Source organism: Nuphar pumila, chromosome 7, assembly GCF_984573655.1.
Source record: "Nuphar pumila chromosome 7, dmNupPumi1.hap1.1, whole genome shotgun sequence".
Lineage (NCBI taxonomy): Eukaryota > Viridiplantae > Streptophyta > Magnoliopsida > Nymphaeales > Nymphaeaceae > Nuphar > Nuphar pumila.
The window spans coordinates 51539385-51611473 of NC_143255.1; the positions used below are offsets into that span (position 1 = coordinate 51539385).

General features: G+C 38.0%; 1 protein-coding gene across 1 annotated transcript; it reads right to left on the reverse strand.

Moving 5' to 3' along the window:
* Positions 1 to 26726: 26726 nt before the first annotated feature.
* On the reverse strand, positions 26727 to 52538 carry LOC149832242 (uncharacterized). The gene is made up of 6 exons (XM_090012391.1): positions 52173 to 52538; positions 49666 to 49761; positions 49107 to 49548; positions 48714 to 48848; positions 27351 to 27401; positions 26727 to 27074 (listed from the first exon to the last, which is right to left on the reverse strand). The coding sequence occupies exons 2-6, from the start codon at positions 49696 to 49698 to the stop codon at positions 27001 to 27003; spliced, it is 735 nt and encodes a 244-aa protein (XP_089868517.1). The 5' UTR covers positions 49699 to 49761; positions 52173 to 52538; the 3' UTR covers positions 26727 to 27000.
* Positions 52539 to 72089: the final 19551 nt, after the last annotated feature.

Here is a 72089-nt window from a genome sequence, read left to right on the forward strand (position 1 = left end):
ATAAGAATAATTAAACAAGTAAGGGAATAATTAAATAACAAATATTTGCAAGAAATGCTGGAGTAAGAGAAACGGATCTCAGTTCTTATATTGAAAGTTTAATAAAAAATTAAGGATAAATAAGCGAAGTGACGGATGGAAAGAGAGAAAAATGAAATATTACCTTTAAAAGAATGCAAATGCAAGCAAATATAAATATACTTAAAGCTAAAAATAAATAAACATTATTAAAAAACAAATTGTAGACAATTTCCTCGATCGGCCAACATTATTTTATAAAACACCAGAATAAAAAGAGAAACGAAAGTCGGAACTGCGCGATTGGTTTGTTATAGTTATTTTAAGAACAAAACCCGATTAAAACAGAGAAGCCGCTATTTTATCGAAGGAACAACAGCATTGACATGACAGATACTTAAAATCGGATCTTGAATCCGAAAATCAAAACTCCAGTAAAAGTGATCTATTTTTACGTAGTTATCTCAAGAAAAAACGAATATTTCGTTATTTTCTCAACAAAACAGAGGCATTATCATCATGAGTGCTTGGAAATCGAAGCTTGAGACCCCAAATCTCAACGATCGCTCGAGAGAAGGCGAAAAACAACAAAATCGATCACTTTTAGACACAAAAATCACCGAAAATGAAAGAAAAGAATGTGCATTTCCGAATGAACGAAAATTTTGAAACTTTTCGGAGAAAATAGCTTACCGTCGTCTGCCGACACTAGAATCCACCGGACGGCGAGCACAATCGCCAGGAGAAACTGGGCCATTTCCCGAGAAGGCACGCCGTGAGAGCTCCTCCGTCGGGTCTTCCGGCTACTTGAATGTGTCTCCAGCCTGTTACTCGCCGGAAAGCGTGCTCTCTCTCTCCTCGCTTTGGTCTCCTGAGTGAGTGAGTGAGTGAGTAAAAGAGAAGAAGCTTCGCTTTTTATCCACTCTCTCTCTCCCTCTCTCCCTCTTGCTTTTAAGATAAATTATTATTTTCCTGCAGGAATTCATCCGTGTATCGCACCGAATGGGTCACCGCCGTTGTCTGATGTGGACAGTTGATCTTCTTTTCTCCTAAATTTATTCTGACGGTTTTTACCCCTTTCTTTACTCTAATTATCTGACGAGAGAATAGAGTTTGCGTGACAATGAGTTGAAACTAAACATCAAGCCCAACACAGGCCAACGATTTGATGCTGCCTTTGCTAGCCACGTGGTCGGTTTGGATTCGAACATAATTAGGTATGCATAATCTTCTATATTTTGATGAAAAGATTGTAGTGTAAATAAGGATGCAAACGGGTCGGATCCGAAAACAGTTAAATACATGGGGAGTCGGATTTAGATGGAACTGGAACAACCAAAAATTACAAAACCTTCATCCTTGATCAGACCCATTTGCATCCCTAGGTGTAAAGAGCTCGTTCCAACTTGTACAATAAGCCTAAGGAGCCGAGCATGAACAACTAGTATCCAGCTTGACTCGGCTCGTATAAACTCATTAGGTAGTAATAAATATATTTTACATTATATATTGTTGTGTAATCCGAGTGGTTGCAAGTTTCTTAAAATGGGTTCACTAAGTGAATCCTTTTCTTAAAATATATATATATATATATATATATATATATATATATATATATATATATATATATATATATATATATATATATATATATATATATATATATATCAGTCTGAATCGCATTTTTTTTTATGGGGTCATTTCAAAGGTTATTTTTATTTAATTTTATTTTTTATAAATGCAAGTTTTTAAATCATGTAAATGGATCGATTCACGGCTTATTTTGTGCCAAATCAGCCCCTGTTTTGTTTCGATAAGGGGCGATCGATGTCTGTATTGTTTGAGTACGTTTGGAATAGCATGAAACGTGACAAAGTTCATGAACTAAATTTTGATTAATAGTGGAAGCAATGAGCTCATGAGCTTGACCGTGTGGAGTGGGGCCCATATCATCTTTACCACTGGATCATTTTGTGGTCATGATTATACTTGAAACAGTGTGTCACTAAGGGCATGGACATCGAGATGATACTTGCCGGTCTCACTGTAGGGTACAAACATTGACCATGTTATATCCACCCTACATCTTACTTGGGAACCACACATCTCATCTGGGAACTGTGACAGTGGGTCCACACACCTACATCAAGTGAGATGTGCGGTGGAGATTGAATATAATATATGAATCTAACATACAATATGAACGCGTGTTGGGGAAATTAAAGCAAGCCTTGGGTTGGAGTCGATTAGTGTTTTTTAAAGTGTTGAACGATGGTAGAGTAACGTTTGTTTTGTGCCTTAGTGGATCATTATTAAAGTATGGAATATCCTTTGTCTTGAGGTTGAAGGCTTCCTATTCATTTTGTACAAAATTTTTACTAGGTAAAATATTTTCTTCAGCACATGTAGAACATGGATGTAGAGCGAGAGAGCTCCACATGAAAACACAATTACATGTAATCCAAGAGAAACGGGCATATTAACCATTTCAACTCTCTCTCTCTACCCACTGGGTCTTCGCTTGTCTGGCAGGAGCAGTTAGTGCACGTCACCTTGTGTTTGAGACATTGCAAGTTCGAACCCCAAAAGGTAGGTTTTTGTATAACTGGTAAGGGGTCTGCCTAGGGGTGTCAACCAATTTTTTGATAACGGTTGGGTTACATCAAGGATCTGCTTTAAGCCCTTTCCTATTTGCGATAGTGATGGATGAGCTTACAAGATCAATTCAAGAAAATGTACCGTGGTGTATGTTGTTTGCTGATGATATTGTTTTGATTGATGAGTCTAGAGCTGGGGTTAATGCTAAGCTAGAATTATGGAGACAGACATTGGAAGCTAGAGGTTTTAAGTTGAGTAAGAGTAAGACTGAATATATGGAATGTCGGTTTAGTAAGCAACGAAGTAGTGATGGGAGTGTAGTGAAGCTTGGTGAGCAAGATATACCGGTGAATGATTATTTCAAATATTTGGGATCCATCATTCAAAAGTATGGAGAAATTGATGGAGATGTAAATCATAGGATAAAGGTTGGGTGGATGAAATGGAAAAGTGCTACTGGAGTGCTGTGCGATCGTAGAATGCCATTGCGGTTGAAGGGAAAGTTTTATAGGACGACTATTAGACCCGCTTTACTATATGGTACGGAATGTTGGGCTGCCAAGAGACATCATATTCAAAAAATGAGTGTAGCTGAGATGCGGATGCTTAGATGGATGTGTGGAAATACAATAAAAGATAAGATTCGGAACGAAGAGATACGTAAGAAGGTAGGTGTTGCACCCATTGAAAATAAGATGTGAGAGAATCGTTTACGGTGGTTTGGACATATTCGGCGAAGGCCTAATGATGCTCCAGTTAGAAGGTTGGAGAAATGGGAAAATATATTAGTTAAAAGAGGTCGGGGTAGGCCTAGGAAGACTTGGATGGAGATGATAGGAAAGGATATGAATGCTTTGAACCTCACCGAGGACATGGCGTTGGATAGAAATGATTGGAGGAAAAGGATTCATGTGGAAGACCCAAAATGAATTTCTTTTTTGGTTCATATCGCTGACCCCAATTGTTTTGGGATGAAGGCGTAGTTGTTGTTGTTGTTGTTGTTGGTAAGGGGTCTGCCTAACCCCCAGCTTTCTCTGTCAAAAAAAAAAAAAAACTCACTCTCTCCCCAAATTAGGCCAAACCTAGATACGGACCATAGGCAACGGGCTTCTACAATTATCAGCGCATGCTAGTCCTGTCACTATCCAGACCCGTTTGGACATCTGATTACTAGCCGAGAGATGTCACATCGACTGTAGATCAAAGTTGGTGTCCACAGTATAAAACTTCACGAGTATAACATTTTCGCCATATGGTGTAATTTCTCATTGACTTCCAAGTATCAAAGTCTTCAACTTGAATTCCTTAAGCTAAACCATCTAGCCAGGTCTGAGAAGCCCATATAGGCTATCTAATCCCTTGTCGTTACCCCCTGATTCGGCGCAACTGAGAGTGAGCATGATGTCTCGAGGGATAAAAAAATCACCACTTCCTGGAAAACATGGTGGATCTTAGAAATTGTTCCCAAACCAGAACTAAGATCCAGCATGTAATATTTGTAAAAGTTTGAACTTCATACAAATCCAACTTTACAGCTCATGTGGAGCATATGGTGGTTAGCTAGCTTAGTTTGTTGCCATTTTATTGTCAATATTTAACATAGTTTGTTGGCCTATATAATTGCCTATGGTGAAGATTGTTTATTGCATTATATATTCTCTTGGATAAAGTAATATCTTGGCATAATGCTCAATTAAGATAGCTTGTTGGCTTATATAATTGTCTTTAAATGACGAGTGGTTATTACATTGCTACCTTAGTTAAAGTATGCTCATTGTCATTACTGTTATTAATGAATGATTAAAGATCGAACAAACATATTTTTCTAGCCAAGGCCCCACACGGCTTCTTGAATTGAAGAATTATCTCTTCTTCTTTTTTGAAAGGCAAGCTGGGGAGAGGGTGGTGTATGTTCGCCCCCGATGATTCACTGAATCTCACGTCTGTGTTCGGGGGATCGAATGAGCACCACGTATTCATGCACATGGGGCTCGTATTCCCGTGTATGTTGACATAACTTTGCATCGGACTCTGGTGTTGTTGCAAAGACTGAATCACCCTTACTTGCTTTTCCTGCCCTGAAATGACGGTTCGAGGAAATGACAAAAATATCCTCCATTCAAAAGTTGTGAAATGATGGGTCGATAAAAAGACAAAAAAGTCCTCCATCCAGAAAGTTTGATGTTAACCATTTAAAGTGGAGACGTTCCCTATTCATTAAACCCCTGCGCCATCTACTGTAACAGTTGCTCCCATTATCAACCAAAACTTTGCCTTCATCTCCAGTCTAGCTTTCCGCCTTGTTTTTTATCCTGTTGTACAACACAATGTCTCCTTCTCGTGCCTGCCTTGCGTTACAAAACATTCCAGTGTCTTCTCTTCATTTTTGCTGTCGTTAGGCATCATGGTAGAAAGCAAAGATTCACAAACATTCCTTCCAGTGCCATTAAGGCAGCGTGAGTAGCTTTTCATCTTATCATGCGATCGATGAAGAAGGCATGTCGTCTTATGTGCCATTAAGGCATTGTCTGGTTATTGCAGGTAGATCTTGTTCTTACGAAGGTTGGAAACTTATCGATATTTGTAAGACGCTGGGACCTATTGACAAGAATGCTTGTTTGCAGATGCTAGGAAGGGCCTCTACCCCATCAGGTATCCTACATTCATTCATCGTATGTATTGTATCTCAAACCGCTGTATTAGTAACAGACTCCCATTTTTGTGAGATACATTTTTGTTAGTTAATATCGATTTGTTTGCTATTATGCTCAAGTTCTTCCTTATCGATTTGTAATTTATTGTGTGATATATTTATCAACCTTTTAGATAGTATGGTTTTGTATCGTCGAGTTGTAAGTTATTATGCTGAACTGCCGCATCGATTTTCAATATCTTACAAATCGCTATACATACATATCGTTTGTGTAAGATATTATATTTCATGTAATATGTATTTGTAAGATATTTGTACACAGACTTTGAAAACATGTGGATGCAGAAACACATCGTTACACGAATGGCGGGGCGATTTTCGCATGCATATCGCTGCTCTCTCAGCGACTTCTATTGAACTCGCTTTAGAGCCTCGTGGATATTATGAGATCGTTATCGTCAACACACATGTACGACATGTGTATTTTATTGGCATGGTAAGTGATAAGTCGATGCTCAGTATAAGCAAACATCAAACTGCACTTGATTTGATACTGTCATGCATTAAATCGTTGCTTTGACTTGCTTAACCCTAGTGGTATCCGTTGTTATATGCATCCTGATTAAATCGTAGTAAAGTTATGTCGCTTGCTAACCCAAATTGATATATTGCTTACAAAACATTTCACTGTCTTATTTTATTTGACGTTGTTGTTAGGCATTATCGAAGAAAGCAATGATGCACAAACATTCCAACCAGTGCCATTAATGCAGCGTGAGTAGCTTTTTATCTCATCATGCGATCGATGAAGAAGGCATGTCGTCTTGTGTGCCATTAAGGCATTGTTTGGTTATTGCAGGTAGATCTTGTTCTTACGAAGGTTGGAAACGTATCGATATTTGTAAGACGCTGGGACCTATTGACAAGAATGCTTGTTTGCAGATGCTAGGAAGGGCCTCTACCCCCATCAGGCATCCTACATTCATTCATCGTATGCATTGTATCTCAAACCGTTGTATTAGTAACAGACTCCCGTTTTGTTAGTTAATATCGATTTGTTTGCTATTTTGCTGCAAAACACAAATTGATATATTGCTTAAAACATTATTGAGCTTATCATCAGGTTGTAATAAAGACGATGTAGCTGAATCCATCGAAAGATCTAGAGAATTGAATATCTATACTTATGACGCAATTGAAGTATTGAACATCTGCACTAACAATGCACATGAAAAGAAGGGTGCAGGCATTAGACCCACTCTTGACTTGAATGTTTCAACGGAAGAAATGCAATTCAATGATGAGTTAGACTACCATGACAGTGCACATAATAAAAGTGTAGGCCCCGGGAATGTACACGGAAGTACACTTGACTTGAATGTTCCAGGAGAAGAAATGCAATTCAATAATGAGGTAGATTTTGATGACAGTGCACATAATAAAAGTGTAGGCCCCGGGAATGTACACGGAAGTACACTTGACTTGAATGTTTCAGGAGAAGAAATGCAATTCAATAATGAGGTAGATTTTGATGACAGTGCACATAATAAAAGTGTAGGCCCTGGGAATGTACACGGAAGTACACTTGACTTGAATGTTTCAGGAGAAGAAATGCAATTCAATAATGAGGTAGATTTTCATACCGTAGGAACTGGGAATGTACATGGAATTACACGTGACTATGTTCCTGTAGAAGGAATGCAGTTTAATAACGAGGAAGATGCATATAAATTTTACAATGATTATGCCTTAAAAGTTGGCTTCAGTGTGAGAAGGTTTTCTTGGTAAAAAATGCACAGGGTGTCTTGGTTAGAAAGACATATGTCTGTTCCAAGCAAGTTTGGAAGAAATCAATGGGAAATCCAACAAGGAGCATGCCAGAATCAAGATGTGGATGTCAGGCGAGATTGGTTTTGAGAAGACATCTGAATGGGAAATTTGTCGTGCGTACTTTAATCAGTGATCATAATCATGATTTATCTGCATCATTTATGACTGCTATGCTAAGGTCGCATCGTAAAGTAACTGTAGCGCGTGCTGCAATGGCTGAAATAGCCGATAGCGCCGGCATTGCACTAAGGAAGACATACAATTTGTTTACCCGCATAGATGGTGGTCGCAAAAATGTGCCATTCACTCCTTTGGATCTAAGAAACCACTTGAGAAGGAAGAGGACAGATAACATGAAGAACGGAGAAATATGTTGTTTGGTTCGCTACTTACAGAATAAATCAAGCAATGAACATGGTTTCTTTAGTGCAATGCAAGTGGACGAAGATGGATATGATGTGAATATGTTTTGGGCAGATTCAAAGTCTATAGTAGATTATGAATGCTTCAATGATGTGCTTGTGTTTGATACTACAGTAAAGATTAATACTGAACAGTGGCCATTTGCGCAGTTTGTGGGAGTGAACCATCACGCACAGAGTTGTATATTAGGCGGTGCTTTTGTGTATGACCAGACCAAGGAAAGCTTTGAGTGGTTGTTTAGAGTATTTACACAGGCAATGAACGGGAAGCATCCTGAAACTGTACTTATAGATGGTGATCACGCAATTGCGGCTGCAGTGCTTCATGTGTGGCCAGATGCACATCATCGCCTATGTTTGTGGCATATCTTTCAAAATGCAGCAAAGAACATAGGACACATATTTAATCAGAATACAGGGTTTGACAAAACGTTTACAAGGTGTGTACTTCATAGCGTAGACGAGGTCACTTTTAAGTCGGATTTGGACAAAATGATTAAGACATACGACCTTACTGACTGTCTGTGGTTACAAAATTTATATGCAGAAAAAGAGAAGTGGGCATTGGCATATGGAAGACAATACTTTTGTGCAGGTATGATAAGCACGCAAAGAGCCGAATCTATGCATGCCACCCTGAAGAAAACTCTGTATTCATGTTTAACAATGTTTCATTTCATGGAACAATATGAATTATTTGTAGAGGGTCTAAGACAAAATGAGCTTGAACAAGACGTGAAATGCTTCAATACACGACCTCAAACTTTTGGCATGAAAATATTGATGCGACCTGCAGCTCTGTATACACTAACTGTATTTGAATGGATCAAGAAAGAGGTGTTGCATGTCATGAATTGCAAAATAGAAGGACTCGTGCAAACCGAGAATATGCACAAATACCACATTTTTTGTTAGGGCGAAAAGCATCAGGAAAGGCAAGAAGCACATGTCACGTACAATGTTGACAACGGAAGGGTAGAATGTTCGTGCAAAATGTATGAATTCAAAGGCATTCTATGTTGTCATGCATTAAAGGCACTCAATCAAGAGAAGATACAAGAAATACCTGAGTCTTACGTAATGCGAAGATGGACCAGACGCGCGAAGATTGAAATGCTCGTTATGGACAATGCAAGTAAATCTGGTGTTGACGAGAAGTGCCACATAGTCTCTCGTTACCAACAACTGTGTAGGTCATTCATGCAAGTTGCTGATTTGGCATCGAGAAGTGAAGAAGGCTATGCATGTGTGAGAAAAGCTGCAACGGAGTTACTTGAAAACGTGGAGTTAATTCACATTAAGTCCGTTGCAGCGAATGAATACCAGACGAAGATAATGGGATCGAAAAGCGTAGGTCAAAATCATGTTTCGCTTGACACTCCTGAGAAGTTGCACCGAAGCGTAAACATTATCTTCAACAAGTCAGTAGTGAACGTTGTTGATTATGATGGACATATTCATGAAGAGAAGGGTATCAAAAGAAAACCTGCCTCTGATCGCAGTCGTCGGAGGGCAAAGGGTGCATTAGAATTGGTTGGCAAGAAGAGGATTAAGAAACAACCTACCTGTAATAAAAAACAACAAGGCCCTTGCAATGAACAGGTATGTAAAACATTATATTGCTTCCCATTGCGATAAGTTTGTCAAATAGCTAACTCGTGTAATGTCCATCATGCAGCAATACCATACCGAAGTACCACCAAACGTTCAAACCTACATTCCTCCCGACCTGAGTTCCGGCAACGATCGCTACAGTTTTACAAGTCTTTTGGTATGTAATCAATGTTGCGAGGAGGTATGCATTTCTTGTGAAACTTAATTCAGTGTCTAATATTTTCTCTTTCATGACAGGCTCTGATGCAATCGACAGATAGGTATGGGACATAGGAGTCTCGTGTGGGCCATTAATTTAGTTGTTATGCCTCTTTGCATGCCCCGATCTCCACAATGCCGGATTTGTTTTTGCGTTTATAGTCATTTGTCACTGACGACTTGCGGTCTGTGGTTGGATTTTCTTAAATCGATAGATAGCGATTTTTGGCTTCTGCATGAAGTCGATCGATGACATCACTGTATGACGATTTGTGATTATCGTTGATTAGCGATATGTGGCATCGCAGCGAAGGGATTTGAGTGTATTGTTCGAATGTCGATCAAAGCGGGATGACAAAGGTTGTTCAAGTAAGCTTTTTTCGACCAATGAGCAAGGTTGCGTTCCATTTTATGATCTAAGTATGCTATCACCTGCACGGTTGAAAGCCTACTTGGATCATAAAATGAAGCGCAACCTTGGTCAATGCCCCAAAAAAGCTTACTTGAACAACCATTGTCATCGCGCTTAGATCAACAGTCGAACAATACTCTCAAATCGCTATGCTACGATCCCACATATCGCTAATCTTTGATAACCACAAATTGCCATACAGTGATGTCATCGATCGACTTCATGCAGAAGCAAAATATCGCTATTTATCGATTTAAGCAAATCCAACCACAGACCGCAAGTCGTCAGTGACAAATGACTATAAACGCAAAAACAAATCCGGCATTGTGGAGATCGGGGCATGCAAAGAGGCATAACAACTAAATTAATGGCCCACACGAGACTCCTGTGACACCTCCAATTGCCTTTTGAAATCATTATTGTTATCCTGTGAAATGTTGTATCCATATATTATAAATAAAAGGCTAGTCAATGTGTCTTTTCTCTTCCTCACTTCATTTCTTAAGATATGTGGTTCAACCCGTGGGTTTTTTTTTAGATCTGTGGGGTTATTATGGACAAACGTTCACTATCAATTTATACTAGTATCGTTTAACACCGCAAATCGGCGTTGACTAACACCCTTTACAAAGGCCGAGTATTGCTGCACAAATCGTTATTCAACGATAACCACAAATCGCCATGCAGCAAATATGAAGTGGAATTACTCAGTTAAAACGGATAACAATAAATGTTTGATTTGTCGTACAGTATTCATTGATCATGTTGGTTGAGCAGTACATCTTTTAGGTCATAAATAGTCGCACGAGTACTAGAAGTTGTGTTTGTCTTCTACTTCGTGAACCAGCAACAATCAAACAGACGGTTCCTTCATACATACAAACCTACACAGACGAAGATAGCTACACGATCAACAATGGCGAATCATGGGTATATTGTCTACACATCGTCTACATTTTCATCAAAATCCGTCTGTTTCATGCCGTTTTTCGCGATTTGTGTTTTGTGTACTGTATAATGTAATTTCATATCGTTCGTTGCAATGTCCGCATTCATTTCAGTCGAACATCCACCGATGAAGTTGGGCGAAAACTTAGTCAATCACTCTTGGAGGACATCAACAGAATGCAGAGTGAATTCGCACAATACAACATGATCAGTAATTTTGTTAGTATGAAACTAGTAGCAGTTGTCTATATACGTAAGCCATGTGTACGTCCGTTAACAACAACATATTTGTTGCAAACAGACTATATCTGATTTCGTCAGTTATATTAAAAGCAGCGCACCAAGCTAGACTGTATGCGTCGTAAGCCCGTATTTCATGGTATATCGGTTTTATTTTATGTTGTTTTCCGTTATTGATTTATTCCAATTGATTCGTATGTTATCGTTATTGTTAGCAATGTTTGGGTTTGCAGACTATCTTACGTCGTTTGCCATACTCTAGTGGATTTCAAGACGGCATACCTTATTGGGTTAACGGTAATCACTACAGAGACCCTTTGTCAAGTGAAAAGGTAAGTAAACAAACCTACAGTGCAATATTACAGCATAACAAGTGCTAACATCAATTTTTCGATCTATTTGCAGATATTGATTCCTACACTATGGCAATCTGAAAAGCATTGGGTGTTATACGTGATGGATTTACGCGAAAAACAACTATGGTGTTACAATTCGTTGGAAGTTCACAGTGGTTTACGGCTAGACATTTCCCATCTCGTAAGTTTCAATATCTATGTGAGGAACAAGTCGTGTACTGGGGTCATGAATTTACTGTCGGTCGCATTATTCTCAGATCGGTTTCCTCAAAGCCATTTTGGGAGTCGATGCTAGCGAGTGGATCTATCGCACGGCATACAATGCTCCTTTACAAGATAATGGCGTTGATTGCGGGGTATTTGTAATGAAGTACATTGAAGCAATATACAATGGTGCAGAACCCTTATTCGACGTTGTATGCCATTTCTTCGCCTCTGTTATTGGGGATTAAGTGCATGTCTATTGCTTCTACCTTACAATCTATTTTTGCAAGTTGATATACCCGGATTCCGCGAAAAACTCTGCAAAAAATTGACGTCCGTTCTAATTGCGGAGGAGAAAGTGAAGGAGGCCTCGCGAGCATCTAAAAGGCTTGCAATTGATAAAAGATGTGCGCTCAACCGGCGTGGTTGACAGTCGCTGAGTGAGACTGCGATGTATTTTAATGAACAAAGACTTCTAATGTTTGAAATGATAATATTCAACATCGCTATGAAATGTTGTATGCTTAAACATCGCTTTATTGCTGGCATATGAAAAAACTGCTACCACCATGAAAACTTGTCGGTGTGAATATTATCGATTTGTCGGTTCCTTAATCGCGAAGCAAAGTGGAAGTGTGTGTTGTGTCAATCAAATATTAATGAAACGTCCTATCACCCTCCGTCAGTTTTCAAGTATATACGTCAGTTTCATTAAAACAAAAGCAAATCTTCAGTAAAAATGCACTCCGCATTAATAAAATTGTACAATGTGGGGGCTATTCCAAATATTAATCAATGCGATTGGACCAAATTTTTCGATCTAAAATAAATCCAAAAGTACGTCCACACGCGTCCCAAGAAATCGCCTTAGGCGTACCTTACCGTAGGTTCAGCAATACAGCGATTTCTGAGAACAAACACCAAAACCAGTCAAAATGGACTCCGCATTAATGAAATTGAACAATGTGGGGGCTATTCCAAATATTAATCAATGTGATTGGACCGAATTTTTCAATCTCAAATAAATCTAAAAGTACATCCACACGCGTCCCAAAAAATCGCCTTAGGCGTACTACCTTAACGTAGGTTCAGCAATACAGCGATTTTTAGAAATATCTATCTCCGTACAGTATTTTTCATTACTGAAGAACAACTTCTACCAGCATTGGTTATGCGCATACGACACAAAACTATTTCTGATTACGATTTACATTTTGTAGAACACCCGTCACCGGAACGAGATGAACACCCGTCACCTGAACGGCGGCTGTGCTGAGACCTCCTCGCTAGGGAGAGGAAGACGACGTGGTGGAGCTTCTGCTGGCCATCCTCAGCGCGACTGCACCTACTGGGTTGCTGCCGAGGAGGAGGGCGAGAACGGTGATGGCGGAGCTCCTTAGGTTGTACAGACAGAACAATCGATATGTTTCACTTCACATATTTTGTCTGTCGTTCTTTTTAAACTCAATCAATTGTTCGCATATTTCGTCGCGTATTTCCGGCATAATATCCTGCAACAAAACATGTAATGTGAAACGAATATATAACAAGAATAAACAATAACATCGGATACAAAGCTCATACAACGTGGAAAGTAACATCTATTCTATTATATATTGCTTCAATATGCTTCATTACGAATATGCCACAATCGACCCCATTACTTTGTAAAGGAGTATCGTCAGCACAGAGCAACATCCACTCGGCAATGTCCACACCCACAGCCTCGTTAAGGAATCCCGTCTGTGATAAAAGGATAATATATTACACTCTGGTCCACCTCGAATAGCTACGTTTCACCTATGGCCACAATCTTACCAAATGCATAGCGTCGCGTTCTACGCCACTGTGGCAGTCCAATGAGTTGTAGCACCATAGTTGTTTTTCCAGAAAATTCATCTCGTACAGGACCCAATGGTCAGGATTTTGCCAGAGTGTAGGAAGTAAAATCTGCGAATCGAAAAAATAATTTCTCATTCCAGAGACATATCGTGATGGGAATGTTACGACTAAACCTTGGAGAAGAGGTTTGTTCACTTACCTTTCCAAATTTCGAAATGTCTAGGCACTCATCACCGTTGTTCCAACAAGGTTATGCATCTTTGAATCCAATGTTGTATGGCTTTTGCCGGACGTACATCTGTTGCACGAAATAGTAAGATTTAACCATCAAGAAACTTGAGTACGTAATAAAAACAAAGAAAACAACAGCGGAACAGCCATACCATGAAATAAGAAGTGATGATGCGTACTGTATTGCTCGTTGGCTTGCTCTGGATGTAATGGACAAAATCACACATTGTCTGGTTGCACAAATTAACGAACTTCAAAACATACAAACCGGAACGACCTAGAAATTGATAGTGGTTAAATACTTACAAAATTACTGATAGTGTTCCCAACTGCAAATTCTTCTTGCATCTGCTCGATGTCATCTACGCACTCGTCAGGGCGTTGCCGCCCAACCTTGCCTGTGGATGTTGAACTGTGTGCATCATGAGCGTGGTATTCAGGATTCGACATTGAAATTATTGTCTACAGTAAACAACAATAGTCCAAATACGACATGAAAAGGCAAATGTTGACTAAACCGCTCAGGCGTTTCAAAAAATATACGTCTTAAGCGCTAATGTTGGTACTGTGGATGCGGTTGTGTTCTTCTTCGGCGCCGTGTCTGGCCGTTTTGCTCCCATTGTCCTCTCTGTTGCCGCTGTGCCTGGTCGTTTTGCTCTCATCGTCTTCTCTGTTGCCGCTGTGCCTGGTCGTTTTGCTCCCACTGTCCTCTCTGTTGCCCCCGTGCCCGGTCGTAGTACTCCCATCATCTTTGGCGTCGTGTCGGGTCGTATTAGCCCCGTAGTCGTCTTCTTGGACGCCATGGCTGGTCGTACTGCTTCGATTGTCCCCTTCTTCGGCGCCATGCCTGGACGGAGATATCGATGGCACCTTTGCAACGCAGATACGGAAACGCCGTCCTCAGTCAAATACAAAGGTAAAGTCCTTTAACGTCCCACCCTTTTTCGAAAACAGCCCGCTAATTAAATGCGTTTTAAATAAATAAAAATACGTCGTTTCGCATGCCGCCCTTTTTTCGATACCGGCCGCCAAATTAAATGCTTGCTTTCGAAGTTTTTAAAAATACTGATCTCCACAAACCGCCCTTTTTTCGATACAAATAATTAATAATACGTCGTCTAACATGCCAGACATTTTCGGAAAACAGCCCGTTAATTAAATGATTGTGTTTTAAATAAATAAAAATACGTCTACCGTCCTATTTTCGATAGCCGCCGCCAAATTAAATGATTGCTTTCGAAAATTTTAAAAATACGTCTTTCCACAAACTGCCCTTTTTCGATAGAAATAATTAAAAATACGTCGTCTCACATGCCGGACTTTTTCGAAAACACCCCCAAAATTTAATTATTAACTTTTAAATAATAAAAACCCTGTTGTTTGTCGGTCGCATTATAACAAGCTTTTGGGTATGAATCATCTTTCACGATTATTCTATTGATTATCGTATATGGATACATCGATATATTCATGCAACGACAAACCCTTTTCTTATCGCTATTGACTGTTATCATTTACGCCGTCAGAACTTGTTAAATTATTGTTCAAGGCTTACATCGTCAATCCTTATTGCGCTATTCTTTCGAGGCGGAGACAAATACAGCGATTGCTAAACAGAAATGATATATCTTAGCGATGCTAGAGAGGTTTGGCAATGCCACGATTTTTGAACAAACATCTATTTTCGATTGAAGTTTATTTATTTCAGAGATCCACAGACGAAAAGATGTAATAAAAAAGAATTAAACAATAAAAGAATGTCACGTTACTACAACTCATTATACAATTACAACAAAAACCTAGCGTGATAAAAATGAAAAACTATGATTTATTCCGAGACACTTGACGAATCAGATGAAATATTATAGAATTGTCTCTCACTTTTTATTTGTGCACTATCTATCCTGCGTGGCATCTTCGTTGCGACACCTTTATTAAGAAAACTGGTCATCATCTCTACCACTGAGTTTAATTGAATCCCCATAGTGCTTACTTCTGCCCTTAATTTCTTATTCTCCCTCTCCATAACTTCGAACCTTGCGGCAGAGACAATGTTCTCTTTTAGTGCAAGTGTTCGCGCTTCCTCGCGATTTGTTACTGAGGGACCAGTCGTAGTAACTGGAGAGAGACGACGTTTTGGTTGTAGAGGCTGGGCTGCAACATGAGAAGGGGCAGTTGGGAGGCATGAGTTCACAATTTTTTCAATCTTCTGATTTCGCCGCATTGGTTCCCAATACCTTTCGAAATAGAAGGGATCAAATTGTCGTTCTTCATGTGGTTTCGAAATAGAAGGGATCAAACTACCTGAGTTCCAATTTAATAATTTGTCCCTGTAGCGATCGGGCCAATTAACGTTCCTGCCACCACCACTATTCATCTTCCTTCTCACTTCCAAAGGCTTATTTGGGATAGACTGCCCCAAGCCAGATTGTAGAAGAACTCGACTACCTTGCTGCAACTCGGCTTCAAAATTGCAGAATAGCCACAAATCGCGGTAAGCCAATCTAGCAGCCACCGCAACAACGTCTTCATCATCGTCCTCCCCATCTTCATAAGGTCTCCACCAAACCTGTACATTGGTAATTCTTTTTAATAAAGAATGACAAATATGTTAACATTTATTTACGCATGATATGGCAACAACGATATGTACTGCGGAAGACAATCCTGCAGCGATGGATACTTAAGAATGTTGAACATTACAACGATTTATAATATATTAACAATTTTAGAACGTTTACCTCGTTTAGTTGCAGCCCATCTAAAATGGACTTAGCATTATAAACTGCGACGTTTATTCTAGCCCAACGACCGATCTTTGGAAAACTACAAATCGGAGGGCCACAACGAGTACGCAATGGGATAATATGTTCCAACGCCCAAGCCTAAAAAAAACAATATTATTAGTAACACCACAACCTGCAATGAAATTGTTCTACAATTACTAAGTATGTAATCAACAAATACCTGAACAAATGGCCAAAATCCACCAACTGTTTTCGTACTGTTACTCGCACGGTGGAGTTGACTGTACAAGTGTGCGAGCATAACGGCACCCCAGGCATAGTTGTCTACTTCGTCTAAGTCTGCCAGGTACTGCAGCCACATGGAACTTATTCTCGAACCAGAACAATCGGAAAATAATGTAAGACCAAAAAAATATAAAAGGAAGTCGCGCAACTCTTGGTCAGCTATTTCAGATGCACAAGTAGCGGAGTGGCCTTCCCATTTATTACGAAAAAATGAGACCTTCATTGATGTGGAATTTATTCCACCAGAAATACATTGACTCCATTCGTCCATCGACATTCCTAACAGGGTCGTGCATTTCTCCCTTGCGTTATAGTTTGAATGCTGTAACTGGACAGCACTGCCATCGCACTTAAGGCCAGTGATCCTCGCCACATCTTCTAGAGTCATGGTGATCTCAAAAGAATCAAACTGGAATGTGTTCGTCTTATCATTCCATTTATTTACCAGGTGGGTCATGGTATTCCAGCAAGTTTCAAAATATTGCTGGTCCAAAAGGCCACCGAAGTGCATATTTCGTAATCGGTCCTTCTGATATGCACTCAGCTAACCATACCACGACAGAACTACAGGCCATTGACACCGACCTCCGAGCTTTTCACCTACTGCTCTATTTCTCCTGTGAACTCCCTGTAACACAAAATAACATATTATTCCTACCAATTGTAATTTAGTTCCATTTGTACTTATAAATACTATTCTACTAACCGCCATAAATAATATTGGTTGCAGACAGACTATCACAGTAATCGCTATACAAATTAATACCTAACACAGTAATCGCTATACCAAAATCGCTAAACATGTTATTAAATCTTCACAGACAGAATGAATATATTTACCTTGGCCGCTATTTTCTGCTGTTTTCCATCCAACCTGGGACTTTCTGGTGGGTCCACTGCCTCCAATTGCATTTCAATCTCCATCTTTACTGGCTCTACCATCGCATGTCTTTCTCTCGCCCTCCTTCTCCATCCTTTCTCTATCCTTCCTTTTCTCATCCTCCTTCTCCTTCCTTTCTCTCTCCCTTTTTTCCTCATCCTCCTTCTCCTTCTTTTCTCTCTCCCTTTTCTCCTCTTCCTTCTTCTGCTTCTTTTCTCTCTCCCTTTTCAACTCTTCCTTCCTCTGCTTCCTTTCTTTTTCACTTTTCTCATCCTCCTCCTTCTGCTTCCTTTCTCTCTTCCTATTCTCCTTCTCCTTCTTCTTCCTTTCTCTCTCCCTTTTCTCCTCTTCCTTCCTCTGCTTCCTTTCTCTCTCCCTTTTCTGCTCCTGCATCCTTTCTCTCTCCTTTTTCGCCTCCTCCTCCTTCTCCTTCCTTTCTCTCTGCTTTTTCTCCTCATCCTTCTGCTTCATTTCTCTCTCCCTTTTCGTCGCTTCCTTCAGCTTGTTCCTAAACCTTTCCTGCAATTCCTCCTCCTGCTTCTTCCTTTCCCTTTCCTTTTCTTCCTCCTCCTTCTCCTTCTGTCGCCTTTCTTTCTCTTCCAGTTCTTGTTTCCTTCTTTCCTGGAATTCTTCCTCCTGCTTCTTCATTTCTCTTTCCTTTTTTTCTTCCTCCTCCTTCTCCTTCCGTTGCCTTTCCTTCTTTTCCTCATTCTCCTTCTCCTGCCTTTGCATTTCTTTAGCTTCCTCAAACTCCTTCTCCCTCATTCGCCTTTCCTTTTCTTCCTCATACTGAGGAATATTCTGTTCCTTCTTTTCCTCCTCCTTATTCATTTGCCTTCGCCTCTCCTCCTCCTTCTTCAGTAGCCATGCCTTCTTAAACATTGCACTGCGCTCCAAGCCTCTCCTCTTACATTCTGCCGCAGTTTCATCCACTAAATAGCTAACATAACTTTGAAACTCCTCCTCATTCTTCTTCCTATTTTCCCTCAACCGTGCGTCAATCCTCAGCCTTCTTTTCAAATTCTCATGAATATTTTTTGCCTTTGCCTTCTCTTCGTCATCCTTGTTCTGCATCTTTCATTCTTTAGAGTTCTTCCTTTGGTCCGCAGCCTCGATATCTGATGGATAATCCTCCGCATAATACGATTCCAAGGCTTTTTCCCTGTCTTCATCATTCTCAATCTTAAGTATATTTTGGTATCTTTCAAAAACCTTAGATAGATGGGACTGGCGGATCACTTCTCTAATAGACAACCCATAGAACGACGAGGTATCTCTAATCTGATGAGGCGCAGACATTGCTAACCTGCACAACACATTATACGATCATCATGATTAGAAATCGTCGGAATATTTGGGTTCATAAGAAACAAATCGTTGTATAAGAAACAATCTTCAGATTGAAGAAACACATCGTTACACGAAACTCACTGAAATGATGGGAATTTGGATATTCCAACTGTAGAGTAAGCAGTGGTAAGACGAAAACAGATGCTCTGGAACAAAGGGAAAGGATGCTCCGACGACTCCAGATGAAAGCAAAGAATCTCTGGTAGAGTGCTTAGAGTGAGAATGGATTGTTTCGAACTATTTGAATCCTACAACATAACGCTTGCTACATACGCAAACTCTGCGGAACGTTTGTTGGCGCGATAACGATGGAGGGCAGTTTTGTCCTTTTCACGAACCGACGGTTCAGTTTTCTAGAAGGAGGGCATTTATGTCCGTTCGAGGAAGATGAAGCGAATGACGGTAAAGGGTACTTAAGTCTTTGTTGCGGCACCAAATTACGATGCAGTATGATGCGGACTGTCATCGGGAACCATGTCGGTCTCGATCGTATACGTGGCGCTATTTGAAAGCCCCGAACATGAGATCTCAGTACCGGCCCTGTTCGGGAGGGGAGGGGGGAACATATAACCTGCTTTGCAAGCTGGGGCTCTACGAGTTATACAACTATACCATTGGGTTTTGAACCTGCAACGTTCATCCCAACACAAGGTGACTTGCACTAGCTGCTCCTACCAAACAAGCGACTAATTATCTTAGTTAGTCTTAAATCCCTCCGTTGCTGGTGCGTTTGAATTTAAAACAATGTCATCTCTCTTGAAGTATTATAGCTAGTCATCTGGCATGTACAATTTTCAACCATGAAGAGCCCACAAGGGCTCCGCTCATATGATATGATAGAGGCAACTTGTGAATGTTACCAAGTTGTCGAGACGTTACAAGTTTGAGACCCATGGGGAGTATTCCTTGCTGCAAGGTCAAAGCTAGGTGTACTCACCGGTGAGTAGAGAAGAGATAAATTTATCATTTCCTTTCCCTCTAGTTTAATAATACATGGGCTCCATACTCAAACTTGGCTGTGATTATTTCAAATTCAGTCCAACATGTATGGTTTTCACCGAACTCTGGTATCCATTTATATGGAAATCTTTCAGCTTTTTGTCTCTTTTTTTTATTTGCTTTATTATCATATGCTCCTTCTTTTTCTTTTTCTGATTATTATCAAATTCAGTCGTAGTTTGTCGTACCTGCAGTGCAGTCACCCACCACCCCCGTGGCGTAAGTCAGCTGCTTATGACTAATAATATTATGAAACCCAAAGAAATGAGAGAATATCAGGTCTGAGGCACCTCTGCGCCTTGGATGCAGTTCATCTTAAAAAATGAACGACATCTATCAAACAGTGAATAAGGCTCATTGTGAGCCTTTCATTTTTAAGATGAGCGGCATTGGGAAAAGTGGGGTGGGGGGGGCATCTAAGCGATGGATATCTTATTCTTACATGTTTGGATGTCATTCTGCTTGAGATGAATGACATCAAAAAGGTGGTCTGGAGGTATTTGCCACTCTGACTTTATCACACCTCCCAAGAAATACATGGGATCATCAATGGTATCATGAAACGGGTTTGGTGTAGTGGCAAAAATCTCATGGGTGTCACTCCCTGCATAAGCCGAAGCTTGGCGACTCTCTGAGGTTGAGGAGTAAGCTCTGGAAGTTTTACGCTGACCTAGACAGAGACATGAGCAGTTTCTCCAAGTAAAAATAAAAAAAAAAATGGTATCATTAAATGGGCCCCCACAAACGTTTATTGAATTATTAGCACTTCGAAATTCAAAACATAGGTGTCCTATTTTATTTTTGCTTGTCGTGAAGTGCAATTTCTTAAAAAAAATGCAAGTGGCTCTCCCCTTTTACCCTAACATATAGAGATGCCAATTTTTGGCCTTATGCCCCATTCTTGAAAAATCCTTTGAGAAAAAAGAAAGGTATGGACTATATAGATCCTGTGCCCAAAATGCTATGAGGTCTGTACCGGGACAGGGACAAGAAGGACCCACAATTAAGGTATGGAAGTTAGGAGTCTTCAATTTTTCCACCTTCTTTCATGACATCTTTACTTTTCTCTTTTTTTACCTTCTTTCATGATGGTGCAGTGTGAGTTTTCTGAAACTTTGAATAAAGGTGGTGAGCACCATAAGTGCCATTTATATCATCTATGGTTGCTACCCGGCACCATATATGTTTTTTTCCATATTTATCCACGGCCGGGACTGGAAACTTGGTCACCATCCCAACAGCTTAAAAAGCCAGGGTTGAGTACCCTCACTCTTAGGGCGTATGCTTGCTTTTGCTTACACAAGAGGTTGCCTTATGAGAGAATCAAACCCCGACTGCCCATATGACAGCAGAAGCTCGCTCCAACTACCCTAACCCCTTTGAAGTAGCCTATGTTAATGCTCAACTTTTGAAAAGAAAATTTGAAATGAATTCAATGTAGTCTGCATTGCCAGGATAGATCAAAGCTATGTACACACGTCCTTGTGTTGGGACGTTACAAGTTCAAAACCCAATGGTATAGTTGTATAACTGATAAGAATCCGACTAACCCCAGCTTGCCTTTCAAAAAAAAAAAAAGATCAACACTATGTCACAAACATGCTGGTAGGACTCTACCGGCCCTGACACGAGAGTTTAATCTTTTCTTTTCAAAAAATAGGTCACAGATTTTATAAATATTGTAATCAATTAAAAAAGCATTTTGATCTAGTCACACAAACTTTTCTAACATAGCATCGCAACCGCACTTGGGTGAGTGCAACGCTTGAACACTTCTTTTGTGTTAGGTGACACTCAAGTTCATTTCTATCCAAAAGTAGATTCAGTTAACCCTAATCAAGTTGATTTTTATTTATACTATATATAAAATATATAAAAATGCACACAAATACATATAGTGTTAACTTAAAATTGTTAAAAATTATATATATATATATATATATATATCCTCCCCGCACCTAAGTTTTTTTAAAGTGCCACATCGCAGCATCGGCATCCGCACTCACACCTATGTGACAGATTTTTGATACTTGAATATATAAAAATATATTTTTATTAAAATTATTAAGCAATAAATAGTCGTATGTTGTCAGGTGGTGTCATTGCGTGTTCTGTTGTATCCCCGTAGAAACCGATCATTACTCTGACATAGGATAAAAGAAGAAGCATAGGGTGGGTTGGATCCAAATTCGGATCACATCCATTAGCAATATGCAATTCAGCATTTGGCTGATCCAATATACGTGAACAAAGATCTGGAGACTGGAAAGGAACAGATAGACCAAATCCCGCCAGACAGGATTGGATCATGGACATTTGGAGCGATTTATGTATATTTTCTCTGTGTTGAGTGCAAGCACCCATCTAAATCCAGATCAAACATACCGAGACCTGTGTCAAGGTTTCTGACTCGTCCTGATTATGCATATCAAGTAAAATCTATCCAATTGATTTGCACATTAAAACTATGGAAAAGGCAAAAAGGAGCAATTTTTTGAAAGGGTGCTGGCCTTCAACTCTCAAATACAATGTGATTCAAAGGTCCCACGATATCTCCAAACTAATTCTTTACAATATTTAATACAAAATTCAAAAATGCATATTAGTAATATGTAACTTTTTTTTTATTTTTACTCGGAGAAACCGCCTCAGGCGGAGAGACCTAACTGCGCTGGCTAAGCCTGCCATACTTATGATCTCTAGCGCAGAACTCCGAGTGCTTACCCCTTGACCCCCATAGAGTCACCAAGCTTTGGCTTATGCAAGGGGTGATGGCATGGGATTTGAACCTAGACTGCCTGTAAAACGGCCTAAACCCAATACCACTACGCCAAACCCCTTGGGTCTGGTAAAATGTAAACTTAATAGTAATACAAATTTGAAATATTCTTTTCTACGGGGATACATGTCTGGTGACAAGAGCAGACAATCTTGACAATACTTTAATATTTCTAATGTTTTAAAGTATTATTTTAATAAAAATATAGTTTTTAACATTAAAATATCATAAAATAGTTTTTTATTAGTTAAAATTAAAAAAAAATTGTGTTCTCGTGTCCTATTTTATCAAAAAAAAAACGACTTGGGAGTCCAACCCGCATCACGCATCATTGTGTCCACGTGTCTTTGTGACATAGCACATGAAAAATATATGGGCTTGCATAGGATTCACATGCAGAGGTATGGATGTCCCTAGATTATTTGCCATATTTTAATGGACTTCTAAAATCTATTGTGGGGCCATAACTGATTTCCTATATAATTTGGTGGTGCTATAGCTAATTTGTTATATAAATTTGAATTGCAATACCATCTATGTGCATCGTACGGCTTATCTAAATTGGAAAATGCTTTCTTATGCCCAATAATAGCTGCCAAATTCTCGTGAGAAACTGAGAATTTTCATATTTCTTGCAGTTTTTATTGGCAAAAAAATAAATCAAATTAAGTATTATTCATAGGAAGAAATAAAATATTTAAAATTTTTTTTATGAAAGATCATTGATAAAAAAACATACATATCATGATAAAATCGCTATATCCAGATTTATCATATAGCAAATTAGCAATCAACATTTATAGCTGTAGGGGGAGCGACAGTGGACTATTGTTCCTTTATATGCACGGACTTGCATGAAATTTTGCTAAGTCTATGCTTAATAAGCCCCAAAGGGGCTTGGCACAGGAGGATGGGATCTAAGGGGATAGGCAGTTGGTCTAGGTTCAAATCTCATGGGCATCACCCCTTGTGCAAGCCTAAGCATGGAAACTCCTTGGGGCAAGGGGTAAACCGATGGAGTTCTACGCTGTCGGGACAGCGACGGTAAGCACGGTAGGCGGAGCCAGCACGGCCAGGTCTCTGATCAGTGGTTTTTCCGTGTAAATATAAAAAAAAAAAGTTTATGGTTAATATCAAGTGCATGATGGTAACTAATAAAACAAAGTTTGATGTAAAAGGCAGAAGAAGGTAGAGTCCACACTAGGTATATAAGAAAAAAAAAAGTACACAAGTTGGTGAAGACTGAAAATTTTATCATCTGCACCTATGCGATGAATTTATTGATATTCTAACTAAAGTTTTTTTTGTTTTGAAACGCAGGCTGGGTGAAGCAGACCCCCACCTCAAGGTACCACTGGGTTTTGAACCTGCAGCGTCCCACCACAAGGAGAGGTGCACAGACCGCTCCTACCAACCTCGTGGATGTAGGGGTGGGCATTGGGCCGGACTGGCCCGGCCCAGCACATTTATTAACGGGCTCGAATTTGAAGAGAAGCCCATGGCCCAGCTCATTGGCCCAACGGGTCAATGTGAGGCGGGCTGGGTCTGGCCCGGCCTGGCTTATCTTAAAATGCATAAATACTTGAAAGAATAGCAAGTTCTCATGCAACTAATTAGGTAAATAGTAATAATTAACAAATAACAAGTTTTCATGCCACTAATTAAGTAAATAATAATGGTTATCCAAGTTACTATGTAATAGTTAATTTAAAATATATATATTATTATTAAAAATTAATAAATAACTCAGAACCATCAGGCCGGCCGGAGCCTGGCCCATGTATATAACACACCAGGTTTCGGCCCAGTACTTGACAGGCTAGCTAATTAATGAATTGATCTACTATTTTGTCCTATGCGAGTAGGGATGGGCATCGAGCCGGCCTGGCCTGCTAATGGATCGGGCTGGCCCAGTCAACTGCCCAGCCCATTTATTAACAGGTTGGGTTTTGGCCCGGTTCTTAATGAGCTCGGGTTTGAAGAGAAGCCCGTGGCCCGGCTCAACAGGCCTATGTTAAGTGGGTTGGGCCCAGCCCGGCCTGGCCTAATCTTAAAATGCATAAATGCATGACTGAAAATATGAGTTAACGAGAGAATAGCAAGTTCTCATGCAACTAATTCTTAATTAGTGCAACTAATTAGTTAAATAGTAATAATTAACATATAGCAAGTTCCCATGCCACTAATTAAGTAAATAATAATAGTTATCTAAGTTATTATGAAATAGTTAATTTTTATAAAATTTATATTATTAAGAATTAATAAATAACTCAGGCTCATCGGGCCAGATCGGTAGCCTGCGGGCTGACCCGAGCCCAGCCCACATATATAACAGGCCAGGTTTCGGCCTGGTACCTAATGAGCCCGGGCATAAAATCATGGCACAAACCCGGCCTATGACAGGCCAGGTCGGCTTGGCCCATCGGGCTACCGGGCCGGTTGCCCACCCCAATATGCGAGTCATTTCGTAAAGTCTTTAACATCTCCATATGGAACATATTAAGTTCATGAACTGTAACTTTTCCACATGAAAAACAACCAAGTTCAGGAACTCTAAAGCCTCCAGCATTGCTAGAAAGTTAAATAGAAATAACACATTCAAGTTACGCAAATTAGGTAGCGTTCAACATGATGAGGCCTTTGTTTCATAAAACAAAAGCATCACATACTAATAATTGATGCATAGTTCGGTGTCAAGTTTGCCTCTATTATGCCTTTTAAGTTCAGAAGGATGCAGCTTACATCTCCTAGCAAATCAGCAGCAACCCTACTCTTATCTTCACTCCTGACAGGTCCTGGAGGGATCCATTCATGGCAGTTGAGGACAAGAGTATGTACGACCTAACAGCTCTCCTTGTAATGGATCACCAAACAGAGTAATTGATCGATGAGCTCGTCAACATCAACAATTGGTACAAAGTCATTGAGCTAAATTGTTAAAACCCACAGGTGATGTCCCTTACCGCAAGGGCTGAAGCTGAATGTACTCCCTAGTGGGCAAGGGGAACTGAGGTTTTTACACCGATGAGCTCGCGAGTGAAGTGATTTTTGCCAGGCTGAAAAATCCATGATTTGCTTGGAGAACCAATTCCATGCATGCAGAAACACACGCAGACCAAACCACCATTAGCATCTGGGGTTCTCTAATTTTACTGAGAACCACAACAAGCAAACCAAACAATTTGCTGGTTTCCTGAGCCTCCCCAAGTAAATATGGAACTATCCCTGGCCTTGATTCTGAATTAGATTATTGAACACAGATCATATCAGACAAAATGATGGAGGAAAATAGCTGGCTTTTTGGCTTGTTCTGAGCCTTCTGTCATGAGAAATCTAATGTAGTGATCTTAAAATCAGTTGTGTACACGCTTCCTGCCACTCTAACCATGCACATGAATTGATGGTGCATACTCCAGATTGACATTGACCGCAGTGTTTCTGAACAAGAGGTATTTTCATGATCATCAGCTAACCCAAAGAGAGCATGTAACAATGAATGTTTGGTTGATAAAAGCCTTGAGGTGTCTCCTCCCATCCGGGTGTACACCCAGCTTAGACCTTGCGGCAAGGGATGCTCCCAGCAGGTTTAAAGCTCATGATGTCCCTTCAACTTGGCGACATTCAGAGTTGCCTTTGCAAGATGAGCAGAGCCCTTGTGTAGTATATAGCAATAACTGATAATCCAAGATATTATCCAAATTTTTGTGCTCCTCTCATTCAAGACTACTTAAAAAAGGGAACAAAAATATCACATAAACACCAACATGACCACTATGGCACGAAACTTAAACGAGCTTGTACATAGTGCGCTAGTTTGAAAATCATCTGATTAACACTACAAAAAATGGCCAAGCATAATAAGCAACTTGCAAGATTTTGAAAACTACCCAAACTCATAAAGCAGAATCATGACTCCTTTCAGGTTGAAGACAGAGGAAGCATCCTCACTTCTGCAACAACTTGGTCAATCCAACAAACATTAAGAACAGTCGCCACATCTTAGAGAAGCATGCAAAGATGGTTTGCCGATTCTGAATTGCCCACAGGAAATACGCAAAAACAGTACTAAGTAATTTATAGAAGAAAGAGAATAGTCTGTACAGAATATAACAAACGTATGTAAAGAAGTGTCTTACAATTAGACAAATAAAGTACTTACAAATTCCATTCTAATACACAAATATGTCAAAGGTAAAGATCCCTATATTTGAAGGGACATTATTGATATTCTGTAATTAACCTCTTGTAAGATGAGGATTCATGGGTTCAATGGTTCCAGTAATAATGCATCTTATTTGATAATAAACTCCTGTTTGGGGTTGATCAACAATGTGTCTTTCATGGATGACCCCAGCTGTGGGTGTACCAAAACTAGCTTTGCATGACCAGCATTGTCAGCTAACATCCAAGAAACCCACCAAGCACTTCTCCAATAAAAAGTCAGCATTCACCCAAGCATGATATTTATCTACCAGAGTAAAAGAAACGTGATACAGATCACACTCTTTCAAAGGGAGGAAAAAGAATCATACACCAGGAGTTGGTGACAATAGAGGTGTTGGTGAAAGTTTAGTATAATTCAAGCAATCAGAGCTGATGTTGAGCAGCAAAATCATTGATGGCTGTTCAAAGTAGACTTGGGCAATACTTAGCCATATAAAAATTCAAACCTTCAACACCTCCAGGCCCCCATCTCAGATCGCAGCTTTTGAATTTGAATAAAAAAAATCTACATAAAGGATACTGAATAAAGAGGTGCAGTCTCTTCCTGCAGCTTTCATCAACATATCCGCACCTGTGAGCAACCAAATCAATTGATCAACTCCTTAACCATATTATAAAATGATCGATGCCGGCAGTTACTAAAACATCATTGATATCCAAGATTCTACAAGATATAGGGGCACTATGGAGAGATCATGACAGATCCAAAGCTAAGGAGCAGATTGTCACATATTCACAAGGTATTCAAGAATGGCAGTACGGATCATATTATCAAAGAATGGCAGATCGACATGATATAAGGCACAATCAAAAGCCTGAAAGGTAAGGTTGCTAACTTGCTATCATGCCTTCCAACACATCGTCATTAGTTTATAAATGGATCAGAAAACTATCCCATACAGTTGAATTCCCCATAAGTCCATGCAAACCTGATTATAAAACAAAACTTTCTGAGATGAATGACAAGGACAAAAAGGTTATACCACCACTCTAGGTAAAAATTGTAAAACTTTGACATCAACATATTTTTCCTGTAATTCCATTTCTGGAACGAATATATTTTATTAGTTCACTTTAATTCTTTACCTTCATGCAATCATATGATTAACTAGTTTTGAACTTCATCACAAGAGGCCCCTCTCATATTGGTCTTCCCTAGTTGTCCATTTAAATCATGTCCATGCCATACGTTTGAAATGAAATAAGAACAAAAGCAAATGAGTGCCTCTTATGAGCTTACAAGAACACAACCAAATCACAAAAGACCACTTACGGGTCAATGCACATCACCCACACAAGGGCCAAGACAATAAAAATACATGCTTCTGTATTACAAAATGATTGAGAAAGCATTAGAGGATACAAGGAGAGAACCCTATTTATAACAAGAGAGGGAGAGTGGGGGCAGCCCAACTAGCTGTTGGGCTCGCCCCCAACGGTCACACGTTGGGAGCAGCTCCAACAACTAGTTGGAGTTGTCCCATCAATCACATGTTTGAATACTAAAAATAAAATACAAAAAATAAAAAAGACAAAGTCAGCCCCTAATGGGTTGACCACTATTACAATGTGAAATGACCGAAATACTCATGGTGGGTATTTCGGTTTATATATATATATATATATATATATATATATATATATATATATATATATATATATATATATATATATATATATATATAAACGCACAATCTTAACACCTCCCTCAAACTCACGAAGTAACAATCAAGAGTTTCCCAAGTAGGAAGTGAAATCTAGGTGAAGGGAGTGCTTTACTAAAGAAGTCCGCTAGTTGATACTCAGATGATTTATATGGCAACGTGAAGGTCTTCTTTAAAAATTCCTCGCGAACGTAATGGCAATTCATTTTAATGTGTTTGGCCTTTTCATAGAATGTATGATTGCTTGCAATGTATATTGTGCTCTTGTTGTCACAACATACTCTCGAAGGTTTTGTAATGTGAACTCCCAAATCTTCTAACAATTGTTTCAACCATACTAATTCAGAGGTAGTTGTCATCATGGCACGATACTCTGCTTCAGTGGAAGAGAGTGACACCTTCTGTTGCTTCTTGCATTTTTATGAAATTAAATAATTACCTACAAAAACACAGGAACCAATAGTTAAGCGTCTATCATTCACATCCCCTCCTCAATCAGAATCAGAATATGCAATAACTTCTAACGATGAAGAGGGTGAAAGATATAACCCATAATTAATAGAATTTCTAATATATCTAATAATCTTCATTACAACACTCATATGTATTGTAGTGGGAGTATGCTAAAATTGACTAAAAGAATGAATGGCAACAAAAAAATATCAAGACGAGTAATAGAGATATAAGATAAAGCTCTAATCATTTGTCTATACAGAATTGGATCATTCAGAGGTTCTCCATCATCTTTCTTCATCTTTGCATTTATGACTTCTAGAGTATCAACCCGTTTTTCATCTGAGAGTCATGATTGTTCGATGATCTCTGTTGTATACTTAGTTTACGACAACAAGTAACCATGAGGTGAGTAAGTCACTTTTATTCCAAGAAAGTATTGTAAAAAACCAAGGTCTGTCATATCAAAGTTAGCTTTAAGCGCATCTTTGATATAGCTAACTCCCTGCTTATCACATCCAATGATAATCATATCATCAAGATAGAGAAGTAATATCTTTATTTCTGCATTAAAAGACCTAACAAACAATATAACCGGATTTAAAACCAAGTTGTGTCATCACACTACTTAATCGATCATACCAAGCCTTGGGACTTGTTTTAGACCATATAAAGCTTTTCGTAACCGAAGAATTTTTCATGTGCTAAACTTAATCCTAGTGGAGGATCCATGTAAACTTCCTTATTGAAATTACCATTCAAAAAGGCATTTTTTATATATATTTAAATGGGTCATTTTTTAATTGATATTATAAAAATAAGAGTTCTAACAGTAGTCATTCGAGCGACTGAAGCAAATGTCTCATCATAATTTATTTCATATTCTTAACTATATCCTTTGGCTACTAGTCTGTCTTTATATATCCTTCTAATATCCCATTATTTTTAATTTTAATCTTATAGACCCATCTACATTCTTTTTCCCTTTAGGTAATGTTTAAATTTTTCAAGTTTTTGCCTTTTCTAAAGCTTTCAATTCATCATTCATTGCTCTAATTCAATTTTGATGATTTTTACCATCACGATAAAATGAGAGTTCTACGTGTGAGTATAGCCATCAGACATGCTTCATATTTAGGTTCAAAGGAATCATAGGATACAAATCTACTAGGAGCCTTTGAAATTCTCATGAATCTTTTAACACTAGAAGAATCTATATCTTGATTTTGAGAATAGCTTTTTAAAGCACATGGAAGATGGTCTTCGATACGTCGATTATAGATTTGAATTTCACTATGAGGTTGGTCTATATTATCAAGACCCTTATTTTCATTCTCATGTGCATTATGAGTCCCTCATTGTCACTCTCATGCACATCATGAATGTCATCACAACTCACATGATCATTAGCAATGTCAAAAAGAAATGAATAGTCACAATGCTCTTGGATTTTATCTTTACTAAATCCATTTTTGTTGTCAAGAAAAATGACATTTCTTAAGACACATAGCTTGTTCACTTTAACTTCTTAACATCTATATCCTTTTTTATTTTTGGCATAGCTTAAGAAAACACAAGGAATAACTTTTGCAAAAAGTTTGTCATTTTTGTCGGTAAGGACAAAGTATTACAACCAAAGACTCAACCTTTTATAATCGGGAGATGTTTTAAATAATTTTTCAATAGGAGAAATGTTTTTTATTGTTTTTTACGACATTCTATTTATCAAATAAATCAATGTAAGAGCGGCTTCGACCTAAAAAAAATTGATCATTTCTTCATGTAAAAAGTGTTCTAGTAGTCTCAACAATATGTCTATGATTCCTTTCGTCTAGTCAATTTTGTCGAGAAGGGCATGATTTTTGGTGAATAATCACATGTAAGTCAAGATAGTTTTTGAAGTCCTTCGATACAAATTCTCCTCCAGAATCGGTCCTAAAGATTTTAATATTGGTTTTAAATTGAGTCTTTGTATAACAATAAAATTTTTGAAAACAATCAAATACTTCGGATTTGTATTTTAAGAAAAATATATCCTTGTCTAATATAATCATCCACAAAAATAACATAATAAGATACTCCTCTTCTGGATATAACCGGAGTTAATCCCCATTTATCCAAATGTACCTATTCAAATGGTTTTTTTTATATAAAGTGATTAAGCCCAAAAGGTAAAGATTTTATTTTACTAAGAATGCAATCTTCACAAACAAAATATTTTTCTTTATAATTTATGAGAAATAGAAACAAATATAATTTTGACACACTAGTGTGTCCTAGTCTCCTGTGTCAATTTTCTATATCTTTCTTTTTCACAAAATTACAAAAAAGTATGTTTTGATAATTCAAGATTGTTCATAACATAGAGATCTCTTTTATGGCCTCACCCAATCGGCTTCCTAAACTGGAGATCCTGTATCAAACAATCATTGGATAAAAATAAGATTTTGCATCCATGCTCCGCAATTTGGGAAACGGATAAAAGGTTCAAATTTAATTTTGGTACTAATCTAATATTAGCTACAAAAAAAGTTTGATGTTTTTGTAAAGTCCAAAAACTTTTGATTTTTAAAAAAGTTTCAGCGATAATTGAAACATAAGAAACATTTAGGTTAATACGGCATTCAGATAGTGTGAACTCATTTAGAGTCATACGAAAAGAAGCACCGGAATCAAGAATCCAAAAAGTTTTACCGAGGTCAAAGCATGTGGATACGGTCGTGCTCGAGAGAGAAGAAGCTTGATTCATGAACATTTGTTGTAGCAACTCCATGAGTTGTGCCAAAGATAATAAATTGATGCTTTTAGAGTCATCTACACCATTTCCTTCAAGCGATGGTCCCATCGAAACCACCTTCTTATCATCTCTTTGATCTTCTCTCATTATTTTAGGACAAAAGGGTTTGATATGACCCGACTCATAGCAATGATAGCATATTAATTTGTCACTCTTCTTGTATTTATGGTCGTCTCTTTTATCGTTTTAGCTCCTTTCATAATCATTGAAATTTCTTTCATTTTCATTACTTCTTCCAAAGTGAAGGGAGCTTATAAGGTCTTGTGTGATTTTCGGGCCTTGATATAGCAAGCATGGATTCTTCCTCTTTAGAAGATGAGGGTCTTTCGACCTATTTTCCTTCATAGTTAATTTTTCAAGTGTTTCAACTATGGTAGGTACACCCCCTCTATAAAGAAGGGCAATTTGGTATCTTCAAATTCAGGTCTAAGCCCATTAACAAATTGGTAGAAATGCTTCGTTCTAATTTGATTTTCACATAGTTCTACATCTTGAGCAGAATGGCACTTTGGCTCTAGGAGAGTCAATTCATCCCAAAGAAGAGAGAGAGCATTGTAATATTCCCTGATGCTTATCTTTCCTTGGGTCATATGTTAAATTATGTATATATAAATATATATATACATATACTTATATATATACATACGTATATATATAAGTATATATATACATATATGTATATATATACATTTTTTCCTTTTTTTTTATTCTCAAAATACCCGATAGGGGTATTTTGGTAAATCCCCATGTAACCCCTTTTCCCTTTTTCTATTTTTCTTTTCTTCCTTTCTTCTTTTCCTTTTTTTCTTTTTTATTTTCACCTTTTTGTAAGACCACAAGGGCCCCACACATGTAGTCGTTGGGGCCCCAACGGTCATATTTATGACCGTTGGGGCTCCCAATGACTACATGGGAGCCCCTTGTGGTCCCTTCTTCATTTCTCCCTCCTCTATAAATAGAGGAGGTTTTCCTCTTGTATTGCAAGGGTTGTTCACTCTCTTTTTCCTTCTTCAATAATATCCAACTTATGACTTGTTGGTCATTTTTCCCTTTTGTGGGTTTTTGTATACACTTTTAGTGTTTGTGTTCTTGGCTCTTGGAATCACTTTTAAAGAGTGATTTGCTTTATTGGTGCTTCCGCCGCTCTCCATTTTCATTACATGGTATCAGAGCAAGGTTGGTGATCCGGCTTCTACCTTTTTTGGTGCCTTGGGATGTGTGCCTCTCAAGCTTTTGAAGAAGAAAAAAAGATCTTTCGGCTCCAATGGAACGTGATTCTAAAGTTGAGCTTTCTTTCAAGCTCAATGGATCCAATTATCTTACGTGGGCCTACGCTATGGAAAATCATCTAAGAGGTAAGAAACTTTGGGGTTTTGTTATGGGAACTACTCCCGAACCCTCTCTTGTTCTCACTAAAATTGAAAATGATGTTGAAAAAGCTTTAGATGGCGATGAACGCATCAAAGCTATAAATGATCATCAATCCAAAATTGAGGATTGGGAAAGTAATCATGCCAAGATTTTGGCATGGTTTATGAATAATGTGGACCTCAAAAATTGTGCAAATATTGCAAAATTTAGAAGAGCCAATGAGGCTTGGTTCTTCCTTAAGGGTATGTATACCCAAAAGGATCTTGCTAGACAATTTTTTTGTCAAGAGAAAATTTGTTTCACTAAACAAGCGGATATGAGTGTCCGTGACTACTTTAGCTCTCTAACCCCTCTTTGGGATGAGCTTGTTCTTCTTGAGCCTAAATGGGTGGCTTCGGAAGATATTGAGTTAAGAAGAGAACAAATTGAAAAGAAGCACTTCTTCCAATTTCTTCATGGTCTACGACTGGAATATGAACAAGTTAGGGCATCTCTTCTCCATAGAAGTAAAGCCTTACCCATTGAAAACGTCCTTGCCGAAGTATGCCAAGAAGAAACTCGACTTGGCCTAAGTATCAAGAGTGATGAAGTTTTGGCCGTTTCTAGGCCCGGATCAAATGTAAAAGCATATAGACCTCCCCACTTTAACAAAAATAATGGATATAGAAAGGGAGTGATTTGCCACTATTGCAATGAACCGGGTCACATTAAACCGGTTTGCCTAAAGCTTAAAGGAAAAGTGGCCACGGTTGGAGAAAATTCTCCAAAGAAAGAAAGTGTCAAAGAGGGAGATATCAAAAAAACTCTTAATCATATCTCCGAAGTTCTCCAACATCTTCTCAAGACTTCTTCATCTTCAACATCCGAAGCCGCCATCGCCTACTCTTCATCACCTCCAGGTACGTGGATACTAGACTCTGGTGCTTCTTTTCACATGACATCTCATAAAAACTCGCTTTCTAATGTTTTTTCCGAACCCATATCTTCTTATGTTTCAACGGCCGATGGGACATCTTTAAAAATTGAAAGTATTGGAACACTTTATTTTAAAACTTCTCAAACCTTCTTTGTTCCTAAAGAGTCGTTCCAAAAATTAATCTAAATCTTTTTTCCGTTTCCCAAATCACCGATCATGGATGCCAAGTCTCTTTCTCACCTAAAGATTGCACCGTGCAGGATCTCCAGTCAAGGAAGCTGATTGGGCAAGGCCATAGAAGGGGTGATCTCTATTTTATGGAGTTTTTGACTCTTCCATCTAAGTTTTCTTGCAATCTTGTAAAGGACAAAAGTATTGGAATTTGGCATGAGAGACTTGGTCATCCAAATTTTATAAAAATGTCTCTTTTTCCTTTTTTGAACAATACTTGTAAAGACAATCACATGACTTGTAAAGATTGCATTTTTGGGAAATTTAAAGCTACTCCATTTCCTCAAAGAAATTATTTCACCACTCGGCCTTTTGAACTTGTTCATTCCGATGTATGGGGACCTTCCCCTATTTTGTCCAAAGGAGGATTCTCGTACTATGTGGTCTTTATTGATGACTTCACTCGATTTACATGGATTTACTTCTTAAGTCGCAAATCCGAAGTTTTCTCCTTTAAAGAATTCCATGCGATGGTTAAAAATCAATTTTTGGGAAACCTATCAATTCTTAGGTCCGACTCGGGAGGTGAATACATGTCCAATGAATTTCAAAACTATTTAAAAGAAAACGGAATTTGCCATCAACGTTCTTGTCCAAACACTCCGCAACAAAATGGTCTTGCGGAAAGAAAGCATAGACACATAATAGAAACCACAAGAACCTTATTAATCTCAAAAAATATTCCAAAATCTTTTTGGGCCGAAGCGGTTCTAACCTCAACGTATTTTATCAATAGAACTCCTTCATCTTCTTTAAAAAATCTTTCTCCATTTGAGAAACTTTACAATATGTCTCCCGATTATAAAAGGCTAAGAATTTTCGGATGTAAATGCTTTGTTTTAACTCACAAAAATGATAAATTCTCTTCTAGAGCTATTGAATGCATTTTCTTAGGATATGGCGAAAAACAAAAAGGTTATCGATGCTTTGACATATCAAATAATAAACTTTATATCTCAAAAGATGTTATATTCTTAGAAGAAGAAAATGGTTTTTCGCATAAACCAAAAGATATAGATTATTCCTTTTTATTTGACTTATTGCCTCAAGAAAAGGTCATTGATGATAATGTTGAATCTAGTGAATCGCTCATAGACGACTTTTTTGAACCTCCAAATGATGACCAAAATTTACAAGAAAATGTACAAAGGCAAATACAAGTCTACTCTAGAAGAAATGCAAGTAATCCTCCTTGTGCGCTTGAAAAATTCTCTCAAATGAGTTAACTGAAGAAACCTCTCAAAGAAGATCAAATCGTATTTCAAAAATACCAAATAGATTTGTATCTTATGACTCTTTTTCTCCAAATTTTCGGGAATGTCTGTAAACACCCCAAATTTTTCAAAATCTTTTAAATATTCCCTTTTTGCCCCTGATTTCATTTTCTGAGCAATTGACTCACTTTTAAATCTAAATTCCAGTTCATTTCTCAAGTTTTACTGAAATTAAATTCATTTTATATGTTTAACTTGATTTCGGATCCGGATCCATTGTCCAGATTCAAATCTGAGTCTCGTTGTCCAACTTTTAAATTAAAATTACAGAAAATACCAAAAATAATTTTTAAATACCTCGGACAGTCCATCCGGCATCCGTTTGGATCCATCACGTTGTATTTCTCGATTCGAGTTTCAAAACTCGAACATTTTCTCAAAACCTAGATCCAAACCCATTCTTCTGAAGAAATTTCCCCAAAATGGCCTGAAATTCTCAGAAAAACACTTTTGTAAATATTTCTCAGAAAAATACAAAAATTTAGTGTTTAATCTTTGTTTTCCTGTAAGATCTTAGATCTTTTTTCCAAAAATACAAAAAATGAAAAAATAACGCAAAAAAAAACAAAAAATTTGGAAAAACTACGAGAAAAATAAGTGGTTTTTGAAGATTTTGCCGAAAACCTCATCTTGAACCATTTTACAAAAATCTTTAAAAAATGAACCCTCTTTTTGGAAAAGAGGGAAAGGGCGAACGGCTTGCTCCCGCGCATTTTTTTTCCTTTCATTCACCACCGTTGATCTCAAACAAACCTCCTTGGAATCTCCCTTTTTCACCTTCCATCTTCAACCACCGAGCCTTCGATTTTCTTTAAGAACGAGGCATCCAAGCCTCTTCAAGGGGGGAGCTCTTCTGAAGGATTCCATCGAGCATTCACCATCAGCCAGCATCGATCATCTCTTCACCCCTTTCTCCTCCCTACTTCCTCCCTCCTTCCTTCAGAGCTTCTGCAATCAAGGAAGAATTCTTCACCTACCCCTGGTATCTCCTGATCCTCATAAAATTTTAACGCTTGTTTTTGGGGTTCTTTTCCCTTTATTTTCATCTTTATTATCTATGTTTCTGTATCGGCATAAATCATTTCTGGTGTTTATCCCTGTATAAAGTTTACACTGGATTTTCTTTTATCTTTTCTTACATACTGATGATCGACGATGCCTCGCAATGGCATCGCCGATTCATCTAGATCATGAATGTCAATTTATATATAAGTTTATTTTATTTTTCCCCTTTCAGTTTTGATTCTTTTTATGATTGTCGAGTTCCCATTTCATCTCCTGTAGTTTATGACTTCCTTACTTCCCCTTTTATTTTATTTTTTTCTCCTGATGAAACACCTCCGTAGTGTCGGTTTGCTGATGGTAAAACCGATCTACACAGTGCAAGATTAATGGAATGTCTTCATTCCTACATTTGATTTCCATTTCCTTGGACTTTTCCATTTACAAATTTTCTTTGGTTTTCGTATTCCTGTTTCCATTGCTTTTTGACCTTAATGTTCTACTGATGATATCAATTTTCCATTTCCATCATCTTCTTTACCATTCGTTTCTGATTTTTTTTTTACTTCAAATACTCGTTTATGCCATTACATGTTAGATCCAATGATTCCGCACTTTTTCTTTCCGTAATATACTTCATTCATAGGTGTTTGCTTGCATCCAGTTTACAGCATTATATCCAATCCATTTTATTCACTTTTGATTTGATCCAGCATCTCATTATTGACCTCATTCTCACCGATATGTTTGAGATTTTATGATTTAGGTTCTGCAAGTTAGTCGTCTGCTGCATTTCTCATATACCAGGATTTGATTCAATCCCGCAATAATCAGAGCGCGCCTGTGCTGGATGATACAGCAGCGACATTTGTTAGGCATCCTTTTTTTTATTATTTATTATCGTATAACCTTAGTTTGAAACTCTAATATGATGAAGTTTCCATCTCCTGTAAGATTTAGCTTCTGCGTATAATGGTAAGTTGATGATGAGCGTCTGGAATTTGTTGCTTTATCCTATCAAATTTGTTGCGTATAATGGAATTTGTTGCGTATAATGGTAACAGTACAGGAAGATCTCAAGTCCTGTGTGGTTTCAACTTTTCACACTGTATAATGCGTGTAATGCATACAATTTTTGGATTGTTATCGTGTGTTTTTATTTTTGAGGGGTGTATGCTTCCAAGATAGCATGATGCAGCAACCCGTCTTCCTGGTTCTGCGGCTTATAATTAAGGTATGTCCTTCACTTAGAGATAGCATTTAGAGATGTTATCTCTGAATGCTTACCTTTTGATTCAAATAGATCATTATCACACTGTCCGTAGGTCCTTATATTTTCTATCTTGATCAAGCATAATTAGATACATCCATTTCATCTTCAAATACATAGCTCCCTCTGTATCAACCTAAGATTTCCATCTGCAGATTTTATTTACCTCTGGGTGGGCTAAATTCTCCCAGGTGGTTCTGCTGAAATGCTGTAATAGACCTTAAATTGATCAATCGAGACTGATCCATGGTGAGATTTTTATCTCTTGGTGAGCCAAATTTAAAACTCCAATCGGCTTACAGTATGGATTATCTTGATAAGATCATGTTGCCCATGTATCTTTGTGCTTACGTGAATTTATGAAAGCCATTTAATTTCTTTTTCTCATATTACAAACTTGGTTCACTGGCTAATAGGAGTTAAGCTGCTGAAACTATGATGGAATCTGCTATGGTTCGACTAAATCAGAACTTCATCATGTGTCATAATCATTCATTCACGTCTGGGACTCGTTTTGGTCCTGATAAAAATTCATATCTCTTAGGTTATTTATCCCCTACATCACAGCTACTGCTACCTAATCCATCCAACATCCGCCCCTATCATATTTCTGCTATACAACTATGAATTTTATATTGAGATGCCGGCTGCTATAATGGTAAGGATGTTTTATTCTGGTATAGGATTCCCCGTGACTCTGAAGTGATCTTGAGTAGCTGTTTGAGCAAGAAATTTTCTGGTGGAACTGGAGTTTCTTAAGAGTAGAGAAGGATCAATAATCTGAGTTAGAAAATTCTCTGAGGCACCTGTGTCATAAATTGATTAGAGGTGGCTGTACAAGCAGTACTTTGTGTGTAGGTGATGATACCTTGTCACTAACCACAGAAATTTTGAGGTGTTGCTCTTGAGCTAATACGTGAGTTTTTTAAAGCACCCCTCCTCCACATTTTCTGTCATCCCATAGGATACTCAGTTATTCAATCCCTGCAAAAACCACTATTCAGCTGCATCACTGTACAACATACTTGAAGCATTTTTTTTTTCTGTACATTTTTGCATTCATATTCAGTGATATTGGAAATCGTCTGTATATTATATTATATCTCGGTCTTTCTTTGTCCTCCCATCTCATAGCCTACACACAGCACTATATGTTGTATATTGTCCCACTCATTCACGTCCCTCATTGTAGCTCCTGTGCATTACCACTAAGTCTCTAGGCACTATATATCTTCTATTGTCACTAACCACTCAGGGCCATCCTTACCTGCTAATATCTCATACCCGAACTTTGTAGTTGTTGCCATACCATATATCACTTCAGCAGCATATCCCACCTAATGTCATTCAATATTCAGCCCTTACAAATACCATGTAATATTCAGCCCTTACAAATACCATGTACTGCATCTGTTGAGTCATACCTAACTCCACATATTCACTTCCTGTCACCTGTTACAGCCATCTATAAGTAGCTGTCCACATCCCCACGGCATCTCTTATAACCCAGCCTTACCTTTGCCTCATCGGTTACATCCAGCCTGTTGCACCTCTTTGTAGTAGCTACAGCAACATTTCCCTACATACTATCAGCCAGCCATGTTGTACCTCTTCAGTGTGCTTCATATCATCCCCTGTTAGCCCCTGCAGCCTACCATCAAATCACATTCAGCTGCATCACTCATAGCACCTACTATCATCTTTCTAGCTTCCTACATCTTACCTCCACCTGCACTTTACTGCAAATGACACATCTCCTTATAACATGACACTGTTGTCACCTTCTTACAGCAATATCCTCCCTTTCCCAGCACATCTTCAATCTCATCTTCACTAACTCACAACACCCCAACATCCACCGATTCTTCATACCCTCCAGTAACACCACAGTCCCTTCACATTTACCATTCCACCTATATACATATATATATATATATATATATATATATATATATATATATATATACATATATATATATATATGTATGCCTGTTTATATGCATATAGACATATATCATTTCTAATCTTTCCATCACGTATATCTTGGCACATGAGCACGTTACCATTAATATCTATGTGATATGTGCAATTTTTCTTCTCTTTTTACTAAACAAATGTTTTGCAGGGAATATGTGGAAAATCTCATTACTTGGAATTGTAAATTCAATTTTATATGTTGTAATAAGTTAAGACTTAATGAGAATTTACATTTCCAGCTTTTAGATAGAATGAATGAGCATTGTAAATATCATAAATTGCTCGTTTTCATGTTTTTTATCTTTATTTTCCAAAATTCACGAATGGGAACACAAATGGCACGTGCACCATTTCGTAAGAGGTAATTAATCCTAAGTTGATAATTTACATCAATGGCCATAGCCAGGATGTAAACAAGACTTAGGATTTTTATCTTTTATAAAATAACACTGAATCCACACTGGATCCTTTTCAAAATTCATCATATTTTCTTCAAATATTTTCTTCTTTTATCAGAGTTTAATTTAAAATTAATTCAATATATATACCAATGGCCATAGTCAAGGTATATTGAGAGTTAATTTCATTTTAAACTCTATAAAAGCACCAAAAATGTATTTTATTCTTCACTTGAATTTAAATGTGGTTATTATATAATACATTCAATGACCATAGTCAGGGATGTATTATATCTTCAATCTCATTCTTAATTCATTTAAAGAATGAAATAGCTTTTCAAAATCTAATTTCAAAATTATTCCAATTTATTCATCATTTACGATAGAATTGCATCATATTTTCAATTTTTCTTTTTTAAAATTCCAAGTGATTCTTTTTCTTCATTTCTCAGATCAAATCTTATTTATAGATTCAAATTCAATTCTATCTCATTTCAAGATTCAAAAATTCAATTTCAAAGTCCAATTTAACTTTTAAATTCAGTTGTATACTCAAAATTCAATTTTCAAATCAAATTCTGAATTCACTGTCAAGATTCAAAATCAAATCCAAATTCAATTCAATATCTCAAAATTTCATTTTCAAAGTTCAATTTAACTTTGAAACCTCTGATTCATCTTCTGATTTCAAATTCAAAATCAAGTTTTATTTTCTTATCTTCAAAATCCAAGCTTTGAGATTGATTCCAAATTCAAGTCTTTTTCTAAAGTTTTAAATTTAAATCTAAGTTTTCAAAATCCAGATCCATCTTCAAAAGTCCCCATTTTTTTTTATTTTCAGAATCCAAAGTTAGATCTTAATCTCAACTAGGATCCAGATTTCCAAGTACAATCTCCACTTTTTTTTATCTCAGACTTAAGATCCAAAAATCCATCTTAGGGTCAAGAGTCCAACTCTATTTTGGATCTCAGACCTCAGACCCAATTCCATTTTAGGATCCAGAACCCAATTCTACTTTGGATCTTAGACTTCAGATCCAAATCTATTTTAGGATCCAGAATCCAATTTCATCTTGGATCTTAGACTTCAGATCCACTCCATTTTAGAATCCGGAATCCAATTCTACATTGGATCTCAGACTTCAGATCCAACTCCATTTTAGGATCCAGAACTCAGTTCTACTTTGGATCTCAGACTTCAGATCCAAAATCCCTCTTAGGATCCAGAGTTCAACTCTATCTTGGATATCATATTTCAGATCCTAAACCCATTTTAAGATCCAAAGTCCATTTTAGGATTCAGAATCTAATCCCATCTTGGATTCCAGATCCAATTCTATTCACGATTGAGAATCCAATTCCATTCACGATTGAGAATCCAATTCCATTCCCAATTCTATATTTCAAATCCAATTCCATTTTTCAGATCTCATCTAAACTTTCTAAATCCATTTCAAATTTTAAATACCATTTGGATTTCTCAAATCCATCCTAATTTCAAAACTTTAAATCTATAATTCAATATCACTTCAAATTTCATCTCCTTCTCTTAAAACCAGGTTCAAAATTCAAAATCAAAGTCAATTTCTGACTTTGAAAATTCATTCTTTTTCCTTTTACCTCAGTTTTAAATCATTCTTTCTCAAAATCAAAATTTATTCTTCCAACTCTCATTATTTCAAAGACTTAGAACTTCATATATCTTTTCTGATCTATCTCAAATTCTAAGTTAGATTCAATCATTCAGAAATCATTTCTTCATTCTATTATCAAGTCTGTCTCAGAAAACTTGGAGATTTTCAAAACATTTTCCCAAAAGAGCATACATCCTTGCATTGCACAAGCATGATTCTTTGTGCATTTTAGACTTAGGATAAATTCTTAGATAATATTTAGGCAAAGCAAAAGGCATAGATTCGATCCTTGGTTCGATTACCCCAGGTAAAGGCGCCAGGAACGGTCGAACCTCGTACCGACGAGCGAATCCCATTTCTCCATTTTCCCGCAAATATTTTCAAAACGGAGGTGAGTTATTTGCTAAATATTTTCAAATTAAGGTCAAGTAAGACCCCGCGAAAGAGTTACTCTTCTCTTTTCTTTTCTTTTCTCTTCTCTCTTCTTTTTCTTTCTTTTATTTTTCTCCCTTCAAAAAAGAGGAAAATAGAGGTTGGAAAGGAAAAGAGAAGGAAGAGAGAAACTACAAGAGAGGAAAAATTTTGCGATGATCACAATGTCTGCTTGCTCTTCACTCAATTCATGAGCCAACTCATTATAATGATGCTAAACAATATGCTCATTGGAATGAAGCAATAGAACTGGAACTTAATGCACTTAAGAGGGCTCAAACTTGGGAAATTGTTGATCCACCCAATGGCAAGAAACTCATTGGATGCCGATGGGTTTTTAAAGTTAAAACTAAGTGCGATGGATCTTTAGAAAGATATAAGGTAAGGTTAGTGGCCAAGGGATATGCCCAAGAGTATGGGATAGATTATGATGAAACATTTGCCCCTGTTGCTCGAATGACTAGTGTTTGAGCTCTTATTGCAATAGCCTCTGCTAAAAAATGGCCAATTTTTCAACTAGATGTCAAAAATGCCTTTTTAAATAGAAATTTAAATGAAGAAGTTTACATGGAACCACCTCCGGGTATGCATTTAAATGGTAAAATTTTGAAATTAAAAAAGACCTTATATGGACTTAAGCAAGCTCCTAAAGCTTGGTATGATAAGTTTAGTAATGTATTAATCAATTTAGGATTTACTTCTTGCTATACCGACACTGCTCTTTTTGTTAAGAAAACAGGTAATTTCATTGTTATTCTTCTGTTATATGTTGATGATATGATCATCACTGGGGATGACAAAAAGGGGGTAAATGATGTGAAGTCTATGTTAAAAGAAACCTTTGATATGTCTGACCTTGGATTCTTGAGATATTTTTTAGAAATTGAAGTAGCTTACTCCCCGCGAGGATACATTTTATCTCAGATGAAATTGGCAGCAGACATTTGTACCAAATCTAGAATATCTGATGAAAAGAAAGTTGAGACTCCCGAAGTTATCAATGCAAAACTGAGACTTGAGGATGGTGTTCTTCTTGAGGATCCAACTCCCTATCGTCAATTAATTGGATCTCTCACCTACTTATCCATCACCCGTCCAGACATAGCTCATGCAGTTCATGCTGCAAGCCAGTTTCAGCATGCACCTACTACAGTTCATATGGCGGCTTTAATGAGAATTGTGTGATACATTAAAAATACCATCTCCAAGGGACTCTTCTTATCATCTTCCTCATCTCTTGAATTAACTGTTTTTACTGATGCTGACTGGGGAGGAAATCCCAATGATCGTATCTCAACTACTGGTCTTTGCATTTTTTTATGTGAATCTCTCATCTCGTGGAGATGCAAGAAGCAGCAAAAGGTCTCGCTATCATCCACTGAAGCTGAATATCGAGCTATGGCAATGACAACAATGAAAATCGTGTGGCTCAGAGCATTCCTTAGTGACATGGGTGTCCTCATTTCCTCATCCACCAAGCTCTGCTGTGATAACAAAAGTGCGATCTATATTGCAAGCAACCATACGTTTCACGAACGGACCAAGCATATCGAGATGGATTGTCACTACGTTCGAGATGAATACCTCAGAGGAACTATCACCTTACCATACGTCACTTCAGAATATCAATTGGCTGACTTCTTCACCAAAGCGCTCCCAACTCCACGTTTATGTTTCTTCTTGGCAAACTTTCGGTCTTCTCCCCGTAAAGTTTGAGGGGGCGTGTTAAATTATGTATATATAAATATATATATATATACGTATATATATGAGTATATATATACATATATGTATATATATACATTTTTTCCTTTTTTTATTCTCAAAATACCCGATAGGGGTATTTTGGTAAATCCTCATATAACCCCTTTTCCCTTTTTCTATTTTTCTTTTCTTCCTTTTTCTTTTTTCTTTTCCTTTTTTTCTTTTTTATTTTCACCTTTTTGTAAGACCACAAGGGCCCCACACATGTAGTCGTTGGGGCCCCAACGGTCATATTTATGACCGTTGGGGCTCCCAACGACTACATGGGAGCCCCTTGTGGTCCCTTCTTCATTGCTCCCTCCTCTATAAATAGAGGAGGTTTTCCTCTTGTATTGCAAGGGTTGTTCACCCTCTTTTTCCTTCTTCAATAATATCCAACTTATGACTTGTTGGTCATTTTTCCCTTTTGTGGGTTTTTGTATACACTTTTAGTGTTTGTGTTCTTGGCTCTTGGAATCACTTTTAAAGAGTGATTTGCTTTATTGGTGCTTCCGCCGCTCCCCCTTTTCATTACATCATAATCCTTAATGTTATACATATCTTTAAGATACTTTCATGCATCATTAACAAAATCAAATTTTGCTAAACAAGAGCATTTCTTGAGGTCAACACTATTGATGAGCCATCTAATTATCGTGGAATGACCCATTCTCCGTTCTTTTCATTTTTTCTCGTATTCGGTGACGGCCTTAGACATCTCTTCACCTTGAAGAGTCGCTTCCTTTCCATTTTTGATCTTGGTGAGTATAAGTTTAGGCTCGCTTTCGGTTCCATCAACCAAACCCCATAGACCTTTTTTCCATATTTTGTTTTATTATGGATGCCCACATCAAATAGTTAGTATCATTTAGTCTCACGAAAATGAAAACGACTTCTCTTTCATCCTCCATTTTTACAATGAGAGAGAGAGGGAGATAGAGAGAAGAGAAGAAAGGAGAAGGTAGCAAGAATTTTGTTGAAAAGAACTTTGATGATGCGCTTCCCAATGCAATGATCTCACATAGTGATGCCTCCTCTGGGTCTTTCCGAATGAATTACAACCCAAGAGCACCAAGGCTTTGATATCATATAATGAAATAAGAACAAAAGTAAATGAGTGCATTTTATGAGCTTACGAGAACACAATCAAATCACAAAAGACCACTTATGGATCAATGCACATCACTCAAACAAGAGCCAATAGAATAAAAATATATGTTTTTGTATTACAAAATGCTTCAAAAAGCATTAGAGGATCCAAGGGGAGAACCCCTATTTATAACAAGGGAGGGAGAGTGGGGGTAGCCCATCTAGCTGTTGGGCTCGCCCCTCAATGCTTATATTTGTGACTGTTGGGAGCAGCTCCAACAATTAGTTGGATCTGTCCCATCAGTCACATGTTTGAATACTAAAAATAAAATACAAAAAATAAAAAAGACAGAGCCAGCCCCTAATGAGATGACCACTATTAACAATGTGAAATAACCAAAATACCCCTAATGGGCATTTCAGTTTATATATATATATATATATTAGATACAAAATCTTAACAAAGTTCTTCACCATGCCTATGCAGCAAGGGATCCAACATCAACAAGGACCAATAAATATGCACCTCTAGCTTGACTCTTGCACCATAAATTTAAAGTTGTAGCCAACATTCCAGAGAGAGCAGTCATGATATCTACAAGAGACATGCCATGAATAAAAGCTTGAGCAAAAGGCTAACATGAAGACTAGTTTCTGGCCATAACCCACGATGCCCTAAAGCCTGAATCCATCAAAGCATGCAACAAGAGGTCCAACTAAGAACACATTGGAGAGTAATCATTCAAAAATCATTTTTAATTTATACAACGTTGATAGAAACACGACCCCTAGGGAGGGAGGGACGGTTTCTACAAATCCGGTTTCGAAAAAGCTCTGGTGCAGGGAACAACCGAAAAAAAGAGAAATTTATTCTTAATCTGACTAGGCCTTGCATCAGATAGGGACAACAGCAAGAGAAGGAGAAAAGTTGTTCCCTCTAGAACTAGGGCTCAAGAATAAGGAGAACAAAAAAAATTAATTCACTAATAACACTTATCTATAGAGTCTACCTAAGAGTCCTAAAAGAAGTAAAAGACCAAAAGTTAGACCGGGTCTCTTGGGCAAATTTGGATCCAGAACAGTTTCTCGAGGTCGAATCTGGGACGGCTCATAACAATCCACCCTTCACAAACTCGCCTTATCCTCAAGACGAAAGCTCTCTAGAAACTGCTGCCGCAACTGTCCTTTGGATTGAGTAAGAATTCATTTGTTTTAAATAGGGTTTTGGGTTACTTGGATCACTGTGGGTCAGATTTGATGGGTTTGGGCATTTAGAGGTAGGACCCAAAACACAGATCTAGATTTGATCCAAGAAGGATTTTGGGCCAAACTCGACTAATTTAAAGTAAGGGATAGGTGGATTCGGGTCCAAAACCAGTGGCAACTGGCTTGGGACCTAGGAACCAGGTCAAAATCGGTTTGAGCCAGCCCCGAACCGGTGTCACGCTTGTGGAAACCAGTTCATAGAGGGTGAAACTGGGCCAGACCCGTTTGAACTAAGTCTGGGACCACACATCCGGTCCAGCTTTGAGTTTGGGGAACGAATCAGTTCTCAATCGAACTGGCTCGCCCACCCGAGTCGGCGGGTAGGAGCCTCCCACCTGAGTCATTGGGTGGGAGAACCCCACCCGACGTGGGTAACTGAGGTACCCCACCCGATGGGCCTGGTAGGGCTCGGGGAGGGGCTCCGACCAGCGAGCGGTCTGGACACCAGCCAGTGATGGCCGACGAGTGCTCACTCGACAGTTGATGGCATGGGTCATCGAGGGACCTCCTCTTAGGTTGGGAACAATGGTGGAAGCGCTGATGAAGCGACGCTGGGGTAGCTCGCATTTCATACAGGGAGATAAGAGAATGAGGGAAAGGGGGAAAGCAATAGGGACTACCTTCGACATGGTACAAATGCTTTCAGTAGGGGTTGTCTCTAGTAGGGCTTCCTTCGGCGTGCGATAGGCAGAAGGAATGAGGGAGCAGCAGCAAGGGCGAGGGAGAGGTAGTTGACGGAGAGATGGTTGTTGACGTTGGCGCAAAGAGCGGCAGAGCGTTGAGCAAGGGAGAAGTTGGTGCGGACGATCTCAAGCAAGACAACCCCCCACGGCCCTCCACGAGCTGAGAGGTGGTTGTCAATGCTTGTAGAGAAGGGGAAGACAGTGGGGCAGGAGGCCGAGAGGGAGAGGGATTGCTGGCAGGGGCGTCGGCGGCGGTCTGGCTCCTCCGGCTGGTGGGCTCCTCCGCAGCTAGGCTCAGGCCATACAGGGATGCGGGAAGCGAAGAAAGGAATGGGAAAGGGGAAAGGGTCGGGCAGGCCTTGTCCGACAGGTGAAGACAGGGTGTCATTTGTACTTCCATGCGACCGATGATTCCAGTTGTCCATGCAGGTGATAGCCGGCTAGGTCTGGCTGACAGAAAAATGTCAGGTGGGTTTCCACTGACGGTGCCTCCCCATCCCATCGGATCATTCACGGGATGGATGTGGAGGGACTAGTTAAGATTGTCGAACCCTTCATCCATCGTTCTCTCAAAACGAGCCATGCTTCTCTTAAGATTGTTTGAAGGACTCGTTAAGCTTCTCTATCACTCAAACGAATTTCAGACTCTCCGACGTTTCGATCAACGTGATGTTAGGAACCTGAACGAATACAAGATGGGCATGGGTCATTGTTGCGTAGACCAGGGTAGTCTGGATGGTCGATATGGTTTCCCATAAGTGATGCTTTGATACCATTGATAGAAACCTGACTCCTAAGGAGGAACAGTTTCTACAAATCCGACCTCAGAAAGGCTCTGGCGCAGGAAAAAGTCGAGAAAGAGAAATTCATTCTCGAGCTCTGAGTCAAATAGGGCCAACATCAGGACAAAGAGAATATTGATCCCTCTGGGTGAGCTGTTGTTGAGGAAGACATGGAAGAGAAGAGGGAGAAAAGGTGTTCCCTCTAGGGCTAGGGCTCAAGAATAGGGAGAATAAAAAAAGAATTAATTCACTAATTTTATTCACAATTAATCAAGAATAGTAACAATTATTTATAGTCTACCTAAGAGTCCTAAAAGAAGTAAAAGACCAAAAAATCCAAATAGGAAAAGGGGTCCTCCAGTCCTTGTCAAACTGGGTCTCTTGGGCAGATCTGGATCTGGATCCAGAACAATTTCTCGGGGTCTGATCTAGGACGATTCATAACAAATGTTTGAAAATGTTCATTTATTAAAATTATGTGAAGCTACTAGGCTTTTGAGCAATATTAAATAATTGAACATAATTTTTCTTGCATTATGACTTGTTTCCCTGTATAAGTACCCACTTATCAAAACCATATCCAGTGACTGGATAAATTGTTTTGTCACAGCGAGCATTGATGACCTACTTTTGCACCCAAGATGCTGTTATGATGGATGATATAAGGCTAGCTGCACTCTTAAACAGAACAATTATCTAGAAATTGGATTCTGGTCATACAGAAAATTCAACAATGTGATATAGACAAAGAACAGTAAATTCGTGCAACTAAATTTTGCTTGGTGAATTTTGACAAACTCCAACAGATTATTCAGTAAAATTAGAAGCTCTCTCAAGAAAATGGAAAAACATAAAGTAACCAAAAGGAAATCAGTAAGAATGAATATATGTGGACAAGCACCTCCTGGGTGATATTTCATGTACGGTGAAATGTTGTATACACGGCCTTTTAAAACTGTCCACATAGAACCTTCGCTATTGTGCTGCTTAACTTCGTCGATAGTGATGAGTCTCCTGTTTGATCGTCCCTTTAAATCTGAACAAGTTATTAAAAGAAAACAATGGCCAACATGATTATAATACATTAAATACACAATCAAATGTGGGTGATTTCTGCAAGTTGGTAAATTAACTTGAAAACAAACAACAGATCACAAACTGTTAGAACTCAGCACTCTTCAAAATTTCCTCAATGATATGCCAACAGGTTACCTAAACAAAGAAGACATACTTTTGAGGAAAATGGTCAAGAGTGAAATCAACAATCAACAAGCCAACTCAGAACATAAAATACCTGCTAAGTCAGGATGTGTTCGTGTAAGTTTTAGCCAGTCCATTTGGCTGAACCCTTTCTCAAATGGAACCTTTGCACGTTGAACAGGCTTCTTTTTCACAACAGGTTTTTCATCAACTTGCAAATGATCAGAAATAGAAGTTCCCAGCTCGCTTACCACCTTCACTTCATTTGATTTTGTCTTAGGAGGTTGTGTACCAATTACTTTCAGAGTTAACGAACTAGATACTCCTGATGACTCAGATCTAGCCTGGTCTGAACCATCAACTATTAAATTGGCATTTTGTGACCGTGATTGGTTAATGTCTGCATCTGAAGTAGCTTTAAGTGGCATTAGTGCTGAACAAGCAGTGAAATCTTTAAAAATATCTTTAGACCCTTTGCTACTGTTAGGCATGAGCTTTGGTGATTCTAACTGATCAAGATCACCTGCTGAATCAAACTGAAGAACAGAAAATCATGTGGACGATGGTGACACCAGAACTACGCAAATCTTTTACATGGGAAAAATGTGAATAAATTAAATAAATTCCGTATGAGAAAAATTAATTCAACATGCCTGGCAAAAGGAGAAATCGTTAGAACCGTCCATGATTTCCAATTCTGAACCGTGTGAGAAAGCTTCTCCTTGAATAAACTGTGATAATTGTTTCCACTACGAAGCAAACAAGAAAATGTGACTGTTAAGACAAATTTGACTAACAGTCATACAGTCAAATAACCATCATGACACCAAAATTAAAAAAAAAAGTCAAATTTTCATCGTTCAATGCAGAAACCAAAAATCTCAAGAAACAGAGGATACAACATGCTCATCTGATTCATGGGGAAAATCACCATTCTTTGACCAAAATTAGAATTAAATCAAGATTAAGAAAACAACGATACACAGAATTCTATAAACGTAATCATTCATCACATAACATGCAATGAGGACTATCAAGCAAATAAAACTTCCAAACAAAAAGAGATACAGCACAAAAAGTAGGAAAATCTTGAAAATTAATCATCTAACAGAATCAAACTTCCAAAGAAACTTAAAAAAAAGGGATAGAAATATCATCAGATCATGTAAATTTGCAAATTTGATTAATGAATCCACACATATAAAACTCATACTTCCACATGCAATCAGAATAATACTCTACCAATCCAAAAAAAGAGAAGGATAAAGGGGGAAAATCGCTATGAACATAATTTTCTTCAAATTCAGTGAGTTGCATCAAATGATGACTGTTTCACCATACTGAATCCATACAATTTTGAAAAAATGGATATAAATCCCATAAAAGTTTAAAATGATCATCACGGACAACTAGGACCAGAGTTACCAGAAGCGCCTAGGCAAAAGGGGAAGCGCGCTTCGGAAGCGCGAAACATCGCGCTTCCGAAGCGTGAGGGGAAGCGTCCCCCTTTTTTGGGAAGCGCGCTTCCCTTTTATGGGAAGCGCTTCCCCCACGCTTCCCCCACACTTCCCCCACACTTCCCCCACGCTTCCCCCTCGCTTCCCCATTTTTTTCGCTTCCCCTCGCTTCCGGTTCGCTTCCTAGGTCGTTTCCGAGACGGTTCGGAATTTTCTTCTAAGTGGTCCCACGCTTCCCCGCTTCCTAAATTTTTGAAAGTGCCTCGCTTCCCGCTCCCGCTTCCCGCTCCCGCTTCCTCGACTGGTAACTCTGACTAGGACACAAATGTTTAAAATGTGTGTATTTTGATAAAAAAAAAATATTCTTATTCTAAACATAAAAAATCATATTCTAAGAATAAAAAGAAAGAAATTCAGATTTAGCATGTATTCACTCAATAAATTGCAAACAAATAGGGATTAAAATGAAAAACCGCTAAAATCTAGGCATACCCAAAAAAATGGATTTAGCATTAATTCACTAAATATATTTAAAAAATAGAGATTAAAATGTAAAAACACTAAAATCTAAGCATATCCCACAAAAAATCGAATTTAGCATGCATTCACTCAATACTTTGCAAAAATAGAGATTAAAATGCAAAACCCCAATAAATTGAAAAAATAGAGATTAAAATACAAGAACCCTAAAATCTATGCAAAGTCTAAAAAAAACAGATTTAGCATGCATTCGCTTAATAAATTGCAAAACACCTAAAATCTAAGCATACCTCAAAAACACAGGATTTAAAATGCATTCACTTAATAAATTGCAAAAATAGGGATTAAAATACAAAACCCTTAAAATCTAAGAATACCAAAAAAATATAGAATTTACCATGAAACCACTCAATAAATTGCAAAAATAGGAATTGAAATACAAAACCTTTAAAATGAGAGCATACCCAAAAAAAGAAATCCAATTTAGCATGAATTCAAAAATAAGGATTAAAATACAAAACCCCTAAAATCAAAGAATTATCCAAAAAAAATAGGATTTAGCATAAATTCACTCAATAAATTGCAAAAATAGGGATTAAAATACAACAACAACAACTACGCCTTCATCCCAAAACAATTGGGGTCGGCAATATGAACCAAAAAAGAAAATCATTTTGGGTCTTCCACATGAATCCTTCTCCTCCAATCATTTCTATTCAATGCCATGTCCTCTGTGAGGTTCAAAGCATTCATATCCTTTCCTATCACCTCCATCCATGTCTTCCTAGGCCTACCCCAACCTCTTTTAACTAATATATTTTCCCATTTCTCCATCTTCTAACTGGAGCATCATTAGGCCCTAAAATACAATGCATACCAGAAAAAAAAAACTAGGATTTAGCATGCATTCATTCAATAATTTGCAAAAATAGGGATTAAAATGCAAAACCCCTAGGCATGCATTCCATTCAATAAATTGCAAAAAGAGCGATCAATATGTTAAACCCCTAAACCTTAAGAATACCCAAAAATTCGGATTTAGCATGCATTTCACCCAATAAATTGCAAAAACAGTGATTAAAATGAAAAAACCCTAAAAGCTAAGCATACATGAAAAAATGGGATTTAACAAACCCTATCACTAAATCCCATTTTAGGGGTTTTGCAAACCCTAACCGTAACTCCAACGGTGAGAGAGAGAGAGAGAGAGAGAGAGAGTTCACCAAACGCCGGAGAGTAGGACACCGGGAGCAGAAAACAACGGAGAGCGGAAGCAGTGGGGTGGTGAGAGAGGGAGCCGATGGAGGAGAGAGGAAGCCGTCGGGGGAAGCACCTCCCGTGTCGCGTCCTTTTACATGCTGCTCCTACTGGGAAATTGCACAAACATGGCGTATCTCGTGTCCCTTTGTGTTCGTCCTTGTGACAGCTTTTTCCTTCGAGATGAGTGGCTGCCAACGTCGCTGCATAAAAAAAATGCCCTCCTGTGGAGCTTGGCTTCCTTACATCATTGACAAACTGTAGCCGCATCATGCATCGCCAACATAGCCCCCTATCTTGGCATTTCCCGAGATGGGCGTGATCTCCATCTTGAGAAGGCGAGTGGCTCTTGGCGGCTGTCAGCAGCGCTGCATAAAAAATGCTCTCTTCCAAAAGTGTTCACATACATAATATGCAGCGGCGCTGCATCATGCATCCCCCACAGCTACCCATCTTGGTATTTCTCGAGATGTGTCCGGTCTCCATGTCGAGAAATGTTGAGATAAGTGGCTGCCAGAGGCGCTGCATAAAAAATGCCCTCATTCCAAAAATACTTGGTTTAAAAAATTCAAACTGTTTACTGCGTTATTTTGCCAATTACTATTCACCATCACAAGATGCGAGTTGTCCAAATGATGGGCAAAATCGGCATTTACAGTAAAAAAAAATAGGGGAGGAACTTGTTTTCACTAATCCAACCTTGTTTTACGAATGCCCTTCCAAGGCAATTACTTGAGGGTGAGCTTTTTGTTTTCTCTTATGAATGTAAGTCACATCAGATAGACAAAGAGAAGTCATATCCATTCTTATCCACTTTCAGGGAGTAAAAGGAATAGACATTAGTTTCTTCCTTCCTTTTTAAGAACGTTCGGCACATTAGACACAGAATGAAGAAATCATGCCTCATCATCTGAAGGTGCGTTTTCTTGTCACGGAAGAAACGGAAGAAGGTGCCTAGGCAGCACCTGCAGCGGCACCTTCTTCTGCGGAAAATGAATCAGACTACCCTCACGAGAACTGAATTCGTAGAAAGGGGTCCAGCAAGTAAAATGGGGGCTGCTTTGGGCCAGGAAATCAGCTCCCATGTTTGTGTTGTATGGTGAGGCCTGGGGAAATGGAACGGGTGCCTATGCATTTTCGTAAAAAAATCTCCCTTTTCCGTGGCATGCAAACTGTGTTAGGTGGAAGAAGGGAGGGGAGAGAGAATTCAAAAGAAGAAACGCGGGTTGTTTTAGAGAAAGTTTGGTTTTGATGACGTAGAATAGTCTCATATTGATTGTGTTTGAGTTTGTTGTGAGCTTTATAACTCACATGTAAAATCTTACCCTTGTTTTTTAGAACAAGAGGTTGGGATGACTACCACACACACGCACGCGTCTACCGGGCCGGGTTCGGATTATTGGCCCTTTAGGGCCATATCCAATGTCACGACTCCTCGTAGTCCGTACTTGTTATGGCTCTTCGGATTCCGTTAACGGATCTCGATTCTTCGATTTCTATTAACGGATCACGTCGCCTCGGATTCCGTAACAGGCTCTTTCCACGTTTTATAATCGTTCGTGGGTTATAAAAGCATGGTTAGGGCTGGGGTTACTCAGAGCTGAGACACACTGATTTCTGTAGAAGAGCTTTGCGGTTTTCTCTTTTCATGTTGCTCTCTCTCTCTCCTGAGTTATCTCGAAAGGGGTTTTTCTGCAACTTCGATTCGTGGACGTTGTTTTCAGAGGATGATCCGTCGGAGTGCACCGATCTGATCGTCGAGGCTATTGTATCCTGGGAGAAGGACGTCGGACCCTGTTTGCACTGTATGTGGGGGTGAATCTTCTTTAAAGGGAGTACTTTCGTACGCCTTAGCCTTTTACATAATCTAAACATGTCTTTGTTGTTTCTATTATGTTCCTTGCATTTGTTTGTCTATTTGCTTGTGTCTGGATTTTGATGTTATGCGGAACCCGACATGCCTGCTCCATGTGTCTGTTTCGATCTGTTGAAAATCATAATTTGTATTCTGTTGCATATTATGATTTATATCATGTTTTATATCATGATAATGATTGTGAAACTGCGTGATGCAAAAATCGATCCAACAAACTGGCCGTAAAGGATTCTTTCTTGTCTTTTTTTTTTATGATAAAGAACTCTTGCCGAGGAAAAACCCCGGTGAGGCCCAACGATCATCCTGTCATACGTAACCCACCTTTGAAGGCTACGTACACACTCGGGGCGTACCAGCACAACATGCCGCTTACTTGGGTTGGGCCACAGACAGTGGCACTCAAATTTTGAGCTACATCACAAGAAGATGCCATTTTGGTGGTGTGTCCCTCATGACACGTGTACACGGACACTGATGCGTATGGCTAATATGTTAATATTATTTTAGTATTTTTTAATGATTTTAAGTATTATTTTAATATTAATAAAAACTATTTTGCGATCAGACCTGCATCCACATTCAGGACCTATCTGTTATGGATCATCAAATCGAGCTTTTTACTTTTAAAGCAACGTACGCACCAACCAAAGCCAAGTTTCAGTCGACCCTAAATCTATGTCACAATATAGATTTAACAAATAATTAATGCAAAGAGAAAAAACCCCACGAAGCAAAACCGAGAGCCACACAGACTATATCGAACACGAACACTAGAGCGACTCGTTAACATTTCCCAACAGTAGAGCACTCACCAACCGGGGGGGCCGGCTCCGCTTGTCTGACAGGAGCAGTTAGTGCAAGTCACCTTGTGTTGGGAAGTTGCAACTTCGAATACCAATGGTATATGGTTGGTATAACAGGGAAGGGTCTGCCTAAACCCAGCTTTCTCTGTCGAAAGAAAAAATAGTAGCAGCACTCACTCGCAAATATCCAATTGGAAATATTTCAGCATAGATGACCAAAAATGAAGGAAAAGGGGCATAAAGATCTCTTCAGAAAAAAAGGATCTTGCATGAGAGGCCACCACACTCCAGCGGACAATAAGTAATCCATCCATACAATAACAATGTCTCATCACGCGATCAACAACAACAACTAGTAGCCACAGATCCACACCAAACAACAATCACACTCTCCTTACATCCAAAAATCTTCAAAATTTCAACAATAAAAATGTAATCACGAGTCTAACCATTTAGAAAACAAACAAAAATCCCAAATCTCGAAAGGTTTTCATCACTAAGCAACAGTAGCAACAAATCGACCATTTCTGCGATAAATCAACACTTATTCCAACGATAAACCATGAAAAACACATATCCAACAAGATCAGCACGATCCTGAGAAGAAAAAATCCTTGATAACCCAAAATCCCAAAAAAATACCATTTTGTCAATTTCTGAAACAAAAAACATCAAAAAATGAAGAAAACACATAAAAACTCGTGATATTAAGCTAAAAATCGAAGAAAATCACCAGAACTTGATCAACGAGCGACCGATACAGCCAATCAATGAGCGGGAAAACTATAGACAAAAAAAAAGGATGAAAAATATGGAGGAGAATAAATAAGAAGATTATATACCGAAGAAACAAACAATTACAAAATCTCACAGAAGAAACCCTAAACCCCCAAAAATTCTCCACCCAGATGGAATCGATTCTCAGTATCCTTGAACCATATAAATTGGAGAAAAACAAACCATATAATCCGAAATTACATCAAAGAAATGGAGAATCGGAAAGAAATTTCTTGTCTTACGATCTATTACTTGCGCTTGGGAACCAAGTGAAAATTAGGGCAATAGTTTGTGAGAAATCAACAAAGACGCCAAAGTTTTGGGGGAAGAAGAAAAATGGCGGGGTTTGGAATCGGAGCTTTATGACCCGACCCGAGGCCCATCTACCGCGATCTGGTTCGATTCGGATCTTAGTATTATTGAATCCGACATACTCGGATTGCATAACCGGATTCGGAGTCGGATTCATTTTCGGATGAAAAAAGCTAAAACGGATATTAAACCAACTAACTTTACATATGTCCAGAGTCGAATATATGTCGGACAACTTTGGATTCGGTTTCGAATTTGAATGTAATGCTCGACACAATTTTTGGACCCAATTTTAATGAGAGACAAATTAGTAAATGGTTTAGGAGTCAATCAGATATGTCACCTGAATCCCAACTGTTTACATTCCCTTATCCAAGGTTGTGAATAAACTCAGGTGAGTTATGTCACAAGGACACGAGAGAACACAGATATGTGGTTCAGACACGTGACACAGATTCGAGAAACTTTTTAAAAAAGCAAGACACTATATATATAGAGAAAACTGAACATATTAGGCTTCATTTCTGGTTATGCCCCAAAGGTTTAAGTGCTTTATGATAGATCTAAACCATTAGATGTGTTTATCATGCTCTTTTTAGTGAGAATCAACTCTTGGATGATGTTTTTCGATGAAAAAATGTATTTTTTTTAGCTGAGAAAAACTGGTACCTTCATGGCCATTGATTTTAGATAACTGGAAAAGGTTGTATACAGGTCAGATTTTGACAATTCAATGATTTTTGAAGGGCCTAGCGAGACCTAATAAAAGAATGGGCCTAAGGTCCGCATTACTCATATATATATATATATATATATATATATATATATATATATATATATATATATATATATATATATATATATATATATATATATATAAAGCGAGAAAGAGAGAGATGGTATACCCTTGTCCTCCACTTTAAAATCTCTATGTTAAGTATGTTTTTTGGTAAATCTGATTATATAGACATGATCTAATTAAATGGTTGAAAACATATGAATGGACTCTCATATGAAACTTTTGTTACGTGTACATAGGATTTTACAGCGTTCCAAAAAATCAATAAACGAAAGGAAATTCACCATTAAACGAGAGAGCTTTTTGTGCACACTGATAGGCATCACGAACATGGACATTATGAATTTTGGGATAGATGAAAGAATGTGCTTGATTAAAGTTAAATGTCCTGCAATAGAGAGGTAAGAAGCCTGCCAGGATGAAATTTTGGTTTGAACTTTCTGAAGAGTAGTATTCCAAGAGGTAGTCAAAATACGCGAAAGATGAAGAGGAAGGCCCAAGTAGGACATAGGAACCTCCGTGACAGAGCAGCCAAAAATCTTCTGGCCAATGGCAAGCAGAGTGGGAGACGCGTTAACCATGGACAAGCATCATTTACTGTTATTCAGGGATAACCCAAATAGAAAAATGAAGAAATGGAGGATAAGCTTGAAACACAGCATTTGCTGAAAGGTTGCATGGTCGAAAAGGATCATGTATTAGACATAAGTAAGAATATGAAAGGAGAATTCCTCGATTCTGATAGGATCAATGATCCGGTGTAGAGCTGCCCTCCTTAATAGGACCACAAGACATTCAACGACAGCATTAAAAGAAAGAGGAGATAGGGGGCACCCTTGCCGGATACCACACCTGAGCTTGAACTGCTGGCCTTGGACTCCATTAATCTTAATTTGAGAGTGGGCATTAGAGACAAGTTTGCGCACTCAGCTAGTGAAATGACTACCGAAACCAAAGTTGTTTAGCATGTGGAAGAGAAAGGGCCAATGAACCGAGTCAAAAGCCTTATGAAAGTCGAGCTTCAGAGTAAAGAATGGTTGATCGTTGCGCTTTAAAGAGTGCATAATTTCATATGCTAGAATGAAACAATGTGAAATCCGCCTGCTAAGAATGAATGCGAACTGAGAATCGAAGAAAATTCGAGGGGCGATGCTACATAGCCGATTAACCAACACCTTAGTAATGATACAATAGATCTCCCCCAATATGTAGATAGGACGGAATCTGGATATGTCTGAAGACGCCACGTCCTTTGAAATAAGAGAGACAATAGCCCGATGAAAATGAACCGACAACCGATAGTTGTGATGGAATTCAGCTAGAACTTGAAGCAGGTCAGCTTTAACGCAGTGCCAAAAGATGCGAAAGAAATCAACTGGGAAACCATCAAAACCGAGTGCTTTCCACCTAGATAGATTTCGAATAGCAGAAAAAATCTCAGATTCAGCAAAACAGGCCTGAAGGGATCTGGAAATAGTGCAGCTCATGGATCGAACTAATAGACTGCTGATAGAGCCACCTGCGGATGAGTTATGGGCGTAGAGATTCTTGAAGTAGCTGGTAATAGCAAGAAGGACATGCTCTACCGAGTAGAAAACCCCTTCAATGGAGATGGAAGGGATGGCATGCCTTCGATGACGATGCGAGGTGAAAGAGTGAAAGAAATAGGTATTTTCGTCACCCGCTTGAAGCCAAAGCACCCTGAACCTTTGCTTCCAACGGATCTCATCTTTAAGCCTCCAAGAATGCAATAGAAGAGACAACTCAATGGATCTTGCTTTCAAGCCTTCAATACTGAAATCCGATGAAGCTTTATTAAGAGATAGTGATTGATGGATAGTCGATAACTCTGATTCCCATTCACCTAGATGCCTGAATTTATTAATCCTATTTAAAGAGAGAGAGAGAGAGAGAGAAAGAGAGAGAGAGATCTGAGTGCTTTTGTTGGTCAGAGAGGTAGAGCAAAGATGTCGGCGGTGAAAAAAGAGGCTTCCAAAGGGATGTGGGCAACTGAGGTGAGGCCAGATTGAGGGTTTTGTCTGAAACCCATGGGTTTTTATTTTCATTTACATTAGGTTAAAAATACGACAAAACAGTGAACCGAGGGGAAAGGGTGCCTTGCCTCGTCTGGACAGGAGATGGTGGACATAAAACGGGGATGGAGGTTCAAATCAAAATCCGTGTGGGGATGGAGGGTGGAATTTTGAGACTGGTGGGGATGGAGACCTTGTCCCTCCCCCTCGATCCACTGTCAACCCTAAGTGTGAGGGTTCTGTTTGAAACCCATAACACAAGTTTTTATTTTCATTTACATTAGGTTAAAAATAGGACAAAAATAACTTTAAAAGCCATGTCACACAGTTGACTGTGTCCAATTTTATCAACCCCATGTCTGTGTGATGTCATTGGGACAAGTGTGTTGTATCGCGTGTCTGTTTGTGTCATGCATGACACTGAACCATTTCCACGTTTCTCTGTGACATTGAGTGAGTTGAGTGTTCATCAAATTCTGACTCCAAGGTGTTGATTCCACGGTGGTAATATTGAATAAAAAAATATAACAAAACACAAAGCTATTACATGTAAAAGAAATGCAATTTAGGTTGGATCTTGATTCAGATCAACTCAAGATCCGACTTAAAATATTGATCTGAATCCTAAAGTAATCCGACTGAACAGATCTGAATGTACATTTAGATTTTGCGTGAATGATCCATATCCAAAAATAGCATGTTGGACACAAATTGGATCCACCTTAGTCCCAAGCTCATTGGGTCCTCCTTGCCCACCAGAGAGTACACTCAGCTTAGACCTTGCAGCCTCATAGGTTTCAAACTCGTGACATCCTTTCAAGTTGTTAACCTTCACAAGTTGCCCCTACTAAGTCAGCGGAGCCCTCATGGGTCCAACCCAAATAATTAAATCAGACCTATTTCATTATTGTTTAACCAAAGTTTAAGTTGGAATAAGGCTTCTTGTGATTATCTGATTCGGAACTGGGCTTCACCCCATAAGATTCCAAGCAATTGGTAACCTGTTCATTTAGTAGTCCCAACCCGTACCAAATTGGATATGTTCTGGTTTCATAATAAAAACAAAGGTTAAGTTACTTATAGGGATCCAAATGGATCATATATGGATCACAACTAAATACATAAGAAAATTGGATCCGGATCAGGTTGAAGCAGTAAAAAAACATCTTCCTGACATGAGGCTAGAACGAGTAATTCCCACAAAATGCCTTTGTTCGTGGTACAATGACTTTCACTGAGATCTGAACTAGAAAACCTTAATTAAGATGTACTAGTTGATGTTGGAGAATCTTGAAGAGGGTTCATTATGTACGGGTTAGGTTGACCCTCACGAGACATTGTACCAGCCTTTTGAAGAGCAAGTCTAGTTTTAGATTTTTATCAAGTTTGGATCTCAAAAATAGTCTCTGATAGAGTTATTACCTGAATTTTATGGTATTGGGTCTACTGAAATTTGGTAAAAATCTATTGATTTTCATATGAAAATAGAAAATCACTACAAGAAAAATGCTAATTAGCGACGGACATTTGCGACGGACAAAATCCATCGCAAATTGGCGACGGAGTAGCCAGAGAAAGATATTCGTCGCTAAAATATCATTTATTTATGATTTTAGCGACGGAAAATATTTTGTCCGTTGAAACTTAGCGATAGATCAGCGGTAGAACTATTATGTCGCTAAGTCGTCGCCAAATAGCGACGACTTAGCGATGAAATTTGGCCATCGTGAATCCGTCGCTAATTTCCTTATAAATCTATAATTTCCCCCCTTTCTTTCTCTTTTCTGTTTTGTCTCTGCCGAGTTTCCCCGGCCTGCCTCCCGTCTACCCCCGGCTCGCCTAATTCCGTCCCCCCCCCCGCCGCCCCTTGGTCGTCGCCCGACGCTCCCCCATCACCCAACACTCCCCCTTCGCCGACGCACAGGTAACCCCCGACTCCCCTATCTCTTTCTGCCGACCTCCCCCTTCGTCGACATCGGATGCTCAGTCCGACCATTATATTTTTCGCCGGGGAGGGGCCGAGCCCCCTCTCTGTGTTACGGGAGTCACGGGAGGGGCTCAACCCCCTCATGTTTTTTTCGTCAAGGAGGGGGTGTTACGGGAGTCGCACGAGGGGCTTGGCCCCCTCCCTATGTTTTTTTCATTAGGGAGATGTCGAGCCTCCTCCTTGTATTATGGGAGTCGTGGGAGAGGCTCGGCCCCTCCCTATGTTTTTTTTGCTAGGGAGGGGTCGAGCCCCCAACCTGTGTTAGAGGAGTCGCGGGAGGGGCTCAACCCCCTCCCATTTTTATTTTTATTTTTATTTTTGTCAAGGAGGGGTCGAACCCCCTCCCTATTTTGTTTTGTATATATATGTTTTGCAGGTACGTTGTTGAGCTAATTGCGTGATGCTTAGTGCTAAGCATCACATGTGACTAAAAATGCAATACAAAAAGAAACAAGAAAAAAATACAAAGGCAAAAGCAATTCAAATCGGGTAAATACCCGTGGTAAGTGGTGCAAGCACATCACATGTTATTTAATTTATTAGATGCAACACTTTTCTGTTCACACACTCACTTAGTTATGGATATCTAGGACTGCTTTGATAGAGTTTGGAGATCATGCTGAGCATGATTTTAATGTATGAGAATAGAAGTGTTCATATTTTGGGAGTACGAATTTCATGCTAGGCATGGTAGTAGTTAGTAGAATATTGGAGTGTGTTTGCCGCAGGTACATGTTTGATATTGTTTTAATATGAATGATTTGAATATATTACAATGTTTGATGTGTCTGTATCTATGCTTGCATGAACTTATTTTCCATTTGATTATGTATTTCATGTGAAATTGTATCATGATTTTTTTGTTCAAATGAATGTATCATTTTATGTAATGTGATTTTAAATTTCTAAATATCCTCGTGATGTGTATAAATATGATGTGATGGTGTTACACACAAAAATCTACGTATTACTTTAGACAAAAAATTACTCACAAAGAATTAATAGATAAATTAGATATTTGTTTCATCATAGCATTATTGAGATTCTCTTTTAACTGGTGATGATAATATCTGTAATATTATAGGAAAAAATGGCTACAAACCGTAAATTGATGTACCGTAGGATAGTTGATAATGAGGTGTCGCATGAATATATGGAGTTTGAATGTATTGCATGATGTTTTTTATTTGTTAGAATATGGTTCGTGGAGATCACAGTCATCGAGCACCTAGTGGTAGCCAGTCTGAGCCTTCATCTTCACGAGCTGCTTTGATAGGTATATCATTTAAATAATTGTATACTTGATTAGTTTAAATGTGCATTGTGTAAATTTCTAACACATTGTTCTGTAGGTGTTGTTTCGTCTACACATGACCCACCTACGCCGGATGCAGGGTCTTCTCAGTGTGACCCACGATGAGTAATTCAAATAGTGTATATCCATAGTCGACCATAAGTATTTCATTGTCACTTGTCCAATACTTAACTTATAAAAAGTATATATTAACAGTTGATTGTTAATGTGTATCAATTCATGTGCAGTGCGAGGTTTGAGCAGCAAGAAGTAATACAAGAAATTACAAAGTCATTACTGCATCATCTTCTAGGACCAGTAGCACAATGGAAAAAGTACTCGAGAGAGGTGTTGGACAGTTTAATGTCCTCATTCATGATATGCAATCGTTTATCATAACAAGAAGTGTTTCATATTTATGTGTGTTAACTTTCTGAAAGTATTTGTAGGCTTCCTATCGCTTCTCGACTGCAAACGAAGAGAAAGATGTGAGGGTAGTGTGGCAGAAGGTAGCTGTCAATCGATTTGCTGACATGCTGCACAATATGAAGATTGCAGCAAAAAAAACAGTTGGTGGGATAGCTGATCCACTGCATTGGAAGGGTCATGAGTCTTCTACTATCAGGAGAGATTATTGGGAGGGCATGTGCGATAAGTGGGCGAGCAATGAATTTCGAAACCGCTCATCAAAGGCTGCACAAAACTGAGCGAAGATGCCCGATGCCTATCTACACATAGGTGGATCTAGGACTTTTGGGAGCTACCACAAGAGAATGGTAACTCATGAATATATATATATATATATATATATATATATATATATATATTGTCAAGTTTGTAAATATTTCAGCATACTTATTAATCAATTTTTTTATCATTTAACATTGCAGGAAGTAGAAAAAAGAAACATTATGCCTTACAAGGATGTGTTTGTTGAAACACATAAACGTAAGAGCACGGAAGATTTTGTATTAGAGAAGGCGAGAGCGATATCGGTATGTATTTATTGTATTAATAAACATTATAATATACAAGTTACTTTGAATTACGTTATTATAAACATTGTAATTCTAAATTATTAATTCATATTCTAATCATTACTTTGTGGGAGTCATATGAGCAGCAAATGGTACAATGATATGACAATGACTCCACTCAGCATCCGCCTTTTGATCCTGCAGCATGGGTGACTGCAACTGGTGAACCCAAAAAGGGTTATATGTTTGGGTTTGGGAGTAACATGAACACCACACCAGTCGTTGCCTCCTACAGCCACAGCTCTTAGAGTTCTCACACCAGCATCAACTCCCAACGTCCAAATGACCCTTCTATATCTTGGGATGGTGTCTGTCAGCGTCTTAAGAAAAAGATGCAAAACTTTTTAAATGAAACCATTCTCAACATTTTCCGTAATGAGTTATGCAACTTTTTTTAGGACAAGAGAACTTCGTCTGCATTCAACATGAGCTCAGGTGCTCGTCAGGTATAAAAATTCATGTCATTTGTTTCATGTCGTTAGATTTTACTAGTATATGTATGATTGAATACATATATGCATGATTGTCTCACTATGAATTTTTTTGACATCTTATAACACATATATGCATGATTGATTCACTATAATTTTTTTTGACACCCTAATAACACATATACGCATGATTGAATCACTATGAAAGTTTTTTTACAACCTTATAACACATATATGCATGATTTAATCACTATAAAAAATTTTGAAAAACCTTAGAACACATACAAGTATGCTTTCATCACTATGACAACCTTAGAACACATATGAGTCTGATCTTAGCATATATGAAAGTTTTTTAATGCCTTAGAACATATATGACTCTGATATTAGCATATATGAAAGTTTTTTAATGCCTTATAACACATATGAGCCTGATATTAGCATATATGAAAGTTTTTTAATGCCTTATAACACATATATGCATGATTGAATAACTACAAAAAATTTTGACTGCTTTAGAACATGATAGGCATGATTGAATCACATATAAAGTTTTTTGACTGCCTTAGAACACATATAAGCATGATTTCATCACTATGAAAGTTTTTTGACTGTCTTGCAATACATATATGCATGATTGTGATACATAACACATTTATTTGACAGACTTATATACTATATATGCATGCGTGAATCACTGTAAAATTCTTTGACAAACTTAAAACACATATCTGCATGATTGAGTCACTATACATTTTTTTTTCAGTCTTAGAACACATATTTGAATTCTATAAATGTCCTTCAGTTTATTGCTATTCTTTGTGTCATTCAGCCATTTACTTTGTTGCATTAAATTAGGTGCATTGCATATAATTTATTTCATTAAATTTTCTTTATAAATACTAACATTTTTTTTCTCTTGTAGGATGCTGAAGATGATCAGCGTAGAAGAACTGATGGAGGCATGGAGGGTGGCGCAGATCGACAAAATGAAGAGGATGATGCCCAGAATCTTGACGAGGATTAGATTCATTTGTTTAATTTCTTTGACATACTTGTAACTAATTATAACTTGGCAATTACTTATTTGATTGTTAAAGTTTGCCTAATTTAGAACTTGTGTTAAATTTGTTCCACCTGTATATGTATTTTTTATGTGTGTTTTCTTTTTTATAAGCAGGTTATATGAATTGTATATAAAAAAAAAATCTTGAGTTTCAGAAAAATTAAAAAAAATATATATATATATTTTTAAAAAATTAGCGACGGATTGACGATGGATATTATTCGTCGCTACTTTGTCGCCAATCTGAGGCAGTCGTCAGTTTGCGATGGAATTTAAGCCATCGCTAATGGTTGATGCCAATTTGGCAACGACCATTAGCGGCAGATACGTATCTCTCATTAAATAGTAGTGATGGATTAAATTCTGTCGCATAACCAAAATTATCGGTGGTGACCTTAATGGACATGTAGGCATTAGTAGGGATGGATTTGAGAGTATCCATGGAGGCTATGGTATAGGAGAAAGAAACGAAAGTGGAGAAAGGATTTTAGATTTTGGTTTGTCCTATGATATGATCTTAGCAAACACTTGGTTTAGGAAGAGAGAGTCTCACCTAGTAACATTTAAAAGTGGGGTTAATACGAGTCAGATAGATTTTTTCTTACTTAGAAAGAGAGATAGTGGTTGTTGCATCGATTGCAAGGTTATACTGAGAGAAAGTGTAGTTACACAACATAGAGTCTTAATTTTAGATCTTAGAATTAGAAAATGCCACAAAAGAGATAGACATAGGATAGATCCTAGAATTAAGTGGTGGGCACTAAAAGAAGCTAAACAAAGAATGTTTGTGGAGCAGGAAGTTAAGGAAGTTGATTGGTGTCTCAATGAGGATTCAAAACCAATGTAAAATAAGATAGCGAGTGACATGAGAAAGGTGGCTAAGGAGGTATTGGGCGAGTCTAAAGGCGGTGCGCCGCTAGGTAAGGATACATCATGGTAGAACGAGGATGTCAAATTTGCTATTAAGATTAAAAGAGAGTGTTATGGAAATCTAAGTAAGAGTCGTGATAATGAGAATTTGGAGAAGTATATGATAGCAAAGAAGAAAGCTAAAAAAGTAGTTTGAAACACGAGGGATAAGGTATATAAGGAGGTTTATGACAAGTTGGATACCAAAGAGGGCGAGAAAGATATTTATAGGCTTGCAAATATGAGAGATAGAAAATCGAGGGATCTGGGTATGTTTAGATGTATCAAAGATGAAATACAAAGGGTTTTAGTCAAAGATGAGGAGATTAAGGAGAGATGAAAAGATTATTTTGATAAGCTATTTAGTGAAAGTCATGCTCAGGATCTTGGAGACTTCTCTATTCCTTTTCATGAGATGAATCGTGACTTCATACACAAAATTCAAAAGAAAAAAATTACAGAGGCTTTGAAGAAAATGAAATCAAGAAGGGCAGTTGGCCCAGATGGTATACCTATCGAGGCTTGGAAATGCTTGGGTGAGAAAAGTTTAGAATGGTTGACAAATCTTTTTAACAAGATTTGGCAGACAAATAAGATGCCTAATGAGTGGAGGAAGAGTACTTTGGTGCCTCTATATAAGAAAAAGGGTGATATACAAGATTGCACAAACTATCATGGTATAAAACTCACGAGTCATACTATGAAACTTTGGGAGAGGGTGATTGAGTATAGGTTGAGGAAGGTTGTCATGATATCGGAGAATCAATTTGGTTTTATGCCTGGAAGATCAATTATGGAAGTTATACATCTTCTTAGACAACTTATTGAGAGATATAGAGAGAGGAACAAATATTTGCATATGGTTTTTATTGATTTAGAGAAGGCATACGATAGAGTACCTAGGGATGTTCTCTGGTGGACAATGATGAAGAAAGGTATTTCTCTCAAGTACATTAGTATAATTAAAGATATGTACGAAGGAGTAGTAACCAATGTCCGCACTTGTGGAGGGGTGACAACCAATTTTCCTATAACGGTTGGGTTACATCAAGGATCTGCATTAAGCCCTTTCTTATTTGCTATAGTGATGGATGAGCTTACGAGATCAATTCAAGAAAATCTGTCGTGGTGTATGTTGTTTGTTGATGATATTGTTTTGATTGATGAGTCTAGAGCTGGGGTTAATGCTAAGTTAGAATTGTGGAGACAGACATTGAAAGCAAGAGGTTTTAAGTTGAGTAAGAGTAAGACAAAATATATGAAATGTCGGTTTAGTAAGCAACGAAGTAGTGATGGGAGTGTAGTGAAGTTTGGTGAGCAAGAAATACCGGTGGATGACTGTTTCAAATATTTATGATCTATCATTCAAAAGTATGGAGAAATTGATGGAGATGTAAATCATAGGATAAAGGTTGGGTGGATGAAATGAAAAAGTGCAACTGGAGTGTTGTGCGATCGTAGAATGCCATTGCGATTGAAGGGAAAGTTTTATATGATGACAATTAGGCTCGCTTTACTATATGGTACATAATGTTGGGTTGCCAAGAGATCATATTCAAAAAATGAGTGTAGCTGAGATGTGTATGCTTAGATGGATGTGTGGAAATACAATAAAAGATAAGATTCAAAACGAGGAGATACGTAAGAAGGTAGGCGTTGCATCCATTGAAAATAAGATGAGAGAGAATCGTTTACGTTGGTTTGGACATATTCGGCAAAGGCCTAATGATGCTCTAGTTAGAAGGATGGAGAAATGAGAAAATATATTAGTTAAAAAAGGTCGGGGTAGGCCTAAGAAGACTTGGATGAAGATGATAGGAAAGGATATGAATGCTTTGAACCTCACCGAGGAAATGGCATTGGATAGAAATTATGATTGGAGGAGAAGGATTCATGTGGAAGACCCAGAATGATTTCCTTTTTTGGTTCATATCGCCAACCCCAATTGTTTTGGGATGAAGGCGTACTTGTTGTTGTTGTTGCATAACCAAATTCAGTCTCTATTTAGCGACAGATTAACGACGGGCATGATCCGCCGTCAATCCGATGCTACCTAACGACAGATAAATTCTGCCACAGTTTAGCGACTAGGATTATGCGACGGACGTTATCCGTCGTTAATCCATCACAAAGGCCGTCACTAACATATTTAACGACGAATTAGCAACGACGTAGCAACTGATAGCGTCCATCGCTAATACGCATATTTCTTGTAGTGAATCAAGTCCAGTTAAATCCCAATTATCATTTAAAATCCCATTAAACCAGATTGTAATTGTTTCATAATTGGCCCGGATCATAATATATACTACCTGGATTTGATATCAAGGATTAGATCTGACTCAAACTTGGGTTGGATCTGGTTTGGGGGTTTCACCTAAAGAATCAAGATCCAGTGTTTAACAACAAAAACCATTCAAATGATTATTTGTTGAGTCATAATAAGCGTTAAATTGATCGGTGCTATATTTGAAGATGTCCTCCTCTTCATCTATATCCAAATCCAAAAGTTTTTTTTTTATTATTATTGCTATTCAAGGAGAAACCACCATTATGGTCCAGATGTCTGGTGTGTTGTATTAAGTAAAAAAAGCACAAGAGCGTATATCTACATTTTGGAGAGATCTCATATTTCATTGGATTTAGAGATAACAAAAACAAAAAACTTGGTTACAACGAACACAATGTTGACGAGCTTTGGATCTAATCCATCTGACCATAATAAGTCTAACTGACCATTTGGTCCTTGTCTACCATTTGACTGTTATCTGTTTCCAGAATTATCATTTGATTGTTACCATTTTACTGTTATTATCTTTTCAGCGTAAGTCAAGATACAACAAACTCCTCCAATAGCTTCCTTGATTGTCGACATTTATAGTTATTATTTTTCCTCAATTTGGAGCATGAGGATTCAACATGCCTAACTTGCTGACCAAATATTTGAATTAATTCTTATCAACCGCTTTTGTCAAGATGTCTGCTCTTTGAAGTTTGCTTGAAACGAATTTGGTTCATAAAATGCCATTTTGTATTTTTTTTTTCTAATAAAATGATAGTCGAGCTCGATCGGTTCGCTCATGAAAAACTGGGTTAGTTGTAATGTGTAAGGTTGACTGATTATCACAGTATAAATGAGTTGGTTATGGATAAAGAAAACTAAGATCATTAAGCAGTTATTTTAACCATGTGATTTCAATGGTTGCAACTGTCCTTGATTAATATTTTGCTTCTTCTAAAGAACGGGATATCGTGGCCTGCTTTTTAGTGTTCCAAGAACTTGTGCTTTATCCAAAAAAAAAACTATAGTATCAGTAGTGGATCTTTTAGTGAATGGACAACAGGCCCAATCTGAATCTGAATAATAGAAAATTTGAAGGGTACTTTTTGAACTTAATAAGATACCTTGCGCTAAGGGTGCTTTTTATAATATGATAAAATAGTTTTGCGTTAAAAAAAAACTGATAAAATACTGACCTCCACCATTAGGTATGTACCCTTCTTATAAAAGTGTCTTTAGCAGCGGTCATGACGGACGCTAGAAAGGTCAGTGGCAGTGGTGACCACTGACCACTGGTGAAGGCTATTTTGGGGGGGATTTATGTGCACCATCTGCTTCTGAGCTTTGCTCGACAATGAGTTCATTCTCGAGCATAGCAACACTTAATTTAGTAGCATTTCTCCCATAAAGATAACTTTGCCTGAGATAGCCTAAATCATCATTTTAAAGCCATCCTTAATACCCCCCTCCCCCCCCCCCCCCAAAAAAAAAGTCATTCTTGAGATAAAATAATAATAATAATAATAATAATAATAATAATAATAAACATGGCCTCAGTATTACTTTTGAATTTTACATTTTCCATCAATGGGTTCCGAAGGATGTCATGGTAAGGTATCATGACTTATCCTGTGGCAATTGTTTGGAGAGAAGGTGCTGACCCTTTCGTCCCAACTTTTGACTCCTACAGGATGTGCACAGATTTTTTTAACTTGGTAAAAGCTTGGGTGTCGATTACCCCACCTAAGGTTTACCTCACAAGGTGTAGGTTGGCTACGTTTGGTTGTGTTTTTGAAAAGTTTTAAAAGAAATTCACTTTTAAAATCTCATGAGAATTCAAATTTCACGAGACTTCATGAAAAAGTAAATCTCATACTTTCTAAATATCACTTTTGGGTTTTCTACCAACTCACTTTTCATTAGTCTTGTTTTTGAAATCTTGTACCAAAACAATTATGTTTGGTTGCTTTTGAGGTACTGTTGGAACGAGATTCACTTTCTAAAATGTATTAAGAAGTGAATTTCATGTTATTGGACCAAACTTACCCTAAGGTATGTTTAATGGCTTGTCCAGGGTTGGACGAAATGAACGAAAAAAACGGAATAGAACATTAGTTATGTTCGTTCCGTAACAACTATTTCAAGTTCAATGTTTGTTTGGATCGTACTCAAATGCTATGTTCTAAATGTTCGTTGCTTGATGGCGATGTGCGGGCAACTTGAACAGTCATAGATAATGGGTCAAATTACTTTGTTTTGGACCGTATGACCCGATTCGTCCACCATTTTACATGTTTTAACAAGTTTGTTATGGTTTTTTGTCGGGATAGGGATCTAATTATGAAATTATATCTAAAATCATAAATTTTTGCCTTGAATATGGATTTGAAATTGGATTTTTGCCTCAAATATGGATCTTGAATGCGATTTTTGCTCCACATAAGGTTCTCAAATTAGTTTTTTGCCCCAAATATGGATCTTGAATTGAATTTTTATCCCAAATATGTTTTTTTGCCTCGAATATGGATCTAGAATTGGATAGTTGACCCGAATATATGCTATGCTCTCCCTCTTCTTTGGAGAATGAGCTGCTATAATGTACTATGATCCGATCTGAAACAAGTTCAATTTTAGATCTGATGATTTAAACAGATTAACACATACAATAGCTAACACATCGAAAACAAAGGATTATTCATAACATGACCTTAATTCATCTGCAAAAATTCATACAAAAGAGTATAAAAGATATATCAACAGCTTTGTCTATCTTTAACTAGAAAAAAGGAAAGATCCCATGTTTGTCTTGAGACTGGACAAATGAGGTCATTAACACTAAAATTTGGAATTCAGCCATCCAAAAACACATTTCTAAAAAGCACAAACTGCTTGAACAAGTCTTACTTGCAAGATGTTGTAAGTCTAATCTAACCCATTCAGTATTTTTATGTTTGCATTCATAATCATCACCATTGATCACAAACACCTCATTGTAACTTTGCATTTGATGACAAGACAATAAGTTTTCTATTTAAATAACCTCAAATATAGCCCTGCCATAATTAAAACTAATAAAGATAATGGTTAATTCAAAAACAAAACTGCTCAATTAGTCTAACAAGAGCATACAGAAATAAATGAAATAAAACCTAAACAGACGTAAGTGAATCAAAGAACAAAAAAATTTGTAGAAGCAAAAAATATGAAACAGATTAATGTGCAAGAATAAATGGGCACAAATTAGACTTCATACTTAAAAAGGTGGTGGAGGGCTCCAACATATTTGAGTCATTTCTTTTCTTCATTATTATCTGCAATATATCATATTATCAGCTAATACAAACTTTGTTCGTGCTCTCCTAGGTTTATATTTTTACATGATATGTTAGAGCTTGAGAATTTTTTCACCATTCTAGTAAATTAAATCAATCACTGATCATAAACTAAATGTTAAGTTTTCATGTAAAGCACATTGTTCATATCTGCAATTCACCATCAGATAGACATTTTGAAGTCCTTGCAGGATGTGCCCAATGGACTTGCCATTTATATTGCAAGAAGCTCAAAATTTGTACTCACATTTGCAAAAAGGATGCATAAACCTAAATCATAAACCATTTTCAGAAAATTCTGTGCTTGGACACTGCCATAATGGTAAGATTCTAATAACCCCCATAATATGATATGTCTGAATGCTTGAGAATTTTTTCACCATTCTAGTAAATCAAATCTATCACTGATCAGAAACTAAATGTTCAAGCTAAATGTTCAAGCTCAGCTCATAGTTCATTGTTTATAATTCATAGTTCATAATAACAAGAAAACTAGATAGAGAACTTTACAGTTCATAGTTCATAATAACAATGGAAACAATTCATATGATTGTCAAGCAATTGTCATAACAAAAGGATCCTTAAGACAAAAACCTTGTTGATACACTAGGATCAGCCACATGCACGATTAGATCATAACGATGACATTCACACAAAATTGGGTTTTTTTCAAACAAAAAAATAGGTGTGTTCCTAAGAGCCCTCTTGAAGCTCACCAATGCTTCCTTGAACAATTGGTGGTAGTAGAGCACCCGACCGATGGCCATATGCTCGTCGAAAGCCTCCTCTCTTGATCGGCACCGGACAGCTCTGCTCCCGAGAGCCCTCAAATCCTTCAGAAAGACGGCGTATTCTGGCTCACTCTTCTCCAAAAACACACTTTTCACACCACCACTCTCTGAATCTAACCCCAATTCCCTCAACCAACCAGGGTCTGAGAACACAT

Bases quoted from the DNA above. Each gene is read 5' to 3' on its own strand.
- LOC149832242 (XM_090012391.1), bottom strand. From the start codon at position 49,698: ATGGACGGTTCTAACGATTTCTCCTTTTGCCAG. The intron at 49,549-49,665 runs GCATGTTGAATT...TCTGTTCTTCAG, and splicing joins ACGATTTCTCCTTTTGCCAG to TTTGATTCAGCAGGTGATCT. The intron at 48,849-49,106 runs GTATTTTATGTT...TAACTTGTTCAG, and splicing joins AACACATCCTGACTTAGCAG to ATTTAAAGGGACGATCAAAC.